At 41.2% G+C, this 60,948-nt stretch overlaps 1 protein-coding gene across 3 annotated transcripts; it reads left to right on the plus strand.

The window, feature by feature from the left end:
- Positions 1 to 9,815: 9,815 nt before the first annotated feature.
- ZNF235 (zinc finger protein 235) lies at positions 9,816 to 51,226 on the plus strand. Of its 3 annotated transcripts, none has more exons than XM_059044516.2 (5): positions 9,816 to 9,991; positions 12,121 to 12,183; positions 15,584 to 15,774; positions 16,515 to 16,610; positions 47,064 to 50,554. In XM_059044516.2, exons 4-5 carry the CDS (start codon positions 16,538 to 16,540, stop codon positions 49,031 to 49,033), a joined length of 2,043 nt encoding a protein of 680 aa, XP_058900499.1. In that variant the 5' UTR covers positions 9,816 to 9,991; positions 12,121 to 12,183; positions 15,584 to 15,774; positions 16,515 to 16,537; the 3' UTR covers positions 49,034 to 50,554. The 3 variants fall into 3 exon arrangements, with proteins under 3 accessions (XP_058900499.1, XP_058900493.1, XP_058900492.1); XM_059044510.2 differs by having other exon boundaries at positions 9,817 to 9,991; positions 15,584 to 15,710; positions 47,064 to 51,226; XM_059044509.2 differs by having other exon boundaries at positions 9,988 to 11,443; positions 15,584 to 15,710; positions 47,064 to 51,029.
- The last annotated feature ends 9,722 nt before the right edge of the window (positions 51,227 to 60,948 follow it).

Below are 60,948 nucleotides of genomic sequence, written 5' to 3' on the forward strand. Positions count from 1 at the left end.
CTCTGTGCTATACAGTAGGACCTCATCTATCCATTCTATATATAAAAGTTTACATCTGCTAACCCCAGCCTCTCACTCCGTCCCTCCCCCAACCCCCTCCCCCTTGGCAACCACCAGTCTGTTCCAGAAGAGACAACTTTTTTTTTTTTAAGATTTAATTTTATTTATTTTTGGCTGCATTGGGTCTTCATTGCTGCACACGGGGTTTCTCTAGTCATGGCGAGCGGGGGCTACTCTTTGTTGCAGTGCACGGGCTTCTCCTTGCAGTGGCTTCTCGTTGCGGAACACAGGCTCTAGGTGCACAGGCTTCAGTAGTTGTGGCACGTGGGCTCATTAGTTGTGGCTCACGGGCTCTAGAGGGCAGGCTCAGTAGTTGTGGTGCACAGGCTTAGTTGCTCTGCGGTATGTGAGATCTTTCTGGACCAGGGCTCGAACCCGTGTCCCCTGCATTGGCAGGTGGATTCTTATCCACTGTGCCACTGGGAAAGTCCCCAGGAGAGACAACTTTTAATTGATGTTCTTACAGGGAGGGGAGTGAAGTTCTCAAAACACTTCCTCTGAAGTCATGTAACAGTGAATTGAAAAATTGAAAAAAAAATCTCAGACGTTTAGATGTCTGTCTAAATTTAGAAACTTAGGAATCATAGTAACGGTAAATAGTTTAGAAAAGAAATTTCTAAACCTAAAATTATTTGGGGGTTTATCAAGAACTCACAATAGTTGGGAGACAACTCGTAGTCAATGTCAATCTAGAAAAATAAGATTAGGTGTCCAGAAATCTAGGTTGTGCAGAAATTTCCAGGCATGTTTTAAATATCTAGATTTTAAACTTCTAGTTTTAAATATTGAATATTTAGACTAACATAAGCCCAAATGTGCTAGAGTATTGACTATGTTATTGGTTTTCATTAAAATTTCCACTTAATGCAACTACATCATTTATTATGTAAGATTCTACAGGACTTTAGTGAAACTCAGTTTAAAAAAAAAGCAACAAGTTATCAGTATGTATCAAACCCCAAACCTCTCTCAGTGTAAAACTGACACTTACACATAATACTTAATTCTCCCTTGTGACTTAATCTTTTCTATAGCACAAACTCTTCTAAACTCGGCCTCAGAATATTCTCCACGAAGGAGCACAACCTCTAAATAACATGGTATTTCCATCTGCTTTTCCCATTATAATTCCATTACCATAAGTAGTGAATTCTTTTGCCAAAACTTGTGAAGTTTCAATCTTCATTGAGGTGGCATTTTTGGGTTGGTTTTTGTTTGTTTGTTTGTTTGTTTTTGTTTTTAGTTGTTTGTTAGTGTTGTCGTTTTTGTCACTTTGCAGCCAGCTGATGTCTAATTTGGTCTTCAGTGGGTCTCACTTAATGCCTAGTGGAGCCTAGTGGACCACTTACTGGTTTCTGAAGCCTTGTAAATCAGAGAACATGTTACATGGTGAAAAACGTAAGCTGAACCTTCCCAGAGTTTATTAAAGTTTCCTTTAGTGCCTTAAGTGTGAAATCTTGAAATCTCTGAACAAGGCAGTCACATGTCCACACTTCTGAATTCTCTGTCCTCATAGGAGGCAAACAAAGAAAGTGAGGTGGAAACAAAGAGCTTTCCTGCTAGCAATTCTAGCAACAGCTTGCCAGTGATTTAACCAGGTGTCAAAAGTCTATGATAGATCGTTCTCATTTCCAGAAACGAGGCAGTTCCTCCTGTAAGTATAGGCGGGAACTAGCTCAGTTTTCTGAAGACAAAAATTATATCTTGAACCATAAAGGGGGTGGTTCCAATAATGTGAAAAATTCAGCTGCCCTCCTCGTGAGGCTCAGCGTCTGGGTGGAAAACATGTCTGACCGAAGCACAGGATAAGCAGAGTAGATGTCAGCAAGTTGCCATGAAAAAAGAACCACGAAGTATGATTGGTGTGTTGGCGGCTTGGTTGTATCTTAGACCACTATGACATTCATTCAGAGAGTTTGCAAACGAGAGAAATCTCGGGCTTCCCTGGTGGCGCAGCGGTTGAGAATCCGCCTGCCGATGCAGGAGACACGGGTTCGTGCCCCGGTCCGGGAAGATCCCACATGCCGCGGAGCAACTAAGCCCGTGAGCCATGGCCGCTGAGCCTGCGCGTCCGGAGCCTGTGCTCCGCAACGGGAGAGGCCACAACAGTGAGAGGCCCGCGTATCGCAAAAAAAAAAAAAAAAAAAAAAAAAGAAAAGAGAGAAATCTCCTAACTCCAGGAATTATGGAAAAGCCAGAATGAAGCTAGTAACCAGTGATCAGCGTAGAATAATTCACACAGCAAAGAAAAGCTGCCTGTGTCCCGCGTGTGCAAAAGCCTTCAGTAATGTCTCCGACTTTGATCTTCACCAGCGAGTCTACTTCCGAAAGACGCTTTACACGTGTGACGAATGCGGGAGAGGCTTCTGTTACAGCTCAGCTCATTGTATTCATTGGAGGCTTCACGTGGGAGGAAAATGCTTTAGGTTTGGTAAGGGCTTCGTTCAGAGCTCACAAATATGGGAAGGGCTTCAGCTGTAGATCAGCACTTAGTGTCCACTGCAAAATCCAGACAGGAGAGAAACGCTATCAACGGCCAGGAGTGTGCGGTAGGGCCTTTATTCACACCTGGCACCCTCAGGGCCACTAGAGAATCCACACTGAGGAGAAGCCCATCATCCCTGATGTATGTGGGAGGAGCTTCCATCACACACCCGCACAGAATGCTTACTGGAAAGTTCACGTGGGAGAGAAAGTGTCCAAATGTGAGGAAAGCAGGAAGGGCTTCATTTGTAGCTCAAATCTTTACATTCATCAGGGGGTTCCCCACGGGATAGAAACCCTATAAATGTGAGGAATCTGGCAGGGGCTCAGCCAGCTCTAACACTCCTAGGCCTAGCATCAGATCCACCCTGGAGAGCGGCCGTGTGTATCCTGAGTAAGTGACGAGGGCCTCAGTCTTCAAGTCTTCAGGCCCGTCAAGGGGTCCACACTGGAGAGAAGCAAATACGAGCGTGTGGGAAGAACTTCAGGAGAAACTCCCAGTCTGAAATCCATACAGGAGAGAATCCCTATTTTTTTAAAAAAGAGCTGCTTCTATCAATTCATATTTTAAAGTCCATCAGAAGGCACCCAGTTGAAGGAAACCTTATAAGCGTGAGGAGTACGGGCAGGGCTTGAAGTTGGAGTTTGCGACGTCACGTTCAGTTTTCTACCTGGTGAGAAACCATACAAATGCAAGGAGTGTGGAAGAGACTTCAGTCATAGCGCAGACCTTAAAATTCATTGTAGGATCCACCCAGGACAGAAACCCTGTAATTGCAAGGACTGTGGAAAGGGCTTCGGTGAGGCCATCAGAGAGACAGCAGTGAAGAGAAAACATTCAGAAGTGAGAAGCAAAGGGTAAAGCCTGTGTCAGAATCTACAGCCTCAAGCCTTCCAGAGAGCCCGCACGCGGGGTTGGGGGCATGGGGAGAAACCCATGACATTGTGAGGTGTGTGGGAAAGTCTTCACTGGATTGATTGGAAGACCCACGTGGAAGAGAAGCGCTACAAATAGGCGCTGTGTACTGAGTGCTTCGGTTACACCTCAGGACTTCAGCTTCGCCATAGTCTGCGCTCCGGAGACAAAGCAGACAAATACGAAAGCGTATATAGTACGGTATTCAGATGGTTCTTGTGACTTCAGAATCAGCAGACTGTTCACATAGGAGAGAAACCTTACCACTACGAGCTACGCGGCCAGCGCTTCACTTGGAGATCACATTTTGTAAATCATCACATTTATCCGAGATGAATTTTGAAGAAGTGGTGCGAGTGGGAGGAACTTTATCAGAGGATCCACGTCGGGAAACAGTTCTTATGAAGTGGTGTCTGTCAGAGACTTCAGTGAGGTCTAAATTCATCTAATCCTTTGGTCAAATAGGAGAGAAAATATTTTCACTCAAGTCTGTGTTTCAGGGACTTCCCTGGCGGTCCAGTGGTTAAGACGCTGCGCTTCCACCGCAGGGGACATGGGTTCAGTCCCTGCATGGGGAACTAAGATCCCACATGCCGCGTGGCCAAAAAAATAATAAAGTCTGTGTTTCAGCCATAGCTCGACACATCCCAGTGGTTAAGAGCCCACGCAGCAGAGAACGCTTGTAAGTGGTACACTAAGGGCATCGGTCAGAACGGTGGCATTTATCACACATTACTCAGGAGGGAGGCCTTAGAAAGGATGGCTACGATCAGGTCCTTAAAAGTGTGATCATAGACGCCAAAATGGACTTCCACTAGGATGTAAGCTCCACGAGGGCGGAGCTTTTGTTCACTGCTGAAGCCACGCAGCCTTACTAAGCATTGCTTAGTGCTTTGTAGGTGTGCTCAGAACTTGTTTGTTATATGACTAAAGCGAGAAAATGTATATAAAAGGGGGAGAATTATATTAAGTTCATCTGAAAAATTTCATATAAAATATATTCAGAAGAATCCAACGGTCTTAATAAAACCAATTCAAGTAGACAGTCAAAGTGCAGAAGACCACCAATAGTACTACAATTCATCATCTAATTTGGTCTTACACTGGTGTGGGATTGGCTCCTGTTCTCTCCGCAGCCTTTGTTCTTAATAGTGAGTGGGAAGATTTCGGGGCGATCAAGGAAAACGATATGACCAGGAAGTGGCAGTGGTACCCAGTCAGGTTCCTTGGGATGGCGCTTTGATAAGATCGCATGTGTGCAGGGAAGTCTCAGAGCATGAGACCTCCCAGAGGCTACGGTGGGTGGCGGCCACCACCACCACTGAGAAGAGAAAGAGGGCACGGGACCTTCTGGGGGAGGTGGGGGTTGGAGTGGGGGGCTTGCAGGTCTAAGTGATGTCGCTCGGCAGTACAAGGCAGAGCCTTGGGGTCAGAGAACTCCGAAAGGCAGCAGCTGCTTAGGGTCTGTTACAGCTCCAGGGTTTGTCTTAATCTCTGGCTAGCAGGTGTTGGATGCAATTTTGCAGAGTGTACAAAATAAGCAGGCTCCAAATGACTTCAAATGTGCTCATTTGGGCTGTGTTAAAATAATTGATTACATGAGGATTTCAGTTTGGTACCAGCAGGCTTTTGAGCTCATGGTCCCAGGCTTCTATAAAGAAGTAGATAACATAGAACAACAAGGTCCTACTGTATAACACAGGGAACTGTATTCAATATCTTGTGATAAACCATAAGGGAAAAGAATACGAAGAAGTATATATATATATATATATATATATACACACACGTATAACTGAGTCACTTTGCTGTACAGCAGAAATTAACACAACATTGTAAATCAACTATACTTCAATTTTTAAAAAGTAAACAACATAGGGCCAATAAACGGGCTATCGTTGGCTGATTTACAGAACAGTTCTCAAATTGGGTTCTCTGTATTTGGGACTCTGTTTCATATTTCATCTCTTGTAAACGATCTGAATTCAGCTATCCTTTATGATTTTTGTGATGGTATAGCCTGGCTAAAAAATTACTTTTGTTAATCTTTCACTAACTGGATACTCCATAACATTTAAATCTTTTGACCCCACTAGAGTGTTAAAGTAGAATTTTACTGTAACACTTAGAAAGTGTCAAAAGTAGTTGCTAATGACAAAAGTTGTCACAGTAAACTTTAAACTGATAATTAGTTTTTTTATTCTTCAACTTTTCATTGAGGCTTTGATGTGATTATATTGAGTGCTATAGCATTTCTCCCATCAACATTTGTTAGGTAGGGCTGTGTTGGATTTGAAGAATATTAATTTTGTCAAGTTCCCTATCCAACGTTCCCCCTCCTAATCCTCAAGAAAAAAAAAATTTTTTTTTAATTGTTGCATGTGGTCATTTTATTTTCAGATGTTTTCATTATTGGTGTAGGCTTGACATTCTTACACAGTTTTCTCTATGGGTAGCTGTAAAAAATGTGTAAGTTTCAGAGAGGAGTTAGTATATTTTGAAATGTTTAATGTGTATCTCTCTTCCATCTGCAAATCTTAGAACAGGAATTTAAATTTAAATTAGGAAATTTCAAGCGTAGAAAAGATAAGTACCATGAATGATGTCACTGAGTTTTCAACAAATGGATATAACGAGTGTTCCTCAATAAGAATTTGAATAAGATTTGATATACTTTGATATGCTTTTAATAACATGGAGCTGTTAAAATGATGGCACAAACACGACGGGACATAATCGGATTTACGGAAAATAGGTCCTGTCTACAGATTAATATCAAAAACACATGAACATATGTACGTATGTATATGTGCATCAGATAGCATGTGAAGGACACCTCGTATAAACAACGCCTTGTTCTGATAAGGAGGATTTTCTGGAATGTTTCTTCTACTGTTTAGATTTTGCAGTGAGTGTCAGTTTACTCAAGCAATGAATCTATGTAAAATGGGATCTCTGAAATTATCAAGTAAACTCACCCACACTCTTTCAAGTGAGGTCATCCCCTTGAGAGCTACAGAGCTGTGTTCTGTTCTTATGGCTGCCTCTCCTTTTGGGGAGAATCTCGCCACTGCGTAGATTGGGGGCTGGGACAGTGACCCGCTTCTCATGGAGTGCGACCTCTGCTGGATGAGCCGGATACTGCACTGGTCTTACTTGCCAGCCTCTCCTGGTTGATAAAACTATGTTCTGGAGTTGCTGCTTCCTGATGATACGGAAATAACTGGAAGCAGCACAGAACCAGAGGGCACCTTCGTTCCCCCTAGGTCATGAGGCTTTTCATTCTCCTTAGGCTTATAGCTCTTAGGAGTGACGTTTGCTGCTTAGCAATTCTGTTTCATTTTGAGTATTTTCCTCCTGTGAGGCAATACTGTCTGAACGCACGCTCACCCTTCCTCTTTCCCTGACAAGTAAGTGATGTCTGGCTTCAGTACAGAACTGTGGGCTTGCTATTCTAAGTAGAAAGTGCTTCTACTTAACTTCTGTGTTCCTGCTTTGTAGAGGAAAAGTTCAATATCAATGGATTCTTTTGCTTTTATGAGTAAGCTTGTTCTTTCTGCTTGGAGGGTTCCAAGATTTTCACTTTAATCTTAGAATTCCAGAATCCTGCCAAGACGGGAATTTTTTGTTTTCTCATCAATCCAGGCATGACCTCGGGTAGCCTTATCAGTCTGCAGTGTTGTTTCTTCAGATCAAGAAAAATGTTTGTTCATTATCTAGTTCATTATCTTCTTTCTTGCCTCTGTTGTTTCCTTCTCCAATTTTCAGAATTCCTTTTACTCACATGATAAATTTCCAGGATATACGTTTCACGTCTCCTCTCTTCCCATCATTGATTTCCAACTGATTGTATTTCTGTGCTGTATTTTGAGAAATTTCTTTCCTTAGTCTTTGAGATATTTTACTATCTTTGGCCTCGTCATTGGTAATCCTCCCCTTAAATTCATCTACTGAGACTTTTAATTGGCAAAGTGGAGATGGGACTTAGATGAGTGTGTGTGTCCTTGCTTATGCACTTATGCACACATACATGCTGAACTTCAGTTTCCTTAAATAATCCTATTATCATTTTTTTTAAATTCAAGTTTCATCCCTCTTCTCTTGCATCTCAGTTTCTGCAGGTGTGTGTTTTTTGTTGCAGCTAGTCTTCTGTCTTGGTTATTGGGACATCCTAGGTGACAGCGGACATCTAGGTACTAGAAAGTAGAATTATATCAATCCCCGTGAGTGCGGTGACCCTATCTCCCAGTTGTCTATAATACTGCCAGATTATATCTATTGCCTTAGTGTAATTAGGAACTGTACCCGTTTTCACTTTCCAAAATGTCCCAATTTAGGGAATTCCCTGGCCGTCCAGTGGTTAGGACTCGGCACTTTCATTGCTGGGTAACTAAGATCCTGCAAGCCGCGTGGCCAAAAAAATAAAATAAAATAAGACCACTGTTTTTCACATATTTGCTGTTATTTTTTTTCCTGTTCAAAGGTGTTTTGCCCAGGATTTGTATTGGCTTCATTTGGTCTTTGTTCAGATGTTTCCAGTTCTACCTATGAAGTGGTCTCTTTGTCAAAAGTGATGAACTTAAATCTAATCAGTAAACTGGGATGAAGTGAGAGAGTGGTATGGACATATATACACTACCAAATGTAAAATAGATAGCTAGTGGGAAGCAGCCGCATAGCACAGGGAGATCAGCTCGGTGCTTTGTGTCCTCCTAGAGGGGTGGGACAGGGAAAGTGGGAGGGAGACGCAAGAGGGAGGAGATATGGGGGTATATGTATACGTATAGCCTGTTCACTTTGTTATACAGCAGAAATGAACACACCATTGTAAAGCAATTATACTCCAATAAAGATGTTTAAAAAATTAGGACATTTTATATCAGGCCATTTAATAAATATTTTTCAAAATGTGAACTGCAAAAAAAAAGTCTAATCAGGCTTTTAGATTTAAATTTTATTTGATAGGAAACACATAGGCTAGAAGAAGAAATTATTTAATGACACAAAAAATAAACAATGGAGTGAAACTGAGCAGGACCCTCTGGGGTCCTCCTGGGCACAAATGCCTTTCTGTCATCCCCATCCCCCCCTAGTTTTGTCAATTTTTGAAAACTTGCATAATAAAAAGCTACAAAATGTATTTCCTGCCTAGGAGAAAAACCATGGTTTCCTGGTTCACTTGGCTTATTCACTCACCAGACACTATTTGTATCAGGAGCAGAATAGAAATATGTACTGAAATGTCTGAAGCCAAATGAATTAGAAAACAATTCAGGATTTTATATATGCATACATCACAATATTAAATTCCCTGCAATGGAGCTGCTTTTGTTTGCCATGACAACCACTGTGTTTTTTTTTAATGAAGTTCAAGATATTTTGCTTTTACAGCCTAATCGATGTGGGTATAGCCTTTTTGCAAATTCTTAGCGTATTGGAATGAACCACTCATTCCACAGAACCCTCTCAAGAGCCCTTAGGTGCCTTGATGAATAAAGGAAGCAAAGGAGTCAAAACACTTTATTCCAACCTCTCCCCTCCCCCCAAGACAGACAGCTTGGAAACTGAAGACTGAGACTTCCTACCTACCTACCTTCCCTCCCACAATTTACTGTGTACATTAACATAACTAGTCAGTTTTACTAGCATTCCTTTACTATTCCAGAAGATTCCTGCCCAAACAAATTGCTTGATTGTTCATTAAAGGAACTTCCACAAGCATCCATCAGCTCTTCTATCTCTTTAAAGAACATCAACAGTTTGCACCTGTAGGTTTCTTGCCTACAAAAATCCTTGCTCTTCCCACCAATCCTGGACTGCAGCATCATGACCGTCATGCAATCCCATTCGTCTTTTGCACTGAAAGACCCCGCCTTAAACCACACTTCCAATTCTCAGCGAATTCCAGCCTTGTCTTCCTGGCTCCGCGGACACTGTCAAGGTGCGGGAGCTCTGTGGAGGTGGTGTCACCACGTAGCAATAAACTACGTTTTTGTCTCATTAACAGGTTTTATTGCTGATATTTGGGGAGTCAGCATTGGAAACAAGTTCGAAATCCAGTGTTCCTTAAGTTCTGTGTTAGGCAGTTCAGCCTAGGTTACTTTTACGTTTCCCACTTTTTAGTCTACCCTTTGCCTCCGCTAAAATGTTGGGTTTTAACTTATTTTCGTAGACAAGCCTATCTTTTCTCATACGGCCGCATTTTTTAAAAGTTCTCAATTATTGTTACCCGAAAAACTATCTGCTTACGTTGTTTTCTCATGAGCTTTAAGAAATGAGTAAAACAAAAGGAATCCTACAGTTCCACCAACAGTGACTAAATCCGAGCCCGCTCCACTGTCAAAACCCGAGACAGCTGGTGGGAAGAGCGGTTCTGCGAACTTCGTTCTGGGAAATGTAGTCCAGGAGGTTTGTGAAATCTGAGGCGCTTCAGCCTGGGGATTCTGGGAAGTGTAGTCCGGGAACTGTGTGTAGCCCGAGGCACTTCCGCTCCGGGAAGGCGAGGTCGGGGCCGAGATTACTCCCTGGGCGGTGAGTTAATCCAGCGTCCCTGTGATCCCTCCGAGCCTTCTCGGCCTCTGCGTGGGGCCACCCGGTCCTCGCTCCTGGGACAGGGAAGCCGTGGCGAGCGGCGGAGGGCGGAGGGGGCAGCGGCGGCGGTGTGCATCCCCTCGGCGAACCTCCCGCGTCGGGGGCGGGCTCGCGTCCTACGTTGAGTTTGACGGTCTCCCGCGCTCTGTGCTCCCCTAGCCCTCCTACCGCAACTACGGGCCAGCTCTGTCTGTTTCTTGCGGTAAATTATTGAGCGGGTTGCTTAATCTCTCTCTGCCTCAGTTTCCTCCGGTTAGTTCCTTCGCAATGATGTTCTTTCGAGGATTAAGTGAGATTATATTTAAAAAGCTTAAAAACAGTGCCTAATGCATGGTAAAATGTTGGATGTTACCATAAATTCAATGATAATACTTAGCCGCCCTGTTGTTGGGAAGTTCCTGCGAGCCTGGGATGGGGTCAGAGCTCCAGCTGCAGACCCATTGTCCCTTCCCTGATCACTGAGGTAGGTTTGTTCTTGGATTCCTGGATTCTTTCTGGACGCTTGTTTAGGAAGGAGAGTTATCTTCAGCTGGACCCTGGGAAAAGTCCTCTGTGGTTTATCCCAGACAGAGAAATGATCGTGGTCACGGCTTTGCACAGTGCCTGCGATGTAGCCAGGCTTCAGTTAAAAATGTTCAGTATTGTGTAACAACCTCGTATTGTTAATTTAAATGCAACACGATTTCTTAGCCTTAGGTTTTTATTAGTCATTGTTTACCTTCATGCATATGCGAGAAGAAACTTCGTTCTTTCAGCTTAATAACACGTGCAAGTAGTTACACCTATTAAGGGGGAAAAAAACCCGTGGCAATTTAACGTTCATTAACAACAGCATAAATCATCTGTGAGACCACCAGTAAGAATTAGGCTTTTTTTTGGAGAGTAAGGGTAAGTAAAGGGACAGAGTCATCATCTCTGAATTTTGTGTTTCCTAAGATTCATCTTCTGTAAAGCAGATTCGCAAAGGCAGTTTTATGACTTAAGAGCACCTGCTTGTCTGAAGCTGCAGAAGGGAATGCTGGCATTATTGTACCCATTTACAGGTAGACTGGATTGAGGCACAGAGAGATTAATAACTTGCTCAAGGTTTATGCGACTAGTAAGTAGAAAGTGATAAGTAGAAATACCAGAATTTGAACCCAGGCATTTTGGCCCTGATGTCAGAAGCTCAGCTTCTCTGTACACGGGTGTGGAATTGAATCTCGGAGACAGAGTTTTGGGTGAAGTAGAAAAGGATAGCTTTATTACTTTGCCAGGCAAAGGGGGACATGGTGGGCTCCTGCCTCGAAAAACTGTGTCCCCAGTTGGAGAGGAGAGTGGGAAGTTTTATAGTAATTGTTCAAGAAGGGCGTGATCAGCTCGTGGACATTCTCCTGATGGGTTGGCGGTGAGGTAAGTGGGAGTCGCAACCTGAAGGTTGCGACTGGTCTGGGGTCTGGTCTACATGCTTGTGGGCACCATACCATTATTAACTTCTCCCACCTGGAAGGGGTTTCAGTATCTGCAAAACAGCTGAAAGATATTGTTGTGTGTATCCATTGGTGGGGAACCAGGACCTTGCCCCAAGGCTGCACTATTGTTTCTCTAGACTGTTTGTTCCTCCCTTTTCTTGCATCCCCTCCCTTCCCTAATGAACAACTGCTTGAATCTGCCCGTTGGAACTCAGGGTCATGGAGACTGAATGAAGGCTATTTCCTGTAGTCAAAGAAATGGGGGACACAGAAAGGCTTTGTGCCCAGGAGCCCCACGGGGCCCTGCTTCGTATCAGCCCCACTAAGTTGTTGGTACTTCCTGTCTGCCTCTCACTTCCTCTAATAGCCAGCCTCAGGAATACTCTGGGAGCTACAAGGAACATGTGGGTGAGGGCTGTTTATGGATTGTTCATGAACTAAGGCAGCTGGCGGAGGAGGCCCAGGGGAAGCTGGAATCCAGCCCCTGTTCTCACTGGGTTACATTGTCACTGCATTTGCCTAGAGAAAGGGGCCCCTCTTCCAGATCACATGAAGTACCACGTGGACTAGCACTGTTCCCAGCATCTCTCTCATGATGGCTTTCTTTCCCTTCCCCAGTTTTGCCTTCTCCGAACTCGGCCTTTCCCCAGAAGGAAGAGGAAGAAAATGACTAAATTCCGGGTAAGTCAGGTTTGCTTTTCTGTTTCTTAAAATGGCATCTCATTTCACAAAGACTGGACACATTTTTCTCCTGCTCAGGAAGGGTAAAGGGAACCAGAGGCACTTGAGGAATTGTTGTATGGTGGCCCCTTGCTTTTTGTTTATTTCCACATAATGATGTGAAAATTAATAGATAATTTTTAAAAATAAAAATGTTCCCATAATCAATTATACTCCAATATAAAACAAAAAGTTAAAAAATAAAATAATAAATTCATTACCCCAAAAAAACCAGTTCCCACGTTATAAATATGTTTACAAATCAGTTTTCGTTTTCTCACATTCCTTTTCATTAGTGTTTATGTGTGTTGATTTGTAACCACAGTTTTCAATACCATTTTCGATTTTTATTTTTTTAATTTATTTAAATTTGCGTTTTGGCTGCGTTGGGTCTTCGTTGCTGTGCGCGGGCTTTCTCTAGCTGTGGCGAGCAGGGGCTACTCTTCGTGGTGGTGCGCGGGCTTCTCATTGCGGTGGCTTCTCTTGTTGTGAAGCACAGGCTCTAGGCTTGCAGGCTCGGTAGTTGTGGCTCACGGGCTCTAGAGTGCAGGCTCAGTAGTTGTGGCGCACGGGCTTAGTTGCTCCGCGGCTTGTGGGATCTTCCCGGACCAGGGCTCAAACCCGTGTCCCCTGCCTTGGCAGGAGGATTCTTAGCCACTGCGCCACCAGGGAAGCCCCACATTTTGGATTTTTTAAATTGTATAGCTCCCACAACTTAAATGGTCACATCATTTTCCATAGTTTACCTAGTGTTTTTTTCTATTGTCCATATTTATGTGGTTTATGAATTTTCCCATTATAAGATGTTTGCAGTGACCATTTTCCTACATATAACCTTTCTTCCCAAACAGGAATTCTGAGAGTTCTGCCATTTTCTTCCTAAAAGTTTGGGAACTCAATTGTTTTCTCATGGGGAGCCTCACGTTTTGTGGCTGGAATGTCTAACGTATGGTTTTGTGAAACAGAGTCCAGCTGATACTGAACTAAGAGAAAATAATTTTGTTTTCAAACAAGAACTAGATTCTTTAATTCTAAGTTACACCATATGTATTATAGTTAAGTATCTGTTTTGTTCACTGCCATGTTAGTATATTTTAAAGAGGTACACACTGATTTTGAAAAGTCTAGTAGCAGCAGGGACTTGCCAGGCATTTACTCCATGGAGCAGCTGTGTAAGGATATAGATGGTCTTATCTGCATTTTAACAGAAACAGATTTGTGAACTTTAAGATACCTGTGAAAATCCACTCAGTCCCCAGCTGACACTGAAGTTTCCGTTGCCCGAGCCAGGACTTTCAGGTGTCCAGTGAGGATGAGTGGGGAGACCCAGAAGAGACTGCTCCTCTTGGGCCGCTGAGGCCACATTGTATGTATGCCTGGCATGGTTGGAGGACTCCAAAAATAACACTGCCCTCAGTTTGTTCCTTTTCTTAGTGCCTGTCTCTTCTTTGCCAGATGAGTCAACTAGTTGTTTAATAGACATATACTCAGGACTCCAGTCAGAAACAAATGTCGAGATGAGCTAAGACTTCAGAGAAATAACTTTTTTTTTGGCTGAGCAGCTTGTGGGATCTTAGTTTCCTAGCCAGGGGTCAAAGCCGGGACCCTGGCAGTGGAAGCACCGAGTCCTAACCGCTGGCCTGCCAGGGAATTCCCTAGAGAAATAATTTTATTTGTCATAAAGGAAAACGCCATATGCTAAGGCATGAGACACAGGAAACGAGTGAGGGGTGAAGGTGGGAATTTGTACATGCTAGAAAAGGCTTAATATTCTTCATAGGAATCTTACTGATGCATCACCTACCTCAGTAGGATCACGAGCAAGGCAAATGAACAAGCGATATGTGGGGGGAAAATATTGAAAGAGATGTTTTTTTGTTTGTTTGTTCTGTTGTCTCACTGCTGTGGCCTCTCCCGTTGCGGAGCACAGGCTCCGGACGCGCAGGCTCAGTGGCCATGGCTCACGGTCCCACCCGCTTCGCGGCATGTGGGATCTTCCCGGACCGGGGCACGAACCCGCGTCTCCCGCATCGGCAGGCAGACTCTCAACCGCTGCACGATCAGGGAAGCCCGAAAGAGATGTTTTGATGAAGTTAAATAAATGGAAATTTTTAAAAAGAGCTATTTTTATCACTTACCAAATTACCCAAGATTTAAGAAGTAAGATAATGTCCACTTTGGGCCAGAGTATGGAGAATCAGGAACACTTTTGATCTGTTACAGGAAGAGTTAATTGGGAAAATTGCCATTTTACTAGCAAAGGTGCATATTTTTTTTGACACTGCAGTTGCCACTTTTTGGAACTTAGCCTAAGGAAATAACCAGACAAGTTGGCTAAGATCTGTGTGAAAATGCGTTTTCTGCAGCATTATTAGTAAGTTTAAAATCTTAAATTATTGTATTGTTGTTTAATTATTTGGAATGATTAAATGTATATTTTTTCACTTTTATGAAATACCATGCAGCCGTGAATAATGATGATAATAGTAATAGTGAGGGCTGACATTTTTTGAGTATCTAACGTGATACTCCCTGGAGGTCGAAGTGGTTAAGACTCCGTACTTCCACTGAATGGGGCACAGGTTCTAAGATCCCGCATGCCTTGCAGCGAGGCAGGGGGGAAAATAAAGTGTCAGATATATCCTAAACCCTTTGCATATTCTCATTTAATCCCATCAAGTACCCTATGATGGTGTGCCCTTGTACAGATGGGGAAATTGAGCTATTGAGAAGTTAGGTGACTTGTCCAAGGTCACAAAGGTAGTAATGGACAGAGCCTTAGAGTGTGAACTGAGGCAGTCAGTCTCCAAAGCCTGTGCTCTTAACCTGGACACTGAATGCTGCCACAGTTGACAGGTACAGCAGGTACCTGAGACAGAGTGAACTACCTACCTGCCCCCACGGAGGTACTGAAGGCTGGTTAGATTGGCAGTCATTGACAAAATAGTGGTACTGCCCAGTGAGAGAAGGAGATAGGCACTATTGTTGTAAATACCATTGGGACTAAATTAACTCAACATTTCTTACAAAATTTGGCACTTTCAGTGAAATTGTAAAATGCGTGTATGCCTTGATATAACTGTGACAGTTCTAGAGACACAGCTATATAAAGGGCACCATGTTGCACGTATATAAGGTTTCAAAATTTTTTCTTGTCGTGCCTTCCTCCACCGACCCCACCACTCCAGCATCTTTGGTGTGATTGTGGAAGGGGAAGAGGAGACGGTGTCCTAAAAAGAGCGGTTCAGGTCACTTAGAATCTGGAACAGCCTCCCACGTGCCTCCTCCACCTTCCCAGTGCTGCCCTTCTCCCAGGGGAGGTTGGTTGTAAGATTGAGGCTACATGTGTTTGGTGTCGCAGGAGGCGGTGACCTTCAAGGACGTGGCCGTGACCTTCACGGAGGAGGAGCTGGGGCTGCTGGACTCCACCCAGAGGAAGCTGTACCGAGAGGTGATGCTGGAGAATTTCCGGAACCTGCTCTCAGTGGGTGAGGACGGGCGCCCTCCCTGTGACTTGGCATCATCTCCCACGGGCAGGGTTTCCCAACCTCGGTACTACTGCCTTTTGGGGCCATATGGTTTCTTTGTCATGGGGACTCTCCTGTGCATCATAGATGTTTAGTAGCATCCCTGGCCTCTGCCTACGACTTCCAGGCTTTGGGACTCCTTAGAGACCAGAGTTTTCCAATCCCTTTGGAGCACAGAGACAAGATGTTTCTAGTCTTTGTTCCAAGGCAAACATTTGTCTTTTGTAACTGCGCTATAAGTGAACGGTTGAGCTTGGCTGCACCTGGCTCCTTATTTCATATTATATCATTTTTTTTCATCCCAATCTCCTGATTTATCTCTCTGTCCCCCACTTTCATACCTTGAATTTTTTGAAATTAATTTTTATTGGAGTGTAGTTGCTTTACATATTATATCTTTTTTTAATTGGTGGGTCAGGATCCATTGGTGGGGCATGGGATTAATTTAGTAATAAGTCTTGTAATAATGTAGAATAAAGTAGCACTGTCAGAGCTCCTTAGCAAGAACAGTGCACATCGTAGCAGTAACTGCAGCGCTTCCAGTAAATATAGTGAGACTCTGCAAAGGACGTGATGCCACAGGTCATTTAGTCTTTTGTTTCAGTGATTCGTGGGGGGTAGTCACGTGTTTCTACTGAGAATGTATTTCTCACAACAGGTCTGATCAAAAATGTTCAATAAACTTCGGGGGAGGGGCGGAACCTTCCGTCATGGGATTGGAACCAAAATTGTTCAGTACTTTTTTTCCCTTTAATGTTTTCTCAGGGCACCAGTCCTCCAAGCCAGATATGATATCCCAGTTGGAGAGAGAGGAAAAGCTTTGGATGACGGAGGTCCAGACGCAGAGAGGTGGGCATTCAGGTGAGGACCTTGCCGCCAGAGTCCCTAATTATCCTGCCTCTGTTCTGGATAATCTGTCTCTTCTCTGTACAGCAGGCAGAGACCCTTTGAAAACCTCAGTCACGTCACAGTCGTCTACTTCAGGCCCTCCCCTGGCTCCCCATTTCACTCGGAATAAAATCCAACGTATTTAAGGGGCCCCTGAGGGCCTGTAGTGGTGTCCGTTCACCCAGCCTTAACGGTCTGCATTTTTCTCCTGTCATTTCCCCTTGCCTTGCCCTCTGCCAGCCTCACTGGTTCCTCAAATATGAGGATTACGCTTCTGCGTGAGGACCTTTTCCTCTCTTTTCTCTGGCTGGGAGGCTGCTACCCCACAAACCTCCAATCCCTCTCTCTTATTCATTCATGTCTCTGCTCGGAAGTTCATCTCACCCACGGCCTTCCTTGACCACTCCTTTTAAAAGACCATCTTCACTCCATCACCTTCATTTGCGTTCAAGTACTACACCTCCAGACTTCCTAGCATATATGTATCTTTTTATTGTAGAAAAACATGCATAACATAAAGTTTATCATTTTAATCGTTTTTAAGTGTACAGTTCAGTGGCGTTAAGTACATTCACATTGTGCAACCATCGACACTCTTCATCTCCAGAACTTTTTCATCTTCCCAAACAGAAACTGTCCCCATTAAACAAGTCCTTGTTCTCCCCTTACCCTCAGGCCCTAGTTCTACCTTCCGTCTCTGTCATACAATATTTGTCCTTTTGTGTCTGGCTTATTTCACTTAGCATGGTATCTTCGAGGTTCATCCGTGCTGCTGTGAACGTGGGGGTACAGATATCTGTTTAAGTCTCTGCTTTTCATTCTTTTGTGTATATACCCCGGCTAGGAATGCTCGATCATGTGGTAATTCTCTAATTTTTTGAGACACTGCCGTACTTTTTTCCATAGTAGCTGCAGCATTTTACATTCCCACCAGGAATGCAGAAGGGTTCCAGTTTGTAGCATCCTCACCAATACTTGTTTTTTCTTTGTTTTTTATAGTAGTCATCTGAATGGGTACGAAGTGGTATCCCATTGATTTTGATTTGTATTTTTCTAATGATTCGTGATGTTTAGCATCTTTTTATATTCTTATTGGCCACATGTTTATCTTCTTTAGAGAAATGTCTGTGCAAGTCTTTTGCCTTGAATCAGGGTGGTGGTTGTTCTTAGGAGTTCTTTGTGTATTTTGAATATCCCTCATCGGGCATATGATTTAAAAGTATTTTCTCTCATTCTGTGTATGACCTTTTTACTTTATGGAGAAGGTCTTTTAATGCACAAAAGTTTTAAATTTTCATGATGTGAAATTTGTCAGGTTTTTTTGTTGTCGCCCGTGCCTTTGGTGTCACATCTAAGAAACCATTGCCAACTCCGTCGTGCAGCTTTTACTGTTTTCTTCTAGGGGTTTTATAGTTTTAGCTCTTATGTTTAGGTCTGATGCGTTTTGAGTTGATTTTTGTATATGGTGTAAGGAGGGGTCCAGCCTCATTATTCTGCATGTGAATAGCCAGCTTTCCCAGAACCATTTGTTGAAAAGATGGTCCTTTCCCCATTGAATGATCTTGGCCCCCTTGTCCAAAATCATTTGACCATCTATTCAGTGGTTTATTTCTGGGCTCTCTGGTCTGTTGCCTTGGTCTGTTTGTATGTCTGTCTTGATGCCAATACCACACTGTTTTGATTAGCTTTATAAGTTTTAAAATCAGGGTGCGAGTCCACCAACTTTTTTCTAATTTTTCAAGATTGTTTTGGCTATTTGGGTTCCCTTGAGATTCCATATGAACTTTAGGATGAGTTTTCCTATTTCTGTGTTGGGATTTTGACAGGGATTGAGTTGAATCTGTAGATCCCTTTGGGGTAGCATTGACAGAGTAATATTAGATCTCCCTGTCTGTGAACATGAGATGCTCCATTTTTTTAATGTCTTTAATTTCTTTTACCAGTGTTTTATAGCTTTCAGTGTACAAGCCTTTCACCTCCTTGGTTCATTCCTAAGTATTTTATTCTTTTTGACGCTATTGTAAATGGAATTGTTTTATTTCGTTTTCAAATTGTTCATTGTGTGTAGAAATGCAATTAATTTTTTAAATTGAAGTATAGTTGATTTACAATGTTAATTTACTGCTGTAGAGCAAAGTGGTTAAGTTATACATGTATATACATTCTTTTTTTAAAATATTCTCTTCCATTATAGTTTATCACAGGGTACTGAATATATCAGTAGTTCTCTGTGCTATATAGTAGGACCTTGCTGTTTATCCATTCTGTATATGATAGTTTGCATCTGCTAATCCCAACCTCCCACTCCATCCCTTCCCCACCCCTCCACCTTGGCAACCACCAGTCTGTTCTCTGTGTCTGTCATTCTGTTTCATAGATAGGTTCATTTTTTTTTATAGGTTCATTTGTGTCATTTTTTAGATTCCACATATAAGTGATATCATATGGTATTTGTCTTTCTCTTTCTGACTTATTTTGCTTAGTATGATAATCTCTAGTTCCATCCACATTGCTGCAAATGGCATTATTTTGTTCTTTTTTATGGCTGAGTACTATTCCATTATATACATATACCACATCATCTTTATCCAGTCATCTGTCGATGGACATTTAGGTTGTTTCCATGTCTTGGCTATTGTGAATAGTGCTTCTGTGAATGTAGTGGTGCATGCATCTTTTTGAATTGTAGTTTTGTCTGGATATATGTACAGGAGTGGGATTGCTGGATCATATGGCAACTCTGTTTTTAGATTTCTGAGGAACTTCCATACTGTTTTCCACAGTGGCTGGAAATGCACTAATTTTTGTATGTTGACATTGTATCTTCATACTTTTTTTTTTTTTTTTTTTTTGCGGTACGCGGGGCTCTCACTGTTGTGGCCTCTCCCGTTGTGGAGCACAGGCTCCAGACGCGCAGGCTCAGCAGCCATGGCTCACAGGCCCGGCTGCTCCGCGGCATGTGGGATCTTCCCGGACCAGGACACGAACCCGTGTCCCCTGCATCAGCAGGCGGATTCCCGCCACCAGGGAAGCCGTATCTTGCTACTTTTAATTCATTTACTGGTTTTAACAGTCTTTTGTGTGTGGGATCCGTATTCCCAGCCAGGCAGTCATCTTCTCTGCCATTTATCTTATCCTCTCTGCCCCTCTCCCCTGATACTTAAACAATCACATGACCTAGGTGAAGTTTTCTGGTAGACATTTCAAATGTGACATTTATAGATGTCACAGATGCAGCTGTGTAGACAAGGAGAATCTGTGTAGGAAAAGAGAAGAAATTACTGAAATGAACCTTTTGCAATTCTGAGTAAGTATAATTTGTGTAATTTGGTATTACTCTTAACTCATTTATCATAAGTATTAGAAGAAACTCCTTGGGAATTCCCTGGCAGTCCAGGGTTAGGACTCTGCACTTTCACTGCTGAGGGCCCGGGTTCAATCCCTGGTTGGGGAACTAAGATCCTGCAAGCTGCCCAGCACAGCCAAAAAAAAAAAAAAAATGAAGCACCTTATACATTTAATCCTTGCAATAGTCCTGACCACTTGGGTGATTATCTGTTTTTTATGGGATGAAACTTATTCCTTTGAAAATGTCATATAGCTTGTAAGTGGGTGAGTCAGGCCTTAAAGCCTGTTTGCTCTTAGTAGAGGTGCTGATTTAAACCTGTTAACGTTTTTGTGGACCCCCAAACTGCCAATTTGCCATTTTCCTGCAAGTGCAGCATCTACTACAGAAGTGGAAGAATTTCAAAAACATATAAAATGTAGAAAGTTAGTTAATCCTAAAATTGTGTATGTGCTTCATTAAGATAATCATGTAATAAACCACCAACCTGGGGGCATACATGATAAAAAAAAAAATGATCTAATGGGATCCCATGTGTAACCCCACAGTTGAGTTCAGTTTCAACATTCATCATCATGTCTTTTATTGAAACTTGAACTGACGATTTAAAAAGTTAATTCTCTGCTTCTCCGCCTTCCCCACATACACACACCATCTGGATGATCTGGTTTTTCTCCTTTCCATGGCTTTAAACGTTTTATTTTGGAAATATTAAAATGCAAAAGTAATGAAAATAGTATAGCATAGTCTGTATATTCATACTGTCTCAACAGTCGTCACTTTCTGGCATTCCCGTTTTGTGTATCCTCCCACTCCTGTTTTTGCTGGAGTATGGTCACATCACCCACAGATATATCAGTGTCTGTCCACAGCAAGAACTCACCTCATGCCTATCCTATGATCAGTATGGATGCATGTAGATTTATGTTTACTTTGGGGTATATCCAACATGGCATTGTTTATTTTGCTGTCAGATTGTTCCTGCTTTGACCATTGGGAGCTCTTTCAGGTTGGCTCCTATACCCCTGCGCCTCGCCCCATCCTTTTGTTTTTGGAGCGTTTCCTTTCCTTCTGACTCTACAAAGTCCTCCCTGTCATCTTGTATTTTTCTTACCCAGCCTTAGAATCAGCCATCTGCCCCAGGACTCCTGGTTCCTTTTAGTGGAGAATGGTATAAATATTTGTGCACTAATCAAAATGCTTCTTAACCAACCTTACTGAGAAACAACTTACATAAAGTAAAATTCATCCTTTTTGAAAATTTATAATTTGAGAGTTACAGAAATGGTACATAGATAGTGTAGAAAGTTCCCGCAAATGCCTCACCTGGTTTGCCCGTTGTTAACACCTTACCTGACCAAGGTAAATTTGTCAGAACTACAAATTTCACATTGGTACAGTACTTTTTTTAAAAAATCTAATTGGCCCTATCGAGCAATTCTTTTTTAGTTTTTTAAATTTATTGAAGTAGAGTTGATGTACAATGTTGTGTTCATTTCTGCGGCACAGCAAAGTGATTCAGTTATAAGTACACATTCTTTTTCGTTATGGTCTATCACAGGATATTGAATATAGTTCCCTGTGCTGTACAGTAGGACCTTGTTGTTTATCCATTCTATGTACAATAGTTTGCAAGCAGTTCTTGAATAGAGCAGCATTCTACCTAGCAATTAGAAGGGCACCCCAAGGAGCTGTACAAAATGGAAGGTTTTTTATAGGCAGAAAGGGGGTGGGGGAAGGAAATTGTTAGCAAAAGAAATGTTTTAGGCCAGCCCATCTTTTTAGGAAGGCATGCGTCTTCTTATGCAGGTTACCTCACTGGTGCTGATGTGGAGATTTCAGAGTGTCTGTTTAAGGGTCACCTTCCTGAGAGGGGTTGGAACTGCATTTATGTCTCGGTTTGCTGTCATGGAGGCAGATGACCCCATTTGGGGCTTGTTATTTCTTAACCCTTCCCCCTTTTAAGCAAAGTCTCAACTTATCTGAGAGATGTCATCAAAATGTAAAGCATTAATGCCATTCTCCGCTACTACCCTATGATTCTTGCAACTTTGTTGATCTCTGACGTGGAGTCCATAGGTCGTGGCTTTATTTAATCCCTGTGACATTCACAGGTCATGGGTTCCACGTATATAATCCTTAAGTCAGTCACTCTTCTTCCTTTTCCTTTAAAATTTTTTTTAAAATGTATTTATTTTATTTTTGGCTGCATTGGATCTTCGTGGTGGTGCGCGGGCTTCTCATTGCGGTGGCTTCTCTTGTTGCGGAGCACAGGCTGTAGGCGTGTGGGCCTCAGTAGTTGTAGCATGCGGGCTCAGTAGTTGTGGTGCACGGGCTTAGTCGCTCCGCAGCATGTGGGATCTTCCCGAACCAGGGCTTGAACCCGTGTCCCCTGCATTGGCAGGTGGATTCTTAACGACTGGACCACCAGGGAAGCCTCTCTTCTTCCTTTTCTGATGTTCTCATCTTAGGGAAATCATTTGCTTGGCAGTCAGCAGCTGTGAACATGCATTTAAAGCTTTTGAGAGAATCTCATGAGCCAGTGATTTTTTTTTTTATAACTATATGCAGGATAATTCCCTCTGTTTGGATATGCTTGGAACCATGGTCCCCAAGACCCAAACCAGTCAAAATCAAGTAAGTCAAAGAAACGCCATTGAAAGAGTCTTTTATTTTTCTTTAAAAATTTTTTTAAAAAATTATTTGCTTTTTAACATCTTAATTGGAATATAATTGCTTTACAATGGTGTATTAGCTTCTGCTTTATACAAAGTGAATCAGCTATACATATACATATATCCCCATATCTCCTTCCTCTTGCATCTCCCTCCCACTTTCCCTATCCCACCCCTGTAGGTGGTCACAAAGCACCGAGCTGATCTCCTTGTGCTATGTGGCAGCTTCCCAATAGCTATCTGTTTTACATTTGGTAGTATATATAAGTCCATGCCACTCTCTCACTTCATCCCAGCTTACCCTTCCCCTTCTCTGTGTCCTCAAGTCCATTCTCTATGTCTGTGTCTTTATTCCTGTCCTGCCCCTAGGTTCTTCAGAACCATTTTTTTTTTTTTAGATTCCATATATATGTGTCAGCATACAGTATTTATTTTTCTCTTTCTGACTTACTTCACTCTGTATGACAGTCTCTAGGTCCATCCACCTCACTACAAATAACTCAATTTGGTTTCTTTTTATGGCTGAGTAATATTCCTTTGTATAAATGTGCCACATCTTCTTTATCCATTCATCTGTCAATGGACACTTAGGTTGCTTCCATGTCCTGGCTATTGTAAATAGAGCCTGCAGTGAACATTGTGGTACATGACTCTTTTTGAATTATGGTTTTCTCAGGGTATATGCCCAGTAATGGGATTGCTGGGTCATAGGGTAGTTCTACTTTTAGTTTTTTAAGGAACCTCCATACTGTTTTCCATAGTGGTTGTATCAATTTAATTCCCACCAACAGCATAGGAGGGTTCCCTTTTCTCCACACCATCTCTAGCATTTATTGTTTGTAGACTTTTTGATGATGGCCATTCTGACTGCTGTGAGGTGATACCTCATTGTAGTTTTGAATTGCATTTCTCAAATGATTATTGATGTTGAGTATCCTTTCATGTGTTTGTTGGCTATCTATATATCTTGTTTGGAGAAATGTCTGTTTAGGTCTTCTGCCCATTTTTTGGATTGGGTTGTTTTTTTGATATTGAGCTGCATGAGCTGCTTGTAAATTTTGGAGATTAATCCTTTGCCAGTTGCTTCACTTGCAAATATTTTCTCCCATTCTGAGGGCTGTCTTTTCATCTTGTTTATGGTTTCCTTTGCTGTGCAAAAAATTTTTTTTTTTTAAACATCTTTATTGGAGTATAATTGTTTTACAATAGTGTGTTAGTTTTCCCTCTACAACAAACTAAATCAGTTATACATACACACATGCTCCCACATCTCCTCCCTCTTGCATCACCCTCTCTCCCACCCTCCCTATCCCACCCCCCCAGGCGGTCACAAAGCACAGAGGTGATCTCCCTGTGCTATGCAGCAGCTTCCCACCAGCTATCTAATTTACATTTGATAGTGTATATATGTCCCTGCCACTCCCCCACTTCGTCACAGCCCACCCCTCCCCCTCCCCATATCCTCAAGTCCATGCTCGAGTAAGTCTGTGTTTTATTCCCGTCCTACCACTAATCTCTTCATGACATTTTTTTCCCTTAGAGTCCATATATATGTGTTAGCATACGGTATTTGTTTTTCTCCTTCTGACTGACTTCACTCTGTATGACAGACTCCAGGTCCATCCACCTCATTATAAATAACTCAGTTTCATTTCTTTTTATGGCTGAGTAATATTCCATTGTATATATGTGCCACATCTTCTTTATCCATTCATCTGTTGATGGACACTTAGGTTGCTTCCATGTCCTGGCTATTGTAAATAGAGCTGCAATGAACATTTTGGTACATGAGTCTTTCTGAATTATGGTTTTCTCAGGGTATATGCCCAGTAGTGGGATTGCTGGGTCGTATGGTAGTTCTATTTGTAGTTTTTTAAGGAACCTCCATACTGTTCTCCATAGTGGCTGTATCAATTTACATTCCCACCAGCAGTGCAAGAGGGTTCCCTTCTCTCCACACCCTCTCCAGCATTTATTGTTTCTAGAGTTTTTGATGATGGCCAATCTGACTGGTGTGAGATGATATCTCATTGTAGTTTTGATTTGCATTTCTCTAATGATTAATGAGGTTGAGCATTCTTTCATGTGTTTGTTAGCAATCTGTATATCTTCTTTGGAGAAATGTCTATTTAGTTCTTCTGCCCATTTTTGGATTGGGTTGTTTGTTTTTTTGTTATTGAGCTGCATGAGTTGCTTATAAATTTTGGAAATTAATCCTTTGTCAGTTGCTTCATTTGCAAATATTTTCTCCCATTCTGAGGGTTGTCTTTTGGTCTTGTTTATGGTATCCTTTGCTGTGCAAAAGCTTTTAAGTTTCATTAGGTCCCATTTGTTTATTTGTGTTTTTATTTCCATTTCTCTAGGAGATGGGTCAAAAAGGATCTTGCTGTGATTTATGTCGTATAGTGTTCTGCCTATGTTTTCCTCTAAGAGTTTTATAGTGTCTGGCCTTATATTTAGGTCTTTAACCCATCTTGAGTTTATTTTTGTGTGTGGTGTTAGGGATTGTTCTAATTTCATACTTTTACATGTAGCTGTCCAGTTTTCCCAGCCCCACTTATTGAAGAGGCTGTCTTTTCTCCACTGTATATCCTTCCCTCCTTTATCAAAGATAAGGTAACCATATGTGTGTGGGTTTATCTCTGGGCTCTCTATCCTGTTCCATTGATCTATATTTCTGTTTTTGTGCCAGTACCATATTGTCTTGATTACTGTAGCCTTGTAGTAGAGTCTGAAGTCAGGGAGCCTAATTCCTCCAGCTCCATTTCTCGTTCTCAAGATTGCTTTGGCTATTCGGGGTCTTTTGTGTTTCCATACAAATTGTGAAATGTTTTGTTCTAGTTCTGTAAAAAATGCCAGTGGTAATTTGATAGGGATTGCATTGAATCGGTAGATTGCTTTGGGTAGTATAGTCATTTTCACAATGTTGATTCTTCCAATCCAAGAACATGGTATATTTCTCCACCTATTTGTATCATCTTTAATTTCTTTCATCAGTGTCTTATAGTTTTCTGCATACAAGTCTTTTGTCTCCTTAGGTAGGTTTATTCCTAGATATTTTATTCTTTTTGTTGCAATGGTAAATGGGAGTGTTTTCTTAATTTCACTCTCAGATTTTTCATCATTAGTGTATAAGAATGCCAGAGATTTCTGTGCATTAATTTTGTATCCTGCAACTTTACCAAATTCATTGATTAGCTCTAGTAGTTTTCTGGTAGCATCCTTAGGATTCTCTATGTATAGTATCATGTCATCTGCAAACAGTGACAGCTTTACTTCTTCTTTTCCTATTTGGATTCCTTTTATTTCTTTTTCTTCTCTGATTGCTGTGGCTAGAACTTCCAAAACTATGTTGAATAAGAGTGGTGAGAGTGGGCAACCTTGTCTTGTTCCTGATCTTAGTGGAAATGGTTTCAGTTTTTCACCATTGAGATCGATGCTAGCTGTGGGTTTGTCATATATGGCCTTTATTATGTTGAGGAAAGTTCCCTGTATGCCTACTTTCTGCAAGGTTTTTATCATAAATGAGTGTTGAATTTTGTCAAAAGCTTTCTCTGCATCTATTGAGATGATCGTATGGTTTTTCTCCTTCAGCTTGTTGATATGGTGTATCACGTTGATTGATTTGCGTATATTGAAGAATCCTTGCATTCCTGGGATAAACCCCACTTGATCATGGTGTATGATCCTTTTAATGTGCTGTTGGATTCTGTTTGCTAATATTTTGTTGAGGATTTTTGCATCTATGTTCATCAGTGATATTGGCCTGTAGTTTTCTTTCTTTGTGACGTCTTTGTCTGGTTTTGGTATCAGGGTGATGTTGGCCTCATAGAATGAGTTTGGGAGTGTTCCTCCCTCTGCTATCTGTTGGAAGAGTCTGAGAAGGATAGGTGTTAGCTCTTCTCTAAATGTTTGATAGAATTCGCCTGTGAAGCCATCTGGTCCTGGGCTTTTGTTTGCTGGAAGATTTTTAATCACAGTTTCAATTTCAGTGCTTGTGATTGGTCTGTTCATATTTTCTATTTCTTCCTGGTTCAGTCTCGGCAGGTTGTACATTTCTAAGAATTTGTCCATTTCTTCCAGGTTGTCCATTTTATTGGCATACAGTTGCTTGTAGTAATCTCTAATAATCTTTTGTATTTCTGCAGTGTCAGTTGTTACACCTCCTTTTTCATTTCTAATTCTATTGATTTGAGTCTTCTCCCTTTTATTCTTGATGAGTCTGGCTAATGGTTTATCAATTTTATTTATCTTCTCAAAGAACCAGCTTTTAGTTTTATTGATCTTTGCTATTGTTTCCTTCACTTCTTTTTCATTTATTTCTGATCTGATCTTTATGATTTCTTTCCTTCTGCTAAATTTGGGGGTTTTTTGTTCTTCTTTCTCTAATTGCTTTAAGTGCAAAGTTAGGTTGTTTATTCGAGATGTTTCCTGTTTCTTAAGGTATGATTGTATTGCTATAAACTTGCCTCTTAGAACTGCTTTTGCTGTATCCCATAGGTTTTGGGTCGTTGTGTCTCCATTGTCATTTGTTTCTAAGTATTTTTTGATTTCCTCTTTGATTTCTTCAGTGATCACGTCGTTATTAAGTAGTGTATTGTTTAGCCTCCATGTGTTTGTATTTTTTACAGATCTTTTCCTATAATTGATATCTAGTCTCATAGCGTTGTGGTCAGAAAAGATACTTGATACGATTTCAATTTTCTTAAATTTGCCAAGGCTAGATTTGTGACCCAATATATGATCAATCCTGGAGAATGTTCCATGAGCACTTGAGAAAAATGTGTATTCTGTTGTTTTTGGATGGAATGTCCTATAAATATCAATTAAGTCCATCTTATGTAATGTATCATTTAAAGCTTGTGTTTCCTTATTTATTTTCATTTTGGATGATCTGTCCATTGATGAAAGTCGGGTGTTAAAGTCCCCCATTATAATTGTGTTACTGTCGATTTCCCCTTTTAAGGCTGTTAGTATTTGCCTTGTGTATTGAGGTGCTCCTATGTTGGGTGCATAAATATTTACAATTGTTATATCTTCTTCATGGATCGATCCCTTGATCATTATGTAGTGTCCTTCTTTGTCTCTTGTAATAGTCTTTATTTTAAAGTCTATTTTGTCTGATATGAGAATTGCTACTCCAGCTTTCTTCTGATTTCCATTTGCATGGAATATCTTTTTCCATCCCCTTACTTTCAGTCTGTATGTGTCCGTAGGTCTGAAGTGGGTCTCTTGTAGACAGCATATATATGGGTCTTGTTTTTGTATCCATTCAGCCAGTCTGTGTCTTTTGGTGGGAGCATTTAATCCATTTACATTTAAGGTAATTATCGATATGTATGTTCCTATTACCATTTACTTAATTGTTTCGGGTTGTTCTTGTAGGTCTTTTCCTTCTCTTGTGTTTCTTGCCTAGAGAAGTTCCTTTAGGATTTGTTGTAGAGCTGGTTTGGTGGTGCTGAACTCTCTCAGTTTTTGCTTGTCTGTAAAGGTTTTAATTTCTCCATCAAATCTGAATGAGATCCTTGCTGGGTAGAGTAATCTTGATTGTAGGTTTTTTTCCTTCATCACTTTAAATATGTCCTGCCACTTCCTTCTGGCTTGTAGAGTTTCTGCTGAAAGATCAGATGTTAATCTTATGGGGATTCCCTTGTGTGTTATTTGTTTTTCCCTTGCTGCTTTTAATATGTTTTCTTTGTATTTAATTTTTGACAGTTTGATTATTATGTGTCTTGGCATGTTTCTCTTTGGGTTTATCCTGTATGGAACTCTCTGTGCTTCCTGGACTTGATTGACTATTTCCTTTCCTATATTAGGGAAGTTTTCAACTATAATCTCTTCAAATATTTTCTCAGTCCCTTTCTTTTTCTCTTCTTCTGGGACCCCTATAATTCGAATGTTGGTGCGTTTAATGTTGTCCCAGAGGTCTCTGAGACTGTCCTCAGTTCTTTTCATTCTTTTTTCTTTCTTCTGCTCTGCAGTAGTTATTTCCACTATTTTATCTTCCAGGTCACTTATCCGTCCTTCTGCCTCAGTTATTCTGCTATTGATCCCATCTAGAGTATTTTTCATTTCATTTATTGTGTTGCTCATCATTTCTTGCTTCCTCTTTATTTCTTCTAGGTCCCTGTTAACTGTTTCTTGCAAATTGTCTATTCTATTTCCAAGATTTTGCATCATCTTCACCATCATTATTCTAAATTCTCTTTCAGGTAGATTGGCTATTACCTCTTCATCTGTTAGGTCTGGTGTGTTTTTATCTTGCTCCTTCATCTGTTGTGTGTTTTTCTGTCTTCTCATTTCGCTTATCTTACTGTGTTTGGGGTCTCCTTTTTGCATGCTGCAGGTTCGTAGTTCCTGTTGTTTTTGGTGGCTGTCCCCAGTGGCTAAGGTTGGTTCAGTGGGTTGAGTAGATTCCCTGGTTGGGGGGACTAGTGCCTCTGTTCTGGTGGATGAGGCTGGATCTTGTCTTTCTGGTGGGCAGGTCCTCGTCTGGTGGTGTGTTTGGGGATGTTGGTAACCTTATTATGATTTTAGGCAGCCTCTCTGCTAATGGATGGGGCTGTAGACCTGTCTTGCTCTTTGTTGGGGATAGGGTGTCCAGCACTGTTCTTTGCTGGTCCTTGAGTGAAGCTGGGTCTTGGTGTTGAGATGGAGATCTCTGGGAGATTTTCGCCGTCTGATATTACGTGGAGCTCGGAGGTCTCTTGTGGACTAGTGTCTTGAGATTGGTTCTCCCACCTCAGGGACACCGCCCTGGTGCCTGCTGGGGCGCCAAGAACCTTTAATCCACACGGCTCAAAATAAAAGGTAGAATAAATAGAGAGGAAAGAAAAGGAAGGAAGGAGGGAGGGAAGGAAGGAAGAAAGGAAGGAAGAAATGAAGGAAGGAAGCAAGAAAGGAAGGAAGGAAGGTGCAGAGGAAGAAAGGGAGGAAGGAAAAGAGGAAGGGAGGAAAGAAGGGGGAAGGAAGGAAGAAAGGAAGAAAGAAAGGGAGAAGACAGAGTAGTATAAAGTATAGTTATTAAAATAAAAAATAATTATTAAGAAGAAAAATTTCCTTTAAAAAAAAAAAAACAGAAAAATGGGTCAGTCTAACCCTAGGACAAATGGTGCAAGCAAAGCTATACAGACAAAAATCTCACACAGCAGCACACACATACACACTCACAAAAAGAAAAAAAAGGGGGAAATAATAGTATATCTTGCTCCCAAAGTCCACCTCCTCAACTTGGGATGATTCGTTGTCTATTCAGGTTTTCAACAGATGCAGGGCACTTCAAGTTGATTGTGGAGCTTTAATCCGCCGCTTCTGAGGCTGCTGGGAGAGACCTCCCCCTCTCCTCTCTGTTCGCACAGCTCCTGGGGTTCAGCTTTGGACTTGGTCCCGCCTCTGCGTGTAGGTTGTCCAAGGGCGACTGCCCTTCGCTCAGACAGGACGATGTTAAAGGAGCAGTTGATTCGGGGGCTCCAGCTCACTCAGGCTGGGGGGAGGGAGTGGCACGGGGGCGGGGAGAGTCCGCGGCAGCAGAGGCCGACGTGACGCTGCACAGGCCCAAGGCGCGCCGTGCGTTCTCCCGGGGAAGCTGTCCTTGGATCCCGGGACCCCGGCAGTGGCGGACTGCACGGGCTCCCGGGAGGGCCGGTGTGGAGAGTGACCTGTGCTCACACACAGGCCTCTTGGTGGTGGCAGCAGCAACCTTAGCGTCCGACACCCGTCTCTACTGTCCGTGCCGACAGACGCGGCTCGCGCCTGTTTCTGGAGCTCCTCTACGCGGTGCTCTTAATCCCCTCACCTCACACCCGAGGAAGCAAAGAGGCAAGAAAAAGTCTCTTGTCTCTTCGGCAGCTCCGCGCCCGCTTCTAGGGCTCCTTTAAGCGGCACACTTAATCCCCTCTCCTCGCGCCCAGGCAGCAAAGAGGGAGGAAAAGGTCTCTTGCCTCTTCGGCAGCTCCAGACTTCTCCCGAACTCCCTCCCGGCCAGCCGTGGCGCACTAGCCCCCTTCAAGCTGTCTTCACTCTGCCAACTCCAGACCTTTCCCTGGGATCCGACTGAAGCCCGAGCCTCAGCTCCCGGCCCCGCCCGCCCCGGCGGGCGAGCAGACAAGCCTCTCGGGCTGGTGAGTGCCGGTCGGCACCGATCCTCTGCGGGAATCTCTCCGCTTTGCCCTCCGCACCCCTGTGGCTGAGCTGTCCTCCGCGGCTCCCGAGCTTCCCCCTCCGGCGCCCGCAGTCTCCGCCCGCGAACGGGCCTCTAGTGTGTGGGAGTCTTTCCTCCTTCACGGCTCCCTCCCACTGGCGTAGGTCCCGTCCCTATTCTTTTGTCCCTGTTTATTCTTTTTTCTTTTGCCCTACCCAGATATGTGGGGAGTTTCTTGCCTTTTTGGAGGTCTGAGGTCTTCTGCCAGTGTTCGGTGGGTGTTCTATAGGAGAAGTTCCACGTGTAGATGTATTTCTGATGTCTCTGTGAGGAGGAAGGAGATCTCCGCGTCTTACTCTTCCGCCATCTTTAAGCCGTCTCCTGTGCAAAAGCTTTTAAGTTTCATTAGGTCCCACTTGTTTATTTTTGTTTTTATTTACGTTTCTCTAAGAGATGGGTCAAAAAGGATCTTGCTGTGATTTATGTCATAGAGTGTTCTGCCTATGTTTTCCTCTAAGAGTTTTATAGTGTCTGGCCTTACATTTATGTCTTTAATCCATTTTGAGTTTATTTTTGTGTATGGTGTTAGGGAATGTTCTAATTTAATTCTTTTTTTATAATTATTTATTTTATTTTTGGCTGCGTTGGGTCTTTCTCTGTTACTGTGAGTGGGCTTTCTCTAGTTGCGGTGAGCGGGGGCTACTGTTTGTTGCAGAGCACGGGCTCTAGGTACACAGGCTTCAGTAGTTGTGGCGCACAGGCTTAGTTGCTCCGTGGCATGTGGTATCGTCCCAGAACAGGGCTCAATGTCCCCTGCATTGGCAGGCAGATTCTAACTACTGTGCTACCAGGGAAGCCCCTAATTTCATTCTTTTACATGTAGCTGACCAGTTTTCCCAGCACCACTTATTGAAGAGGCTGTCTTTTCTCCATTGTATATTCTTCCCTCCTTTATCAAAAATAAGGTGACCATATGAGCATGGGCTTATCTCTGGGCTTTCTATCCTGTTCCATGATCTTTCTCTTTTTGTGCCAGTACCATACATACTGTCTTGATTACTGTAGCTTTGTAGTATAGTCTGAGGTCCAGGAGCCTGATTCCTCCAGCTCCGTTTTTCTTTCTCAAGATTGCTTTGTCTATTCGGGGTCTTTTGTGTTTCCATACAAACTGTGAAATCTTTTGTTCTAGTTCTGTGAAAAATGCCATCAGTAGTTTGATAGGGATTGCATTGATCTGTAATTGCTTTGGGTAGTATAGTCGTTTTCACAGTGTTGATTCTTCCAATCCAAGAACATGGTATATCTCTCCATCTGTTTGTATCATCTTTAATTTCTTTCATCAGTGTCTTATAGTTTTCTGCATATAGATCTTTTGTCTCCTTAGGTAGATTTATTCCTAGGTATTTTATTCTTTTTGTTTCAATGGTAAATGGGAGTGTTTCCTTAATTTCTCTTTCAGATTTTTCATCATTAGTGTATAGGAATGCAAGAGATTTCTGTGCATTAATTTTGTATCCTGCTACTTTACCAAACTCATTGATTAGCTCTAGTAGTTTTCTGGTAGTATCTTTAGGATGCTCTATGTATAGTATCATGTCATCTGCAAACAGTGGCAGCTTTACTACTTCTTTTCCGATTTGGATTCCTTTTATTTCTTTTTCTTCTCTGATTTCTGTGGCTAAAACTTCCAAAACTATGTTGAATAATAGTGGTGAGAGTGGACAGCCTTGTCTTGTTCTTGATCTTAGAGGAAATGGTTTCAGTTTTTCACCATTGAGAATGATGTTGGCTGTGGGTTTGTCATATATGGCCTTTATTATGTTGAGGTAAGTTCCCTCTATGCCTACTTTCTGGAGGGTTTTTATCATAAATGGGTGTTGAATTTTGTCAAAAGCTTTTTCTGCATCTATTGAGATGATCATATGGTCTTTCTTCTTCAATTTGTTAATTTGGTTTATCACATTGATTGATTTGCATATATTGAAGAATCCTTGCATTCCTGGAATAAACCCCACTTGATCATGGTTTATGATTCTTTTAATGTGCTTTTGGATTCTGTTTCCTAGTATTTTGTTGAGGATTTTTGCATCTATGTTCATCAGTGATACTGGCCTGTAGTTTTCTTTCTTTGAGACATCTTTGTCTGGTTTTGTTATCATGGTGACGGTGGCCTTATAGAATAAGTTTAGGAGCGTTCATCTCTCTGCTATATTTTGGAAGAGTGAGAAGGATAGGTGTTAGCTCTTCTCTAAATGTTTGATAGAATTCACCTGTGAAGACATCTGGTCCTGGGCTTTTGTTTGTTGGAAGATTTTTAATCACAGTCTCAATTTCAGTGCTTGTGATTGGTATGTTTATATTTTGTTTCTTCTGGGTTCAGTCTCTGAAGGTTGTGCTTTTCTAAGAATTTGTTCACTTTTTCCAGGTTGCCCATTTTATTGGCATATAGTTGCTTGAAGTAGTCTTTCATGATCCTTTGTATTTCTGCAGTGTCAGTTATTACTTCTCCCTTTTCATTTCTAATTGATTTGAGTCTTCTCCCTTTTTTTCTTGATGAGTCTGGCTAATTGTTTATCAATTTTATCTTTCAAAGAACCACGTTTTAGATTTATTGATCTTTGCTATCATTTCCTTCATTTCTTTTTCATTTATTTCTGACCTGAACTTTATGATTTCTTTCCTTCTGCTAACCTTGGAGTTTTTTTGTTCTTCTTTCTCTAATTGCTTCAGGTGTAAGTTTAGGTTGTTTGAGCTGTTTCTTGTTTCTTGAGATAGGACTGTATTGCTATAAACTTTCCTCTTAGAACTGCTTGTGCTGAATCCCATTGGTTTTGGGTCATCGTGTTTTCATTGTCATTTGTTTCTAGGTATTTTTTGATTTCCTCTTTGATTTCTTCAGTGATCTGTTGGTTATTTAGTAGTGTATTGTTTAGCCTCCACGTGTTTGTATTTTTTAGATTTTTTTCCTGTAATTGATACCTAGTCTCATAGCATTGTGGTTGGAAAAGATACTTGATATGATTTCAATTTTCTTACATTTACCAAGGTTTGATTTGTGACCCAAGATATGATCTATCCTGGAGAATGTTCCATGAGCACTTGAGAAGCAAGTGTATTCTATTGTTTTTGGATGGAATGTCCTATAAATATCAATTAAGTCCATCTTGTTTAATGTATCATTTAACGCTTGTGTTTCCTTATTTTCATTTTGGATGATCTGTCTATTGGTGAAAGTGGGGTGTTAAAGTCCCCTACTATGATTGTGATGCTGTTGATTTCCCCTTTTATGGCTGTTAGCATTTGCCTTATGTATTGAGGTGCTCCTGTGTTGGGTGCATAAATATTTACAGTTGTTATTATCATCTTGGATTGATCCCTTGATCATTTCATAGTGTCCTTCTTTGTCTCTTGTAATAGTCTTTAAAGTCTGTTTTGTCTGATATGAGAATTGGTACTCCACCTTTCTTTTGATTTCCATTTGCATGGCATATCTTTTTTCCATCTCCTCACTTTCAGTCTGTATGTGTCCCTAGGTGTGAAGTGGGTTTCTTGTAGACAGCATATATATGGGTCTTGTTTTTGTATCCATTCAGCCAGTCTGTGTCTTTTGGTGGGAGCATTCAACCCATTTACATTTAAGGTAATTATTGATATGTATGTTCCTATTACCATTTTATTAATTGTTTTGGGTTTATTATTGTAGGTCTTTTCCTTCTCTTGTGTTTCCTGTGTATAGAAGTTCCTTTAGCATTTGTTGTAAAGCTGGTTTGGTGGTGCTGAATTCTCTTAGCTTTTGCTTGTCTGTAAAGGTTTTAATTTCTCTGTCGAATCTGAATGAGATCCTTGCTGGGTAGCATAATCTTGGTCATAGGTTTTTCCCTTTCATCACTTTAAATACGACTTGCCACTTCCTTCTGGCTTGCAGAGTTTCTGCTGAAAGATCAGCTGTTAACCTTATGGGGATTCCCTTGTATGTTATTTGTTGTTTTCCCCTTGCTGCTTTTAATATTTTTTCTTTGTATTTAATTTTTGATAGTTTGATTAATATGGGTCTTGGCGTGTTTCTCCTTGGATTTATCCTGTATGGGACTCTTTGCACTTTCTGGCCTTGATTATTTCCTTTCCCATATTAGGGAAGTTTTCAACTATAATCTCTTCAGATATTTTCTCAGTCCCTTTCTTTTTCTCTTCTTCTTCTTCTGGGACCTCTATAATTTGAATGTTGGTGCGTTTAATGTTGTCCCAGAGGTCTCTGAGACTGTCCTCAATTCTTTTCATTCTTTTTTCTTTATTCTACTCTGCAGTAGTTATTTCCACTATTTTATCTTCCAGGTCACTTACCTGTTCTGCCTCAGTTATTCTGCTATTGATTCCTTCTAGAGAATTTTTAATTCCATTTATTGTGTTGTTCATCATTGTTTGTTTGCTCTTTAGTTCTTCTAGGTCCTTGTTAAATGTTTCTTGTATTTTCTCCATTCTACTTCTAAGATTTTGGATCATGTTTACTATTATTATTCTGAATTCTTTTTCACGTAGACTGCCTGTTTCCTCTTCATTTGTTTGGTCTGGTGGGCTTTTACCTTGCTCCTTCATCTGCTGTGTGTTTCTCTGTCTTCTCATTTTGCTTAACTTACTGTGTTTTGGGTCTCCTTTTTGCAGGCTGTAGATTCGTGGTTCCCATTGTTTTTGGTGTCTGCCCCCAGTGGGTAAGGTTGGTTCAGTGGGTTGTGTGGGCTTCCTGGTGGAGAGGACTAGTTCCTGTGTTCTGGTGGATGAGGCTGGATCTTGTCTTTCCAGTGGGCAGGACGCATCCAGTGGTGTGTTTGGGGGTGTCTGTGAACTTATTATGATTTTAGGCAGCCTCTCTGCTAATGGGTGGGGTTGTGTTCTTGTCTTGCTAGTTGTTTGTCATAGCATGTTCAGCACTGTAGCTTGCTGGTTGTTGAGTGGAGCTGGGTCCTAGTGTTGAGATGGAGATCTCTGGGAGAGCTTTCGCCGTTTGATATTTCATGGAGCCAGAAGGTCTCTGGTGGACCAATGTCCTGAACTCAGCTCTCCCACCTCAGAGGCACAGGCCTGACACCTGGCCGGAGCACCAAGACCCTTTTGGGAAGTCTGAGGTCTTCTACCAGTGTTCAGTAGGTGTTCTGTAGGAGTTGTTCCACATGTAGATGTATTTCTGATGTATTTGTGGGGAGGAAGGTGATCTCCACATCTTACTCCCCCACCATCTTGAAGCTCCCCACCCTCCTTTTTAAAAAATTTTTTTGGAGTATTGTTGATTTACAATGTTGTTAGCTTCAGGTGTACAGCAAAGTGATTCAGTTATACATATACATATATTCGTTCTTTTTCAGATTCTTTACCCATATAGGTTATTACAGGATACTGAGTAGAGTTTCCTGTGCTATATGGTAGGTCCTTGTTGGTTATCTATTTTATATATAGTAGTATGTGTATGTTAATCCCAAGCTCCTACTTTATCCCTCTTACCCACCCCCCCCACGTTTCCCCTTTGGTAACCATAGGTTTATTGGATTTTAATTTATTTTTGGCTGCATTGGGTCTTCGTTGCTGCACACAGGTTTTCTCTAGTTGTGGCGAGCGGGGGCTACTCTTCGTTGCAGTGCACGGGATTCTCCTTGCAGTGGCTTCTCTTGTTGCGGAGCATGGGCTCTAGGCTCACGGGCTTCAGTAGTTGTGGCACGCAGGCTCAGTAGTTGCGGCTCACGGGATCTAGAGTGCAGGCTGCTCAGTAGTTGTGGCCTACAGGCTTAGCTGCTCTGTGGCATGTGGGATCTTCCTGGACCAGGGCTCGAACCCGTGTCTTCTGCATTGGCAGGCAGGTTCTTAACCACTGCACACCAGGGAAGTCCTCCATTTTTCTTTGTCAAGATTGCTTTGGCTCTTCAGGGTCTTTTGTGTTTCCTTACAAATTAAAAAAATTTTTATTCTAGTTCTGTGAAAAATGCCATTGGTAATTTGATAGGGATTGTATTGAATCTGTGGATTGCCCTGGGTAGTACAGTTACAGTCATTTTAACAATATTGATTCTTCCAATCCAAGAACATGGTATATCTTTCCACCTGTTTGTGTCATCTTCAATTTCTTTCATTAGTGCCTTAAATGTAGTTTCCAGAGTACAGGTCCTTTGCCTCCTTAGGTAGGTTTATTCCTTGGTATTATATTCTTTTATTCTTAAGGAAATTGGATTATTTCCTTAATTTCTCTTTCTGATCTTTCATTTTTAGAATATAGGAATGCAAGAGATTTCTGCGTATTAATTTTGTATCCTGCAACTTTACCGAATTCAGTGATGCGCTCTAATAGTTTTCTGGTAGCATCTTTAGGGTTTTCGATGTATAGTATCAAAAGAGTCATCTTCTTAAGCAAAGTGGCCTTCTCAGTGAACTTCTGTACCTGAGTTTCAGCTTCCTCAGAAGTGTTAACCCAGGTACAACAGGTGGTGTTGGCCAGAGCACAGGTGCCTCCTCCTTCAGCTAAAAGATAATCAGGGGCTGTCCTGTTATCAGGAATGGTCTTGGCCAAAGGGTCCACATATTTCTGCTGGGCAGCTGATGCCTTAGCAATGGAATCTGCAATCTCTTCAAGAGTTAAGGAGCAGTTTCTGATGACAGCCTCATTTATATCTACTCCTAATCAGGGAAGTAGGGCCCTACCAAAGGAAGCGAACCCTGAATCAGGAAAATCCTCCTGGTAGGTCCTTTCTAGAACAGGTAGGGGCACGGTTAGATAACCAAGAGGCATTGCCCAGCTGTGCACCAGCCATCTAGGCATCCGTAGGCCCAAGGAGAAACATAACCACCACAGACAAAGATAAGTCTTGTCAGGGCCAAACTACTTCCATGAAGGTGGCACTGTTAATGGATTCATGTGTAAGAATTGTTACCTGTGCCTATTCAAGCCAGGGGTCAGTTAACTTATATTTCAGGCTGGGAGAAAATCTATTCTAAATTCCAGAGGTTAACCCCCTTAGCAGTGGCCTGGGGGATGCAGATGAGGGCATAATCTCTCCAGGCCAATGCCAGAGTAAAGGAAAGAAAGGGTTTCACGTTTAGTTAAAGTCTGGATCTGGCTTCTTGGGCAGAAGCAGTCTACCTTGGTGTCAGCTACTGCTCGCCCCTGTCACCTTGATTTCGAGGTCCCCAGCATCTGTATAGGACCTGGTGTCGGGTGGGGTGTCTTTTTAGCTGTGGGATGTACATCCAGGGTTCAGTACCTTCTAGTTGCCCTGCAGCGTCAGTGGGCAGGAGCACTTGGTGAGGTCCCCTCTGATGGAGCTCAAGGGCTGCCTTCCTTCTTCCTGATTCCAAATCAGAAGGGTAGGAGAAAATTGGAAGTGTTAGTTTGGTGAGTCAGAGCCAGATATTTGAGGAAACTAGAAAAAATTCAGGATCCAGTCCAGTTTACAGATAATATTACCTCCAAGACAATTAGCAGGACTAGAATCTAATATCTACAAAGGTGGAAACATAATTTATTTTCTCTACAATTACTCCACCTTTTTTTTTTTTTTTTTTTTTTTTTTGCGGTACACGGGCCTCTCACTGCTGTGGCCTCTCCCGTTGCGGAGCACAGGCTCCGGACGCTCAGGTTCAGCGGCCATGGCTCACGGGCCCAGCCGCTCCACAGCATGTGGGATCTTCCCGGACTGGGGCACGAACCCGTGTCCCCTGCATCTGCAGGCAAACTCTCAACCACTGCGCCACCAGGGAAGCCCCCTTTTTTTTTTTTTTTTTTTAAACACAGGTTTGTATTAAATTTGGCCTGATTATTTAAAAACTCTTTTTTAAGATTGGTTTCCTGGAACCGTGTATGCAAGGTACCAGTTCGATTTTTCCAAGCAGTTCCTTGAAGCTGTGTGGTCATATATGAGTTTACACATATCTCAAATATGACATTTCAGTCAAAACCTTGGTAATACAGCCAGTGTTTCTAATTGTGTCCTGTCACAAGGAGAACAGATTCTTACTGAACTTAAGTGAACAAATATACTGTCAGGAAAATAAGGGTACTCACTGAGACTTTCTGAATTCTGGAAGGATCAGGTAGGGAGAAAAAGTAGATGTTTCATCTTTGCTCACAAAGGTATATTTTACCAGATTTCTGTAAGTCATATATAACTTAAGAGAAAAGGTCTTAAAACGGGAAAACAAAAATATCAGAGCATCCTCCCCAGTTCATGTCGTCCCACGTAATTAACACTCATTTTGCTTGAATCTGTTTTTCTCCATTAGTTCTCTCAACCTTGCCTGATGATTGAAGCCGACAGGGCAGTGATCATTCCAAGAAGTTTACAAGGTTTCCGTGTGATATACCCAGTGAAGCTAGTACCTTGATCACTGGAGATTGTGGAAGGTGTACCCCAAGCAGGAAACACCTTCTTTAATAGTTTCTTTGCCACCATGAGGGCATTCATTGGTCTTGGAGCAGGGAAAGGCTTTACTATCTGGAAAACATCCAGACTGATGACCCATAGTGAGTGGCACTTGAATGAAGTCCAGCTACAAGGTATTCAAAGGGTCCAGAAAGAGGACGCCTCCAGGGACAAATATAGTTTTTCTTTTAATTTTAAAAATTGAGATATAATATATAACATTAATTTCAGATGTCCAACATAATGAATCAACATTTCTGTGTGTCGCAAAACTATCACCACGATGAGTCTAGTTAACATCTGTCGCCACACAGTCATAATTTTTTTTCTTGTGATGAGAACTTTTAAAATGTACTCTTAGCAGCTTTCAAATATGCAATACAGGGCTTCCCTGGTGGCGCAGTGGTTGAGAGTCCGCCTGTCGATGCAGGGGACGCGAGTTCGTGCCCCGGTCCGGGAGGATCCCACATGCCGCGGAGCGGCTGGGTCCGTGAGCCACGGCCGCTGAGCCTGTGTGTCCGGAGCCTGTGCTCCGCAACAGGAGAGGCCGCAATGGTGAGAGGCCCGCGTACCGCAAAAAAAAAAAAAAAAAAAAAAATGCAATACAGTATTATTAACTATAGTCACCAGGCTGTACAGAGTTTAGACTTTAAAAAAACGTTTTTTTTTTTAATGCACTGTGGTGGGTGAAGGAATGCAAACACCAAAAAATGGGGTTTGCCAGGGAGCTGGGAAGAACCAAGTGGCCATATATCTTGGTTTTCCCAGAGCCACGATTGTTGAATTTACAGCCATTGTTTACCCATCTCAGTTTATCTGATACAGGAGCAGACAGTTGCCAGGTGACAAGGACATCAGCGTGGCAAAAGTTTGGCATTGAGGGGTCTGTCTTTGCAGAAGCAGAATGGACTTCATCCACATGCCCCACAATCTATAGATTCTACTACTGCTGCCTTTTCCTGAGAAGTGAGGGCAGTTCCCTGATGCTAGGGTTCAGTCCTTTTGGTGTGAGCCTCAATTTTGGTGACAGACATTCTATAGCAGGAGATATCACACAATTTCTGAAACACTTATAACACGTACCAGCAGCCCTCAGAAACGGCAAGAAAGACTGAACTCAGAATGGTTCTTGAGGGCGCCGTGCCTGTATATCTTCTGAATGCCCTCAGAAGTTCCACTTGGGGTCTTGTCACTGCCACCAATCTGATAAAAAAACAAAATTCAATTGAGTAAATTTGAAGATCTGGTTGGCCTTAATCATAGGTTCAGCATCCCGGGGCTCATCATGAATAAGAAGACACTCATTTCACCATTAGGGCTCTGAAGCCATTTCAGGAACAGAGGATAAAAGTAAATGTTAGCTCTGATTGCTCTTATCTCTCAGGAAATTCCAAGGGTTTTGGGAGCTGTGAGCCAGGAATCATGGAAGAAGATGAAACATTTATTATAAATCACAATGTCTCCTTTTATAGCATGTAGCCTATAGGAATTGTATCTCTAATTTTTCAGAAATGTTTTATTTTTTGATGCTATGTAAATGGAATTAATTCTGTTTTTCAATTATTTGCTTCTATGTCAGAATACAGTTGATTTTTGTACATCCATCTTGTAGCCTGCAATCTTCCTATATTCACTTGTTCTAGAAGCGTTTTTGTACATTCCTAAAGATTTTTCTATATATAGATTCATAACTTCTGCAAATACATGATTTTACTTTCCTTCCCAATCTGTATGCCTCTTGTTTCCTTCTGCCTGAATGCAGGTAGACAGCATTCAGTCTTTCCTCACTGAGCATGGTGTTAACTGGAGGTGATTTTTTTAGTGTCCTTAATGGACTGAGTTCCTTTCTCTTCCAAATTTAATGCGCATTTTTTATCATAAATGGGTATGGTAATTTGTCAAATGCTTATTCGCATTTTTTCAGACAATCGTTTGAGTTTCTCCTTTATGCTGTTTTTTTCTGTGTAAATATTTTTATTGATTTGAGCCCTCTCCCTTTTTCCTTGATGAGTCGGGCTAAAGGCTTATCAATTTCGTTTATCTTTTCAAAGAACCAGATTTTAGTTTCATTGATCTTTTGTTTTCTTTGTCTCTATTTCTGCTCTGATCTTCATGATTTCTTTCCTTTTACAAACTTTGGGTTTTGTTTGTTCTTTCTCTAGTTGCTTTAGGTGCAAAGTTGGGTTGTTTGAGATTTTTCTTGTTTCCTGAGGTAAGATTGTATCGCTATAAACTTCCTTGTAGAACTGCTTTTGCTATGTCCCATAGGTTTTGGATTATTGTGCTTTCACTTTCATTTGTCTCTAGGTTTTTTAAAAATTTCTTCTTTGATTTGTTCAGTGATCCATTGGTTGTTTAGTAACGTACTGTTTAGCCTCTATGGGTTTGTGTTTTTTATAGTTTTTTTTCTTGTAGTTGATTTCTAATCTCATAGCATTGTTGTCAGAAAAGATACTTGATATTTCAGTTTTCTTAAATTTACTGAGACTTGCTTTGTGGCCCAGCATGTGATCTATCCAGGAGAATGTTTCATGTGCACTTGAGAAGAATATGTATTCTGTTGCTTTGGGATGGAATGCCCTATAAATATCAGTTAAGTCCATCTGGTGTAATGCCCTATAAATATCAGTTAAGTCCATCTGGTGTAATGTGTCATTTAACGCCTGTGTTTCCTTATTGATTTTCTGGCTGGATGATCTGTCCATTGATGTAAGTAGGGTGTTAAAGTCCCTCACTATTATTGTGTTACTGTCAATTTCTCCTTTTATGGCTGTTAGCATTTGCCTTATATATTGAGGTGCTTCTATGTTGGGTGCATATATATATTTACAATTGTTATATCTTCTTGGATTGATCCCTTGAATCATTATGTAGTGTCCTTCCTTATCTCTTGTAACAGTCTTTATTTTAAAGCCTATTTTGTCTGATATGAGCATTGCTGCTCCAGCTTTCTTTTGATTTCCATTTGCATGGAGTATCTTTTTCCATCCCCTCACTTTCAGTCTTTATGTGTCCCTAGATGTGAATTGGGTCTCTTGGAGACAACATATATTGATATCCAGGTCTTGTTTTTGTATCCATTCAGCCAGTCTGTGTCTTTTGGTTGGAGTATTCAATCCATTTAGGTTTAAGGTAATTACTGATATGTATGTTCTTATTGCCATTTTGCTAATTCTTTTAGGACTGTTTCCATAGGTCTTTTTGCTTCCCTTCCTCTTTTCTCTTTTCTTGTGATTTGATGACTATCTTTAGTGTTGTGTTTGGATTCTTTATTCTTTTTTTGTGGATCTATTGTAGATTTTTGGTTTGCGGTTACCATGAGGTTTTGATAAAAACAATCTTGTATATATACACAGACTGCTATAAGTCACTAGTCTATTAATTTCAAATGCTTTTCCAATATTCTCCATTTGTACTCTCCTTTTCACAATTGCCGGTTTTGATATCATATTTGTGTGTGGATGATATCCTACCTTTACTGTATGTTTGCCTTTACCAGTGAGCTTTTCCATTCGTAGTTTTCTTGTTTCTAGTTGTGGGCTTTTCTTTTTCACCTAGACAAGTTCCTTTAACATTTGTTGTAAAGCTGGTCTGGTGGTGCTGAATTCTCTTAGCTTTTGCTCGTCTGTAAAGCTTTTGTTTTCTCCATCGAATCTGAACAAGAGCCTTGTCGGGTAGAGTATTCTTGGTTGTAAGTTTTTTCCTTTCATCACTTTAAATATATTCTGGCACTCCCTTCTGGCCTGCAGAGTTTCTGCTGAAAAATCAACTGATAACCTTATGGGAATTCCCTTGTATGTTATTTGTTGCTTTTCCCTTGTTGCTTTTAATATTTTGTCTTTGTCTTTAATTTTTGTCAGTTTGATTAATATGTGTCTTGGCTTGTTCCTCCTTGTGTTTATCCAGTATGGGACTCTGCGCTTCCTTTCCCATTTTAGGGAAGTTTTTGGCTCCTCTCTTTCTTTAAAAAAAGTATTTATTTATTTTTGGCTGCATTGGGTCTTCACTGCTGAGCCCGGGCTTTCTCTAGTTGTGGTGAGCAGCGGCTACTCTTCATCATGGTGCATGGTCTTCTCATTGCAGTGGCTTCTCTTGTTGCAGAGCATGGGCTCTAGGCACGAGGGCTTCAGTAGTTGTGGTGCATGGGCTCTAGGCACGAGGGCTTCAGTAGTTGTGGTGCATGGGCTCTAGGCACGAGGGCTTCAGTAGTTGTGGTGCATGGGCTTAGTTGCTCCACAGCATGTGGGATCTTCCCGGACCAGGGCTCGAACCCGTGTCCCCTGCATTGGCAGGCGGATTCTTAACCACTGCGCCACCAGGGAAGTCCCTTATCTCTTCAAATATTTTCTCAGGCCCTATGTCTCTCTCTTCTACTTCTGGGACTCCTATAATGCAAATGTTCGTGCATTTAATGTCCCAGAGGTCTCAGACTGTCCTCATTTCTTTTCATTCTTTTTTCTTTATTCTGTTCCGCAGCAGTGATTTCCACCATTCTGTCTTCCAGCTCACTTATTGGTTCTTCTGCCTCTATTATTCTACTGTTGATTCCTGATAGTATATTTTTCAGTTATTGTTCATCTGTTTGTTCTTTAAAATTTCTTCTATCTTCTTGCTCTGTGTCTCCATTCTTTTTCTAAGATCTTGGATCATCTTTACTATCATTATTCTGAGTTCTTTTTCAGGCAGATTGCCTATCTCCACTTCACTCAGTTGTTTTTCTGGAGTTTTATCTTCTTCCTTCATCTGCAACATATTTCTCTTCCATCGCATTTTGTGTAACTTTCTGTGTTTGTGGTCTCCATTCCACAGACTGCAGATTGTAGTTCTTCTTGCATCTGTTTCTGCCCTCTGGTAGGTGGGGTTGGTGCAGGGGCTTGTGCAGGCCTTTCTGGTGGGCAAGGACATGTCAAAAGGTGACTGTGGGCTCAGGATGACTTTAGGCAGCCTGTCTGTTGATGGGTGGGGCTGTGTTCCCATGCTGTTGGTTGTGTAGCCTGAGGCATCCCAGCACTGGAGCCTGAAGGCTGTTGGGTGGGGGCAGGTCTTGGTGCCAAAATGGTGACCTCCAGGAGAGCTCACGCCGAGGAATATTCCCTGGGGGCTCCCCCACCAGTGTCCTTGCCCCTGCAGTGGATCACAGCTGACCCCTGCCTCCCCAGGAGACCTTCCAAGACCCACAGGTAGGTCCTGCCCAGGTTCCTGTGGAGTTACTGCTTTGCCCTGGGTCCCAGTGCACATGTGACCTTGTGTGCGCACTCCAAGAGTGGAGTCTGTTTCCCCCAGTCCTGTGGAGCTCCTGAAATCAAGCCCTACTGGCCTTCAAAGCCCAATGCTCTGGGGGCTCTTCCTCTTGATGCCAGACCCCCGGGCTGAGGAGCCTGCCATGAGGATCAGAACTCTCACTCCTGTGGGAGAACCTCTGTGATATAGTTTCCAGTTTGTGGGTCACCCAACCGGCAGGTATGGATTTGGTTATATCACAGAAATGCCCCTCCTACCTTCATTATGGCGGCTTCTTTGTCTCTGGATGTAGAATATCTTTTTTGATAGGTCCTAGTCTTTTTTGTTAATGGTTGTTGAGAAGTAATTGATTTTTGGTGTTTTCATGAGAGGAGGTGAGCTCAAGTCCTTCTACTCTGCCATCTTGTCCTCCTTCTCCTTTATGCTATTAAAGGAGCATGAAGCACTGATGATTACACGTGTTAAAACCACCTCGCATTCCTGGGACTAACCCCACTTATTTATTACGTAGTACCCTTTTATTGTGTACTATAAAAAACAAGATTTTCACTTTGTTTAGGATTTTTGCACCTACATTAAGTAGGGATTTTGATCTGTAATTTTCTTTGTACTTAATGTCTTTGTCTATTTTGATATCAAGGTAATACAAGCCTTATTATATACACAATACCTCAGAAAGTATACCCTCCTCTTTGGCCTTCTGCAAGGGTTTGTGTAGGACTGATATTATTCCTTTCCTACGTGCTAAATGGAATTCATTAGTGAAGTTGTCTGGTCCTTTTGTGAGAATGTTTTTATTTATGATTTAAGTTTATGAATACTTACATTTTTTGCTTTTCTTGTAACAGATTTGTATGTTTCAGGGAATTGGTATATTTTATCTAAGTTGTTGAACATATCCCCTTATTCTAATGCCTTTTACGATCTTTAGTAATATCCCATCTTTTATGCCTGATGTTGGTAGTTTTTGTCTTTTTTTTAACATCTTTATGGGAGTGTAATTGCTTTACAATGGTGTGTTTTGTCTTTTCTATTTTTTTCCTTGATTCAGTTTTTGTTTTCCTTGATTTCCCCCCCCCTTGTTTAATTGCTTTTCACTATTTCCTTCCTTCTTAATTTCCTCTTCTTTTTATGCCTTCTTAAAATGGAACCTTAAGGTTATTGACTTTAGGCCTTTCTTGCTTTCTAATATAAATATTTAAAGCTATAAATAATCTGAGTGCTGTTTAACTGCATGCCAGATATTGTGATAGTATTTTCTTTCATTATTATTTCAAAATATTTTTTAATTTCCCATGTGATTTCTTTTTTTTTTTTTTTTTTTTTTTTTTTTTTTGCGGTATACGGGCCTCTCACTGTTGGGGCCTCTCCCGTTGCGGAGCACAGGCTCCGGACGCGCAGGCCTAGCGGCCATGGCTCATGGGCTCAGCTGCTCCACGGCATGTGGGATCCTCCCAGACCAGGGCACGATCCCGTGTCCCTTGCATCGGCAGGCGGATTCTCAACCACTGCGCCACCAGGGAAGCCCTCCATGTGATTTCTTATAGGTGTTTTATGGGTGTTGGTTTTGAATTTAATTCTACTGTGGTCTTTAATTTTCCAATCTTTTGAAATCTTTCAAAATTTGTTTTATAGCCCTGGGTATGGTTTATCTTGATGGGTGTTGCATACATACTTTAAAAATAAAATGTATGTACTGCAGTTAGGTGCAGTGACCTATAAGTTTCATTTTGGTTATTGTGGTTCAGATCTTGTATGGCTTTGCTGATTTTTTTTTAATGGTCTAATAAGTGTGTAAAAATTCTTCAAGCCTGTAGATTTGTCCATTTCTCATTTTAGTTTCCTCTTTCTGTTTCATGTATTTTGGAGCCTTTATTAGATACAAACACATTTGTAATTGTTATATCTGCTAATCCTTTTGTCATAAAATGTCTTTGTATCTAATAGTGCTCTATTTTATAAAGTCCTTTTGTCTGATATTCGTTTAGCCATTCCAGCTTTCTTAGGCTTTGCATGATATATTTGTATGATACGTCTTTTCCTACCTTTTCTTTTACTTACTTGTATTTAAAATATATCCCTTGTTGACAGCATGTAGTTGAATCTTGCTTTTTATATTCTCTGCCAATCTCTGCCTTTTGATTTTAGGGGAGTCCACTTCCACATAATATACTTATTGAAACGGGTATATTTGCAATTGCTTTTGTTGGGGGAGGTCTCATCTATTTTGTTCATCTCTTTGTCCTTTTCTGCGTTCTTTCGGGTAGATCAAATATGTTCTGGTATTACACTTTCATGCCTCTGCTGGCTTTTAGCTGCTGCTTTTCAGTCCAGGCCCTTGGTCTTTCCTGTGTCTGTATCCTTAAGAGATCTGCCAGGGATATGGGCAATCTCACTCTGGACTGATCCCAAATATCCTGCCTTTTCAAATTTGTCTTTTTCTTGATTGGACGTTCTCTTGGTTGCTGTAGACCTTTGTTTTTCAGAATTCCTATGAAGTCATTTTCACTACTCTCTAGTTTATTTAATGTTTTTGTGGCAGGACCGAAGGCTTGGAGCTTCTTGGTCCACCATCTTGGTGCTGTCACTCTCTCTGTCCTTAATTCCATACTGTTTTCCTTTCAGGAGCCAGGAATCACAATGAGATGGAGACTCTTCATGAAACAGGAGTAAGATTCCTTTCATTGAGAGAGCTTTCGTGCTGGCACATCAAGAGACACGTTGTAAGCAAATTAACCAAAAGTCAGGACTCTGTGATAAGTTTTCACGGAAAGAAATCTCAGTCCCCCAAACAACATAATTCCCCTGCAGGAGTGTCCATTCAGGCTTCTGTGGAAGACAGCTGTTTAATGACTCTTCTAGAGGATCATTCTAATGTTATTGAAAATCAAGAATTTCCAACTGGGAGAGCTCAGAATTCCTGGAATAAACTCTATCTGAACGGGACTCAGAATTATCAGAGAAGTTGTAAGCTGACTCCAGTGAAAAACAAGTTCTGTATGTTTGTTCCATGTGCTGATATTTTCAGTTGTATCTCCCCCCACCTCAATGATGACACGGTGCACAAAAGAGAGAAAGCTCACGGCAACAGAGAGTGTGGTAAAGATCTCTTAAAGGCATCACTTCTGGCCCCATGCAGTATCATTCAAACTGGACCAAAAACCTACCAGTGTAACGAACTTGAGAAAGGATTCAGTGACCACACCAGCCTTGAACTTCATCAGCAGGTACACTTGGGCAGGAAGTCCCCTACATACAGGACACATGAGAAGGACAGTGGTTATAGCTCAGCTAGTCCCATTCAACAGGGTGTCCTCCCAGGGAAGAAACGCTATTGGTGTCACGAGTGCGGGAAGGGCTTCAGTCAGAGCTCAAACCTGCAAACTCACCAGAGAGTCCACACGGGGGAGAAGCCCTATTCGTGCCACGAGTGCGGGAAGAGCTTTAATCAGACCTCACACCTGTATGCCCACCTGCCCATTCACACCGGAGAGAAGCCCTACAGATGCGAGAGCTGCGGGAAGGGCTTCAGTCGTAGCACAGACCTCAACATCCACTGCAGAGTCCACACGGGAGAGAAACCATATAAGTGTGAGGTGTGTGGGAAGGGCTTCACCCAGAGGTCCCACCTTCAGGCCCATGAAAGAATCCACACTGGAGAGAAACCATACAAGTGTGCAGATTGTGGGAAACGCTTCAGCTGTAGCTCAAATCTTCACACGCACCAGCGCGTCCACACCGAGGAGAAACCCTACAGGTGTGAGGAGTGTGGCAAGTGCTTCAGCCTGAGCTTCAACCTTCACAGTCACCAGCGCGTCCACACGGGAGAGAAACCCTACAAATGTGAGGAGTGTGGGAAGGGTTTTAGTTCGGCCTCAAGCTTCCAGAGCCACCAGAGGGTTCACACAGGAGAGAAGCCATTTCGATGCAGTGTGTGTGGGAAGGGCTTCAGCCAGAGTTCCTATTTCCAAGCCCATCAGAGAGTCCACACTGGAGAAAAACCCTACAAGTGTGAGGTGTGTGGGAAGCGCTTCAATTGGAGCCTCAATCTTCACAACCATCAGAGGGTCCACACGGGAGAGAAACCCTATAAATGTGAGGAGTGCGGGAAGGGCTTCAGTCAGGCCTCGAATCTTCAAGCTCATCAGAGCGTCCATACGGGGGAAAAGCCCTTCAAATGTGACGCGTGTCAAAAGCGCTTCAGTCAGGCCTCCCATCTTCAAGCCCATCAGAGAGTCCACACGGGAGAGAAACCATATAAATGTGATACGTGTGGTAAGGCCTTCAGCCAGAGGTCGAATCTCCAAGTCCATCAGATAATTCACACTGGAGAGAAACCATTCAAATGCGAGGAGTGTGGGAAAGAATTCAGCTGGAGTGCTGGGCTCAGTGCTCATCAGAGGGTCCACACAGGAGAAAAACCCTATACGTGTCAGCAGTGCGGTAAGGGCTTCAGCCAGGCCTCACATTTCCACACCCATCAGAGGGTCCACACTGGAGAGAGGCCTTACATATGTGATATATGTTGCAAGGGCTTCAGCCAGAGGTCACATCTTGTTTACCATCAGAGGGTCCACACTGGAGGGAACCTGTAGAATTGGAAGGTGAGGAATGGCCTCCAGATAATCCACGTCTTCATCTCTATTGGAAAGTCTGTGCTGGTAGTTGTGGGAGGTTCCTGCAGAACTTGGAAATGTCAAGGAATCTTCATGGGAAGGAAGTTCTATAAAATGCTGTGTTTTTAAAGATCCAGTTGGGAGGTGAACTCTTTACTAGCATCAGGTTTCACAGAGGAGAGAAAACATATTCTATAAATATGGTCAGTGGTTATACCAGAGCTCTGAATGCCCCGATTCTCAAGATGTGACACAAGAGAAGAATCATTGGCATCTACCCAGGAGAGAAGGCTTATACATGAAGGTTATGGGCAGGACTTGAACCAAAGTGTAATGATGGACAAACAATTGATGTCAACTGCAGTGTACCCTCCACGTAGGGAGGGCTGTTTTTCACCATTCTATCTCTACCGTGTAGAACTGTGCTTGGCTCCTAATAGGTGCCTGGCAATTACTGAACCAAGGGGAGGAAAATCCCTCCAATTAAGACAAATATTTGAAAATTCTGGTCAGCTTCCTATCCTAAATTCATAACATACTCGAGGAATCCTGCAAGTCGCCTTAATAAGATTGTACTTCAATTAATATTTCCTAAAATCAGAATCATATAATAGCCATCCACAATAGTACAGATTTGGACAAGGCTTATGAATGGCTGCCACCCTCCATCCAGCTTCAGTTATATGTACAGAATCACCCATTGTGTGCAGTGTAATATTTAGCATCATTATTTTATAGACTGAAAGACTTATTAATCTAATAACATACTACAACTTATATGATTGGAAATTTTGAACCCTAATTAATTCCTTAAGGTAGGGTTTTACGGTAACTCAAAGTGTTAAAAGTAGTTACTAGTAACAAAAAGTTTCTTAGTAAACTTGTATTGTTATTAATCGGTTTCTTTGCATTATTTCCATTCAGGCTCAGGTCACATTGCCTTTTCTGTGCATGGTCCTTCATCCAGACCTCTTTAGGCAGGAACCAAGGATATTAATTTTGTCACATTCCACCCCCATTGTTCCCCCTCTAAAAAATGGGATGGGGTAGACAAAAAACCTGTTGGATTTTGATTGAGATTTCATTAAAGTTATCAGTTTAGATTAATTGTCATATACACAGCATTCTGTGTTCAACACCCGTTAGTAGGAGTGAACATTTGCTGGTCAATATGTATCAAAATAGTCTACCCTGGCAAATCCTAGCATTAGAGGTTTTGCTTAGGAGATTATGGCAACAGTAAGGAAGACTGTACACAAAGATGTTTATACTGAATTTTTAAAAAAGGAAATAAGTATCAGCAAAATATTTACATAAATGTATTCTAATATATAGCCATGAAAAAATATGATATAGATGTATAATGACAGGAAAAAATTTGACATCCACGAGAAAACTAGGCTAGAGACTTCCTGGTATAATTCAAGTAATAAGGGGATGTGTACCTGAAGATGTGATTATGTGCATAGCACTAATAGTTGGAAAGATATATATATATTTTTTTTTTTTTTTGTCTGCGTTGCATCTTCGTTGCTGTGTGTGGGCTCTCTCTAGTCGTGAGCGGGGGCTACTCTTCGTTACGGTGCATGGGCTTCTCATCGCAGTGACTTTTGTTGTTGCGGAGCATGGGCTCTAGGCACGTGGGCTCAGTAGTTGCGGCACACAGGTTCAGTAGTTGCGGCTCTCAGGCTCTAGAGCACAGGCTCAGTAGCTGTGGCACACAGGCTTAGTTGCTCTGTGGCATGTGGGATCTTCCCGGACCAGGGATCGAACCCATGTCCCATGCATTGGCAGGCGGATTCTCAATCACTGTGCCAGGAGGGACGTCCCAGGTGGAAAGATATTGATTAATATGCTACCTGGTTTACTCTGGCAGAGAGGGTTGGGATGATTTTTCTTTACCTTTTTGAAAAATTATTTACAGTGGCCATTATCCATTTTACCAAAGCAGTAAAACTGGGACAATAAAATTACTGAATGGGGCTTCCCTGGTGGCACAGTGGTTGAGAGTCCACCTGCCGATGCAGGGGACACGGGTTCATGCCCCGGTCCGGGAAGATCCCACATGCTGCGGAGCGGCTGGGCCCGTGAGCCATGGCCGCTGAGCCTGCGCGTCCGGAGCCTGTGCTCCGCAATGGGAGAGGCCATAACAGTGAGAGGCCCGCGTACCGCAAAAAAAAAAAAATTACTGAATGAAAATGCCTTACAGCTAAATCTTAACTGCTTTATCTCACGGCCTGTAAACTTGTGTTACGGATGTACATAAAGCATGTTCACCATTGCATTATTGGTAATAGCACACTTTGCATTCATCAGTTGGATCTGACAAAAATAATTTGTGGCTTAGCCGTTCAGTGGGATACTATGCAGAATAAAATGAGAAAAGATAAGTTCATAGTTAGCGACATTAGTAGATATCCAGAATATGCTGAGGAAAGTGGGCAGAGACAGAATTTTTAATGAAATGATATCTAAATTTACTGTGATGCCCTCCCTTTAAAAGTAACGAGATTATAGCCATACATATGATAATATCATACATGTATGTCATTATATATATTTATACATATATATATACACATACATATATACATGTATCAGATACCTAAGGGCATTATAGTTTTGTTTTTTTTTCTTGGCTGCACCTCGTGGCTTGCAGGATCTTAGTTTGCTGACCAGGGATGGAACCTGGGCTGCTGGCAGTAAAAGTGTGGAGTCCTAACCACTGGACCACCAGGGAATTCCCCATGACAGTAAATTTTTAATTTTTTGAAATGCTTTTATTAGAGTGTTTTAGTTCATTCTAAACACTCAGAAAAGATGTAAGAATAATAGAATTCCTTTATATCCTTTGGGCATCTAATGTGATTACAAGCTGACCTGTTTATCTACTACCTGAACTGAGAACCCAGACAGCCTTGGCCTGTCTTTACAAATCTGTGTGGCCTCCAGCATGACAACTTCATACTAACTGGACACTACGTGGTGGCTCCAAAGTCTGCCAAGAAAAACCAGCAGAAGTACTCTGGCCTTTGCTAATCTAACCTTGGAAGTAACAGTCAATCTGCCAGTCAGTCTATTGAGACAGTCACAAAAGCCGATCCAGGAGCAAGGAGAGGGGACATGGACCCTACTTCATGAGAGGAGTGTCAGAGATTTTGCAAACATATTTTAAGATTGTCGTACATTACTATGATATTTTCTAATCTACAGTTTATTCAAATTCCACAGCTGTCCCAATACATATATCTGTAGAATTTTTTTCCCTTTATCAGGATCTACTCTTAAGGTGTGTCATAACCTGCATTTGATTGTCATGTTCCTTTAGTCTTTAATTCTATATCAGTTCCACAGCCTTTCTTTGTCTTTCATGAAACTGGTAATTTTGAAGAACACAAGCTAATTATTGTGTAGGGTGTCCCTGAATGGGGGGTTTGACTCATCATGATTAGATTCAAGTTAACTGTTTGTGACATGAGTGTTCCATGAATGATGCATACTTCTCAGTGCATTAGAACAGGAAAGATGTATTTGTTTCATTGGTGATGGTGGCTTTGATCACGTGGATACACTGATAATTACTAGATTTCTCCACAGTAAAATTGCTGTTTGCCTTTGAAATTAATAAGTAATTCGTGGGGAAATCTTGGAGACTATGTAATAACTGCCTCATTATAACCTTCACCTACTAGTCTTAGCATTCGTGGATATTCTTCTGTGAGTCAGTTATTACTGTCATGATTGCAAAAGGATAACTTTCTTGCTCCATCCTTCCTTCTATATTTAGCAACTGGCTTTCTACTGTTAGAAGAGCTTTGCCTTCTCCCCCAAGTCTCTTTCTCTATCATCAGTATGAACTCTTGTTTTCTGGTACAATAAGATATTGGGTTTATCTTGTATATTGTCTGCTGCAACCACAGATTCTATAGAGCCCTGAATCCTTTGGGGAAACCAAGATCTAGGGGCTGTATGTTCTCCTTGTTACTGGGATAGCAATCCTTCATGTGTATGTGTGTGTGTAAAATACTGATAGCTTCCATTTCAAGTAACTATTGCTTTCTGGTCTTTCCCTATTCCATATTTAGGTCTTCAGTAGTTGGAAGTAGGCTCCCAGTCATCAATCTGCTTACTCATTTGTTCAGTCCTCCAATACACAGCAAGTAGCTTTAGAGTTGCTAAATAATGTCACTGCAAAACACCTCCTTGTGTTCAGGATTTTTTTTTTTTTACAGGTCTTTTTAGATCATATGTAGAGATGAAGTACTCTGTTTAAAAGTTACGTCACCTAGTTCTTTTTATCCCCATTCAACCCAATTATATGATTCATTTGAAATAAAATTAGATTCTTTTTTATGTTTATAGTCTCTTTCAGGTTCCCATCCCTCCCATCTTTTGATTTACAAAAATTGGGAAGTGGATTAAATTAAGGTGAAACTAGAATTCCCTAATATATTTCATTTGCATTGATTCCTTAGATATTTAAAGTATTCTGTTTACCTTCTTGGAAATACAAAATAAGCGCTTCTCACTGTTCCACATCCTTCATGAAATTAATCTTTAATGAATGCATTATATTCCTTTGAGTAGATAGACCACAGGAATGGAGAGATTATAATGCATGGTGGAAACTGGGTGGATTTACAAAAGCTGGATGGCTTATAAAAGGATAATTGTTTTATTCTTATATATTTCTTTATATTTGAAATATGCCAGGAATTTTGAATATATAAAATAGAGAGCTAGTGAGTATAGACATTTAGGGTCAGAAATTTTACAGCAGAGCTCTGTAGTTGATGTGCTTGCTTTGAGACTTGGACAATTTACTAATATACATATTTATAAATATATTTACTTATGTTAGTATATATTAATAGTATGTACTTATATGTTATTTATACTATATATTATATATTCCTGCCTGTAAGTAAGGCATTCTTAATAAATACTCTGAAATTTCAATGAAGAAAGTTGCTTCCCCCCCTCAAGGACTCTCTTTCAAATGGTCTCCTGTGTTCTGTCTCACACTCCTTGTACCACTAGGCTTGGACATGGGGTGGGTGTCTTGTTAATTTCCCCTTCCAAACTATTATCTCCCTCTTCTCCCTAAATTCCAGCCCCCACCCCCCCAGCATTAATTTTCATGTCATCAAACTACCCACCATTCCTTCTCCATAGTCACCTACCGGTCTGTTCATTTCTGTATTTTAAATGTGTTGACCAAATAAGTTCCTACTGTACCAAAACTCCAACACACAGCAAGTATTAATTCTACATCAAATATTTTTAAAATTTTTTTAATTTAAAAACTGTCCAAAACTGATGACTTCCCCGGTGATCCAGCAGTTAAGACACCACACTCCCAATGCAGGGGGCCCGGGTTTGATCCTTGGTCAGGGAACTAGATCCCGCATGCCGCAACTAAGAACCTGCATGCCGCAAGTAAAGATCCCACATGCAGCACCTAAAAAGATCCTGCATGCCACAACTAAGAAGATCTCTTATACCACAACGAAGATCCTGCAAGCCACAGCTAAAGACCCAGTGCAGCCAAATAAATAAATTTTAAAAAATAAAAATAAAAACACTATCCAAAAGCATTGGTGAGTGAACAAAAGTGGGCAGATCCAGGAGATAGGTCAACGCTTAGAAGAAGGAAATGACAGAGTCGGTTTTCTGCTTTTTATGGCTTTTATCCTGAGAGCAGGTCCCAGTCAACTCTGTTTAGGGCAGCTAAAATTTTGGATTGTATCTTGGGCAGTACCATCTGGAAAACCACAAAAGAGTTCAAGGCCTATACAACTGCTGCTGGAAGATGAGGTGTGTAGGATAGCCTTGGAAAGAAGCAAGCCAGAGAGGGAAAGCCCCAACTTCTGTGTATAAGCTTTTCCCAAAAGTCTGGCTGATTCTTTAACTATATAAGGCAGAGGAGACTTAAAGCTACCAAGCCAAAAGAACTGAATTGAAATTAGAGCTGTCACCCACAGGAAAGAAACAATTTTCAGTCTGAATCCAGCTAAATTAAGTGACCAATAAAAATACCTTAAAAAAAAAGAAAATCAGTACCTTTTGGAGGAACATAATGGAGTCCAGTTTCCTCAGTATATTAATAACAATGTCCAGGATATAATCCAGAGTTACTAGACAGATGAAAGAAACAGGAAAACATAACCCATTCTCAAGAGACGAGATCAATGGAAATCAGCCCTGAGATGATTCAGATGTTGCAATTAGATAATGATTTTTTTTTAATTTTTGGCCGTGTTGGGTCTTCATTGCTGCGTGCAGTCTTTCTCTGGTTGTGGCAAGTGGGGGCTACTCTTCGTTGCAGTGCGCAGGCTTCTCATTGCAGTGGCTTCTCATTGCGGAGCACGGGCTTCTAGGCACACGGGCTTCAGTAGTTGTGGTGCGCAGACTCTAGAGCACAGGCTCAGTAGTTGTGGCACAAAGGCTTAGTTGCTCTGCGGCATGTGGAATCTTCATGGGCCAGGGCTTGAACCCGTGTCCCCTGCATTGGCAGGCGGATGCTTAACCACTGCGCCACCAGGAAAGCCTGATAATGATTTTTAAAAGCTATTATAAGGACTTACCTGATGGCACAGTGTTTAAGAATCCTCCTGCCAATGCAGGGGACACAGGTTCGATCCCTAGTCTGGGAAGATCCCACATGCCGTGGAGCAACTAAGCCCGTGTGCCACAACTACTGAGCCTGTGCACCACAACTACTGAGCCCACACACTTAGAGCCTGTGCTCCACAAGAGAAGCCACCGCAATGAGAAGCCCTCACACCACAACAAAGATTAGCCCCCACTTGCTGCAACTAGAGAAAGCCCACACACAACAATGAAGACCCAACACAGCCAAAAAAATAAATAAAATTTTTAAAAGAACTACTCTATTAAAAAAAAGCCATTATAACTATGCTTAAAATGTGTAGGAATGTATACTCACTGAAGGAAAAGATAACAATTATCTGCTGAGAAACTGGAACTGAAAAAAGAACAAAATAAAAATTCTAGGGGCTTCCCTGGTGGTGCAGTGGTTAAGAATCCACCTGCCAGTGCAGGGTCACAGGTTTGAGCCCTGGTCTGGGAAGATCCCACATGCTGCAGAGCAACTAAGCCTGTGAGCCACAACTACTGAGTCCATGTGCCACAACTACTGAAACTGACATACCTGGAGCCTTTGCTCCACAAGAGAAGCCACCCAATGAGAAGCCCATGCACCACAAAGAGTAACCCCATACGCAGCAATGAAGACCCAATGCAGCCAAAAATAAGTTTAAAAAAAAATCTAGAACTAAAAAATAAAATATCCTAAGTTAACAAATTTATTAGATCACTGTAACAAAAGTGAAAATGACAGACAAAAGTGTTTCAGTGAACTTTAAAATAACTTAGATGAAATGGACCTATTCTTTGAAAGACACAATCAAGAAAAAAATAGATAATCTGAATAGGCCTTAAAGAAATTGAACCAGTGAGTAATTACAAAAAAAGAATGCACCAGGCCCAGAGAGTTTCATTGGTGAAATTCCCAAATATTTAAGGAAGAAATTATAGAAAATTGGTATTATTTCTTCCAGAAAATAGAAGCAGAAGGAATATTCTATGAGACCAGTATTACCCTAATATCAAAACCAGATAAAGATATTACAAGCAAGAAAACTACAGACAAATATCTCTCATGGACAAAGGTGTAAAAATCCTCAACAAAATATTAGCAAATCAAATCCAACAATGTATGAAAAGAATTTATACCACAATCAAGTGGGATTTATTTCAGGTATACAAGGCTGGTTTAATATTTGAACATTAAAATAATCCATGGCACCAATAGGCTAAACAAGAAAAATCACCTGATCAATAGATGCAGAAAAAGCATTTGACAAAACCTAACTCACGTTTGTAACAAAAACTCAGTATTTAGGAAGAGAACTTTACAAACTTGATAAAGAACATCTACCAGAAAACCTGCAGCAACCTAATACTTAATGGTGTGAAACTGGATGCTTTTCCCCAAAATCAAAAACAAGGCAAGAATGTTCACTTACACCATTCCTAGTCAACATTGTACTGGAAGTCCTAGCTAATGTAATAAAATAAGGAAAGCTTGGGAAGAAAGAAATGGAACTTTGTTCACAGATGATGTAATAGTCTATGTAGAAAATCCCAAAGCATTGATGAGAAAATAATAACTCCTGCAAGTCAAAGTGATTATAGCTAGGTATAGAATACAATATACAAAATTCAACTGCTTCCCTATATACCAACAATGAACAACTGGAATTTGAATAAAAAATACCATTGACATTAGCTCCAAAAATGAGAAATATTTAGGTACAAATCTAACAAAATATGCACATGATTGATATGAGGGAAACTAAAACCTTGATGAAAGAAATCTCTAAATAAATGGAGAGATATTCCATATTCATGGACAGGAAGACTCAATACTGTCAAGATGACAGTTCTCCTAATTTGATCTATAGACAATGCAGTCCCAGACAAAATCCCAGCATGTTACTTTGTTAATATTGACAAATGGAGTCTAAATTGTATATGAAGAGGCAAGAGATCCAGAATAGCCAACAAAAGAAGAAGGTCAAAAGACCTGACTGTATATAAAGGTATAGACTTACTATAAAGGTGTAATCAAGATGGTGTGGTACTGGCAAAAGAACATACAAGTAGATCAGTAGAACGGAATAGAGATCCCAGAAATAGACCCCCCACACACACACACACAAATACTAGTCAGCTGATCTTTGACAAAGGAGCAGAGTCTTTTCAACAAATGACATGGAACAACTGGACATCCACATGCAAAAACAAATTTTAAAAAATCTAAAGACAGGCTTTACACACTTCACAGATCACAAACTTCAATGTAAAATGCAAAACTGTAAGACTTCTAGAAGATAACATAAGAGAAAATCTAGATGACCTTCGGGTTGGCAATAAGTTGTAGATAGATAGAGCACTTACCATATGTCCATGAAAGAAAAAAATTAATGTTAGACTTCTATAAAATTGAAAACTTACATTCTGCATAAGACACTATTGAAAAAAAAGACAAACCAGACTAAGAAAATTCTTACAAAACATATCTAATAAAGGATGTGTCCAAAATATACAAAGAACTCTTAAAAGTCAACAAGAACAAACCAACTTTAAAATGGGCAAAGGATCTCAATAGACACCTCACCAAACAAGATATACAGATCAAAAATAAGCATATAAATATACGTTCTACATCATGTCATCAGGGAATTGCAAATTAAAATGAGATACTACCTATCAAAATGGCTATCAAAAAACTGACAACACGGGACTTTCGTGGTGGCACAGTTGTTAAGAATCTGCCTGCCAAGGCAGGGGACACAGGTTCAAGCCCTGGTCCAGGAAGATCCCACATGCTGTGGAACAACTAAGCCCGTGCACCACAACTACTGAGCCTGCACTCTAGAGCCCAGGAGCCACAACTACTGAATCCTGCATGGCTAGAGCCTATGCTCCACAGCAGGAGAAGCCACAGCAATAAGAAGCCTGTGCACCACAGCAAAGAGTAACCCCCGCTCACCACAACTAGAGGAAGCCCACACACAGCAATGAAGACCCAACACAGCCAAAAATTAATTAATTAAATTTTAAAAACAGAAAAAACCCTGACAACACCAAATGGTGTTAAGAACATGGTGGCAACAGGGACGACTTTTTCATTTCTGGTGGGAAAGCAAAATGATACAGCCATGTGGAAAGACAGTTTGGCAGTTTCTTATGAAGCTAGACAGAGTCCATATGTACTGCAATCATGCTTCTTAAGTATACATAAGTATACTTATGTATACTCAAAACCTGCACAAATATTTATAGCAACTTTCATCGTAATTGCCAAAAACTGGAAGCAACTAAGATGTTCCTTCAACAAGCGAATGGATATACAATCTATGGTTGTATAAGTTAATTAATTTTTAAAAAATACAATAACTGAAGTAAGTTCACTATGTTACTAAAATAGCAGAATGGAAAAAAACAAAATTGTCAGTGGCCTTGAAGATACATTAATAGTAATTATCAAATCTGAAGAACACAGAGAAAAAAATCACAAAAAATTGGAGAGAATTTCTGAAATCTGAAGGATAATAAAAAGGTATAATGTGTGTGTATTTATAGTCCCAGAAGGAGGGGTGAAGGGAGTGAGGCAGAAAAGAATTTGAAAAAATAAAGACCAAAAATTTGCCCAATTTGGTGAAAGACATAACTTTACAGATTCAAGAAGCTCAGTGTAAAATGAACTTATCTACAAAACAGAAACAGACAGACTTGTGGTTACCAAAGGTTGGGGGAAGGGATGGATTGGAAGTTAGGCATTAGCAGATACAAACTCATATATAGAATGGATAAACAACAAGGTCTTAACTGTATAGCACAGGGAAGTATATTCAATATCCTGTGATCAACCATAATAGAAAAGAATATGAAAAATAATGTATATATATGTATAACAGAATCACTTTGCTGTACAGCAGAAATTAACACAATATTGTAAATCAATTATACTTCAATAAAATAAATTTTTAAAAAAGAAGCTCAGTGTACTAGGAAAAACAGACCTATATACAACTGTAGTCAAACTGATAAAAATCAAGGATAAAAGTCAAATCATGAAAGCAGCTAAAGAGAAATGATATTGCAGAGCACACGGGTTCGAGCCCTGGTCCGTGAAGATCCCACATACCATGGAGCAACTAAGCCCGTGTGCCACAACTACTGAAGCCCAGACGCCTAGAGCCTATGCTCCACATAGAGAAGCCACAGCAATGAGAAGCCCATGCACCACAATGAAGAGTAGCCCCCACTCTCCACAACTAGAGAAAGCCCACACGCAGCAATGAAGACCCAATGCAGCCATAAATAAATTTATTTTTTTAAAAAAAATTACTTAATTAGTCCCAAAGAGAGAAGGAAGGGGAAGACAGAGGAACAAAAAACAAGAGGGTAAAACGTAAATAGTAAAACAGTAGCCCTAAATATAACTACATAAATAATTACATTAAATCTTAACTATACAAAGGCAAGGATTGAATGGATTAAAAAGTAACTATAGGGCTTCCCTGGTGGCGCAGTGGTTGGGAGTCCGCCTGCCGATGCAGGGGACACGGGTTTGTGCCCCAGTCCGGGAAGATCCCACGTGCTGCGGAGCGGCTGGGCCCATGAGCCATGGCCGCTGGGCCTGCGCGTCCGGAGCTTGTGCTCCGCAGTGGGAGAGGCCGTGTCAGTGAGAGGCCCGCGTACCACAAAAAAAAAAAAAAAAAAAAAAAGTAACTATAAGCTCTCTTCAGGAAATGTACCTTAAACATCAAGAGCCAGATGGGTTGAAAGTACACACATGAAGAGTCCATATGACTTTTCCCATAAGCATGAGAAGGCTGGAGCAGTCGTATTATTAGATAAAGTAGATTTCTTTACAAAGACTCTTACAGAGCTAAAACAGGGAATTTTTTTCAGTGATAAAAAGGTCAATACATCAGTAACATTAAAAAAAATCTTTAAAAAAATTATGTGGACCACTTTTAAAGTCTTTATTGAATTTGTTACAATATTGCTTCTGTTTTATGTTTTGGTTTTTTTGGCCATGAGGCATGTGAGATTTTAGCTTCTGACCAGGGAATGAACCTGCACTCCCTGCATTGGAAGGTGAACTCTTTACTACTGGACCACCAGGGAAGTCCCAGTAACATAATTTTTAAATGTTTATGGGACAAATCACAAAGTTTTAAAACACATGAAGCAAAACTTATAAAACTAAAGGGAAAAAAATACGAAAACCCACCAGAGGTAAAGATTTTTAGCCTCTCGTCCAGAGACTGTTAGTACAATTACACAAATTCAGT

This window comes from Kogia breviceps, chromosome 18 (genome assembly GCF_026419965.1).
Source record: "Kogia breviceps isolate mKogBre1 chromosome 18, mKogBre1 haplotype 1, whole genome shotgun sequence".
Taxonomy (NCBI): domain Eukaryota; kingdom Metazoa; phylum Chordata; class Mammalia; order Artiodactyla; family Physeteridae; genus Kogia; species Kogia breviceps.

What these genes read in the sequence shown, in the direction of transcription:
- ZNF235 (XM_059044510.2), top strand. An exon ending in CCGGAACCTGCTCTCAGTGG is followed by an intron (nt 15,711 to 16,514) that starts GTGAGGACGGGC and finishes ATGTTTTCTCAG; the next exon opens with GGCACCAGTCCTCCAAGCCA. An exon ending in GCAGAGAGGTGGGCATTCAG is followed by an intron (nt 16,611 to 47,063) that starts GTGAGGACCTTG and finishes TTTTCCTTTCAG; the next exon opens with GAGCCAGGAATCACAATGAG.